Raw genomic sequence first — 72,089 nt, forward strand, 5'->3', positions numbered from 1 at the left:
AGAAGAGTTTGAAGTCAGAAGGCTATTTCAACAACTTCAAGTGCTTACTTTAAATGCATGTTTGTTTTATAATATCTGAAGATATTCGTGTATTACTTGTGCAATTAAAACATAAATATCATAATGTTAGTTCAAAAATAGAGTTATAGTGCAGTGAGATCTTACATTGCTGTAATGGTCTGATTAAGAATGGGAAACTGCATGAGGGTGGTGTCTGCAGAAATAGAAGGTGGAAGGTGTAAGAGACACAGTCTATAGTACATGGTACTTGGCAGGATGTACAGTGTGAGAAAGGAAGAAAGTTTTAATGTGTGACTGTAATGCTGATGGCTTTAACAGAATTAGAAAATAAGAGAACCTGCTGATTTATGAGAACACAATTTTTATTTTAGAGACACTGAATTTGACATACTGATATCCAAGTTGATATACTGCAAAACTTCTAGAAAGGCATAGTGTTTCAAGTACACATTAAAACCACCTCGTGGCTAAGTGACTAAATGCTTGAGATAACAGTTATGAAGCAATAGTTAGTGGATGCTGATTGTACTTCTTTGTTATGACCAGTGTCTAATATTCCCTTTGTAGTTATATATACATACTTAGTCCTGGGATAGCTACTTATATCTACTTAGGTATCAAAATTTGTCTTAAAAGGCCAATATTATACAATGTTATATTAAAGAAAACAATTCATTCACATTATTTTGAATGAATAAATTCTTACATAATGAGACCAGTTTTCCACTTGGTATATTTCCCACTTGAAACTCTACCTAACTCAGACTCCCTAAAATAAGTAAGATTTGCAAGTATAAAGAAGATATATGCACATATAATTATTGTAAATAAAATAATTTAAATGGTTTACATCCTGTTGAAGACCTTTTCTTTTCTACCAGTACCATTACCATATTATTGCCTGGGTTCTTATAGCATATTCAAGTCCATCAAAAGGGTTGCTTGTACGATTTTAAAAACTATTCAAATAGCTAAGTTTTCATAACTAGGAGGTGCTGAAGAACTACAGAGGGTTAGCTTACATCCCATTTTTTTAAAATTTAGTAATCAGTGAGAATCTTTTTATTATTTTGTAAAAAATATTTATTGAATTTACTGAGTTGACATTGGTTAATAAAATTGTTTGGGTATTTAGTTGTAAAATTCTATAAGACATCATCTGTGTATTGTATCGAGAGTTAACCCTCCCCCCCAAGTCAAGTCTCCTTCATCAAAAATTTTCACCCTTTATCCTCTTCTACCTTTCCACGACCCCTTTCCCCTCTGGTCATAGCCATACTTTTGTCTGGGCCTTAGAGTTATTTTCTTTGCTTAATCCTTTCTCCTTTTTCACCCAGCTCCCCAAACTTCCTCTCTCTGACGGCTGTAAATCTGTACTCTGTACCCGTGAGTCTGTTTCTATTCTGTTTATCAGATTTCACATGTAGGCGACTGGCTTATTTCATTTAGCAGAATACTTTCCAGGCCCATTCATGCTGTTAAAAAAGATAAGATTTTCTTCCTTTTTTAGGTCCAAGTGGTATTCCATCGTGTAAACGTACCACAGTTTTTTTATTCACTCATCTACTAATGGGCACTTGGGCTGCTTCCCAATCTTGGCTTTTGCAAGGCTAGCTTTTCAAACTGGAGGAGAAATAGAGTTTCCCAGACAAGAACAAGCTAGAGAAGTTTGTTACCACCAAACCAGTGTTATAAGAAATGTTAAAGGGTCTTCTTTAAGAAGAAGAAAAAATAGTAAAAGAACACAGTTAGAAGAACAATATGTCAATAATTACTTACTTGTCAATAATTACTCTAAATGTAAATGGCTTTCAGGGATGTCCAACCTTTTGGCATCTCTGGGCCACACTGGAAAAAAAGAGTTGCCTTGGCCACACATTAAATACATTGCTACATATAATCACAAACAATCTCAATGTTTTAAATAAATGTATAATCTCGCATTGGGCCGCATTCACAGCCATCCTGGGCCGCACATAACCATGGACTGCAGCTTGGACACACCTGGGCCAAATGCTCCAATCAAAGGACATAATGTAGTGAATACATAGGAAAATAAGACCCATATAAATGCTGTCTACAATTGTAGAGACCCACCTTAGACTGAAAGACACACACAGACCAAAAGTAAAGGGGTAGAAAAAGATATTTCATGAAAAAGGAAATAAAAAAGTGGGTTATCAATACGTAAATCTGACAAAATAGACTTTAAAACAAATGTTAAGAGACAAAGAAGGACACCACATAATGATAAAGGGAACAATCCAACAAGAGGATATAACTGTTTAGTAAACATTTATGTACTCAACAGAGGAACACCTAAATATGTAAAGCAAATCTTGAAGGACATAAAGAAAGATACTGAAAGAAATGCAGTCATAGTAGGGGATTTTAACACCCCATTGACTTCATTGGATAGGTGTTACAGGCAGAAAATCAACAAGGACACAGCAGCCTTAAATGACACACCAGATCAAATGAATTTAATTGATATATTCAGAGTGTTTCACCTCAAAGCAGCAGGATATACATTCTTTTCACATGCACATGAAAAGTTTTCTTGGACAGACCACATGTTAGGCCACAAAATGATTCAATAAATTTAAAAAGAGTAAATCATATCAAGCACTTTCTCTGATCACAATGCTATAAAACTAGAAATCAATCACAAGAATAAAAACTGAAAAACACACAAAGATATAGAGGCTAAATAACATGTTACTAAATAATGAGTGGACGAAAAATGAGATCAAGGAAGGAACCAAAAGATACTTAGAAGAAAATGAAAAGGAGACACAACAACCCAAAATAAAAAGGACAGGGTGAAAACCTACAGACCTACCTCAAGAAACAAGAAACTCGAATAAACAATCTAACTTTACACTCAAAGTGACAAGAAAAAGAACAAAAGACAAAAATCCAAAGGAGTAGAAGAAAGGAAGTAAGAAAGATCAGAGCAGAAGTAAACAAAATAGAGCCTAAAAAACAACACAAAATATCAGTGAAGCCAAGAGCTTGTTCTTTGAGAAGATAAACAATACTGACAAGTCTTTAACCAAACTCAAGAGGAAAAAAGGAACCAAATAAGTAAAATGAGAAATAAAAGAGAGCTAACAACTGACACCAAAAAAATGAAAAGAATTGTAAAAAAATATTAAGAACTATATACCATCCTTTAAAAAGTAATGTCTTCAATAGAATAGCATTAAATTACATGTCAAAATTTGCATAAACAATATTTAAATACATGTAAATACAATATTTAAATTATTGAACTGGTCATACAAATCTCAGCTGCAATAAAACTCTTCAAATAATGTAAATCTATTTGGTCTCATGTTTATGTCATGTGAATTACTGATAGCTCTAATTTCTGCTATGGAATAATAAAAAAAGTACATTGGCTGTGATATTACCAGGAAATGGAGGTCTTAGAGAACATAAAGTGCCTATTTTCAGGTTGGAACATGATAAAAGTAACTACATTTAAGTAGTCTAGACTTTTAGCAAGAAAGAAAATACAAATAGAACATAAACAAAGAGATTTACTTAATCTTCAAATATGTTGTGACAAATCAAAAAATATTTAAATGCAGAAATTTAAAAATATTTAATGCAGAATATTTAAAAAAGAAAACATTTTACTTTTGCCTAAAATATTTAAGCATTTTAATAAAATAAAGAAGTTAAAGTACTTAAATTATTATGGGCTTTAACCCCTCTCCTGCAATACAAGTTACTTCTAGTAATAGAGTATTTTCCTTCTGGTTTCTTAAAAATGATGTGAAATCACACATCCTTTACTATATTTCTATTTAAAATATTTACCACTCTTTGTAAGGCACAATGATTGGGTATACTCTGTATCAGCAAAGTAAAGTCCATGAAAATATATTTAGGTTTTATGTGGATTAAACATAATTTCTTTTATCAGAAATATTTAATCAATATATCTGCATTTTTAGTTTATCAGAAGCCAGAATTCAGTATGTCTTTATATTAATCCAGATTTCTTTTTGCTTCAAAATTGATTGCTGTGTTTTATCATCTGGCATTTTGACAACACAGGCACTCTTTAAAATGAGTTGATTTTAAAAATTAGTAAATTTTTTAACTTTATTTGTCCACAGAGCCCATGTAATTATAGCCGATATACTTCTACTTACAAAGTTTAAACGATATGTATTATAATTTTGCTTAATCTGTGATAATACCTACTAAAATTATACAAGAATAAGATGGCTTTCTCTGAAGGTTACAGGGAAGGGCATGTGAAACACTACATTAGAACGGCGATCGTAACAGGATTCGGCGTGCACGTGACTATCATCGGTATTATCTGAAATACTTGCAGTTTATGCTAACTGAAGGGAATTGTTTGAATTTTATTTTATGTAGTATGCTTATCCTTCATTTATTCCTAAAGCAATATGTTTGCTATACATATATACATCATTATTTAGCACATATGTAACAAGACCATGCTGCCATTCAAGATGAAGGTGCCACATGTTTAGTTTGTTGGTTGGTTTGTTTTTTACAATCAAATGGCATCCAAAATGCAATATATTGCTATGAAAATGCAAAAATTTTCACAGGTTGGCATTTATGAATGAGGTTGGTAACAATGAAATGGGATTTTATTTTATACCAATGGAAATGATTTATCATAAATATATAGACCAATATATAACATTGAAGAACAGGAAGCAGAATGGAAACAATGCTCTTGCATAAAGATCAATTCTCTTTGCTGCTGTAGGAATAACGGGTTTGGCGGGGGGCGGCTTCTTGTTGCTCTTTGCCTGAGATTTCCCAAGTCCATTGTTGACTTCAATAGGTTTTCCATAGCAGTCATAATTGGATAATTCAAAATCTCTGGGTAAGCTTCCAACAATGCTGAAGTCATTAGATCTCAGGTCAGACTTAGAAGTACAAACTTTTTTGCACCTTGTCTCACCAACCTGGAAGGAAAAATTAAACACAGAATGTATCTAGAATTTTCTATTTATACAAAAAAAAACCCCACATCTCTTCAAAAGGATATTTTAGAAATCAGATATAATAGTCATCTGACAAAACCATCAGACTGCCCGAACTTTAAACTCTAAAATGCAGCCTGTATAATAAGGCTTATGTCATGGAATGAATATTAAATAGGTTGTTTTATGTTAAGGTATCAAAATGCAAATAAACATTCATTTTAGCTGTTCCCAGGCTTGTGAGTCTTCAACTGAAAGACCAATAAGTACACATCCAGCATTTAACCACACCATAGATCATAGTCCTCCAATACATGGCTTACAGAAACCTCCGGGTGCTCCTAACCTTTGACTTCCCTGCGGACCCTGTTTCCAAATGGGGTGGTTTACAAATGACCAAGGTACTTACCAACCCAATGGGATAGATTGCTGTCTCTAAACCACACTCACAAAAACTAAAAGGTGGTCACAATTATCGTGAACCAAAGATTGGCTAGTGAAAGGTGTTCCTAACGTGGACTGAAGTTGAATAGCCAACCTCTTAGAAAATCAAAAGGAATTGTGTATATTTCAGCCAGATTGTATTCTATAGACATTAGTCTGTTAATAATGAGTTATTAAATTGAAATTCACTCCCAATATATACACGACTTTGAGATATCATTCACAGATAAATGGATAGATAGATGATGGATAGATAATTTCCAGGCCTTCCAATAAATTCCCCAATTTGAAATTTTAAATGGCCATTTTCAGCAAGCAGTGTGCCATCCAAGCTCCCTCACTATGCACACACACCCACACTCACACTCATAGCCTTTCCTATAAGTGTTCCAGACAGAAGACCACATGTAAAGCTCCAGCTTGTCAGGGCTGTGTGAGGAATGTGTAATTCTCAGCATGTGTCAGTGAATTTCTGTATAGAGTACATCATCGCCCTGATTGGAAGGGAAGTTGAGAACAGACTACATACCAAATCTTTGCATCATCCTCAAGCTATCAAAGAATCTTCAAAGTCTGGAACACTGTGGGTATCCCAGTCTTTTTCTATTTTTCTCCACTCTGAAAGCTTTCAGTGCACTAACTCTGCTTTAGAATCCACTCATGAAAATAAAGAACTCTAGTTTTAGACTTAAAAAGCATGACTTCTTATTATTTTGATTTTTGTTTTACACATAAAAGGTCAAATGCATTTATGACAGAAATGCATTTACAATAAATCATATTTTATATGTAGCTTTAGGCGTGGTTTTAGTTGTAAACAACCAAACAAGAAGTCAAATTTGTATGACATTATAACTCATCACACACAAATACTTGAAATTTTCTAATCTGTTTTATTTACTTAAACAGATTCTTAGATTCTGCTGGCAATTTTAATGATGTTAGAATTTTATCTACCATATAATCTACTCAAATGTTGGTATAGAATGTTTACTTAGAGAGATTATTTAAATATAGTAAACATGTCAGTAAGAGAAGAATAATTTCTTCAATGAAAAATAATGTAAATGTACTCCAAGAGCTTCAATTTGGTTATACTAAATTTATAACCATTTATTTTATTAAAACCTTTTCCTGGGAGGTAGTTGAAGATTTCTGTACTCCAGTAGGATTGCATGTGTGTGTGTATGTGTGTGTGTGTGTTGGTGGAGAGAATTTCTGCTACAGAAGTGATTTTTAATGCCCTGACTCAAGTAAGTAAAGTTTAAGATTAAGTTTCTACTGGGAAGTCCTCAGGTTCCTTAAATAGCTCATGATTCATTAACTAATTGGCTGGTCTCATCTTGCCCCATTCATCAGAGATTTGACAGAGACAACTTTCTCTTTTAGTTACTCTCTCCACATAAGTATTGTATCATCTATGTACAGGAAAGTACAAAAGAGTTTACAATATAAATACTATTTTAAAGAATTATAATACCACATGAAGAGGGATTAAATAAACTGCTTATACGTAAAACAGTAATTCTACTTAACACATTCTTAAAAGTGATCTTGGTTATATTAATCTCTAATTTATGATTTCTCATTTTTCTTCATATGAATATATGTCTCATTTTCATATAAACTTGTCACTTCTCAAAATTGCTAAATGAGGTAGTATAATAATGAAACTGTCAAAAATGTTGAAAAGTAATGCAGACAAAAAACCACCTAACACTTCAAATTTTAACCTCTGAGCTTTTCCTTCTAGTCCTTTTCAGTATGCATCCACACACATTCAAAAGCAAACCACCTTGTATGATATCTCTTCAACAGAAGGCTTAGGCATGATTTCAGTGTGATAGTGGTATTTCTACAGAAGGGAAAAATATGCTCAGAAATGAATAAATGCTATATATTATACAAAATTTAAATCAATCCTTAATTTTAAAAATGTACTATTCCCATAAAGAAAGAACTATCTCATTCATGTGTGACCAGTAGCTTTTATTATTTAACTTATTCAAATTCATAGGCATGGATTTTTGTCTTTTTTTTTATTTAGTTATTTTTCAAGTACAGTTTTCTGTCTATTTCTCCCATCCCAGCCCCCCCACCCCGTGCTCCCCACCTCCCTCCCATTTCCTCCCCCCCAGTCCTCATCCCTGTGTCTTTCATACTTGTTCCTCAAAATCCCTCCCCTTTTCCCCCCTTAAATTCCCTTCCCTCTCCCCTCTGGTCACTGCCCACTTGTTCTCTATCTCAGTGTCTTCAAAATAGCTTTGCCATAAATGGCACGTGCTGCAGACTAGGTGTTGAGATGATGATGATATGACAGCAGTAGGTCCTCAATGGTACTTATTCAATGAAAAAGGAATACGTGAATGAACAAATTAGTAACCAAAGTATTGGAATGGCTGAGGAAATACAAAAGTTAGGGAGGGAAAACCTAGGCAATTATAAATGTATAATAGTATATTTTTATATGTAGCTGAAATGATGAAAACTTCTTACTAAAAGCTAGGGTAAATTATCATTATCTTTCTTAAATTTTTTATCATTGCTTTACTTAGCAAAAATAATATTATTTTAAAATCAGCATTGTATTTTTCTACAACCCAAATTTTATTATGCTTACATTAATTAATACTGTATCTATTTAAAAATAAATGACATATGATCGGATTGAAATTACTCAGCAAAAGGTTATGTCCTAAAAGTAAAATATACTGGAACAAATATATTTTGAAACCAAAAATATAACTAATTTTTTCACAGGAAAACCACTAAATTAAAAGGCAACATTTTTATACTTCCTCTTTATACTTTCTTTCATTTGTCAGTGTGCAACCATCTTACAAATTTATTGTGCCTACATATTTACTGTAAGTTTGATGTGACATTAGAGCTATTTCTGGATATGTATTCTCATTTTGGAGTCTCAGGATACAAATATTACATAGTTATATAGTCTTCATTTTGGCTATTGCATTTTGGCCTGTAAGAAGTAAGAGTAATCTATATTTATTTCTGGATATTAAAATTTCTAGTCAATGTTTAAAATCCCTAAGCATCACTTAGGGATGGCATTGCAAAAATGGCATTGCAACTCCAGAATCCAGACAGGTGTATTTCTATTAGCAACTGAAAACACAGAGAATTAAAATATATAGAAGTTCCTAAAGATGTTGAATTTCTATTCATTGGGTAATTATTTCAATGCTGGAAAGGTGAATTTAGATAATTTAATCTAATATTCTGGATCCTATTTATTCTTCATATTTACGTTCACAAATAATCTCCATATGTTCTCCAGTACTCTGAAAATCTGGTTCTCTTATGTCTCCTTCCCTCCATACCCCACTTCACGGAATGTATTAAGCTCATCTGCACATTGGTGTTGTGTGTTGCTGGAGAATTTCTGCAGTTACTGAGGCCCCACCACACACCAGAGAGTGGAGCTGAGTGTGGCACTACTGGAAATCTACAGAACATCTTTGCTTTGGTCTCCTCATCTCTTCCCCAGGGTTCGAGTTAGAGGGATGGAGGATTAAATGGTGGGAAACATGAGGAAGTGGTAAAAGATTGTGAGATGTAAATGGAGAGGCTCGATATGGCATGTAGAAGACTTCTTTAAAGCACAAGAGTTCTGCATTAATGAAAATTTTATACTTATTCTTCATAAAGTGGGTCAGGGTATTAAAGAGTTATAAGGTCTAAAGAAAACTCCTGCAAGTTTACAACTAAGAATTTGCAGAAGTTTTGGCTACAGGCTTAGAATATGAGTTTAATGTCTTGACAACAAGAAAGAAGAAAATCTATAGGCAGCACCACATGGGAACTGTTTGTGCTCGTGTACCTGAAGATACGTATGCCATGAACTTGTCCAATTAAGTAAGAGGAGTAGTCAGCAGACTCATAGGGTAGTATGGGGCTGGGACATACTCAGAGGAAGCAAGATTTTTCCAGGTTATAGGATGCTATGGACCTCTTAGTCTCTTGGGGAATATACCATGGAAAGCTCAATAGAAATGATTACCTCATTTATTAGTCTTCATAACCAGAGTTCATCAACAGAGGCACTTGGGGGAGAGTGGACAGCTATCCCTAATCAGTGCAGCAGCCTGTTGCTCCAGTATGTATCAATACCTGAATTTATAAACATTGCCCACTATTCTTAGACCTATGACCAAGCACAAGACAATGTGAGGGGTTAAACCTGTCCAATTCTTCTCCAGGCAACTCAATGTTGGATAGGGCAGATCCAAAACTATAGGCATAGTTTCCCTATGGGCCAGGCATCCAAGGAGTAAGTAACCTGCCTGTCACATTCTGTGTAAAACTCTCTAACCCGACAGGGAATATGTAGGGCGTTTAATCAAGAGCATGCTCCTCTAAGCCTTCACTGTTGGTACAAGGTCAGTGCTTCCCCAAGAGTCCTCCGGCCTTTCCCTAAGGCTTATCCAATGAGGCACAGTAAGGAGGTCTGCAGTTCTGGCAAGACCTCCACATGGATGGTGTCCAACACAGCAGAAGGATATCATTAAACTCAGTGAAAAGTCCTGAAGAAACTTGGTGTTGATTTTTTCTTAATTAGTATGTGATCTAAGTGTTTTCTAAAAAGTATGCTGTGATTAGTTCCTTTCCATTTATGAGTGGAGAATGAGTGAATACCAATTCTATCAAACCTTTACACCCACAGAAGGTAGCTCTCCTGACACTACAGAGAACCATGCCGGGCGGGGGGGGGGGAGTAGAATAGTTTCATTGGAGAATTTCATTCTTACCTGCAAAGTGCTAATGTGAACCGGAGTCCCTGTACCATTCACGGTATTCTTTTTAGCCACATTTCCACCTTTTCCATCTGCTTGCTCAGCTTTAGCAATCCTGGCTTTTTCTGCCTCCACGCGTTTTGGGTTATTCAGCATCACCTGGACAACCGCGTACTCCACAAGGGAAGCAAACCCAAAGAGCAGACAAGCAATGAGCCAAACGTCTAGAGCCTTCACGTAGGACACCTTGGGCAGTTCAGCAGCAAGTGTGGTACACTCAGAGGCCAAGCTGAGTACTGAAAAGATACCTACAGAAACAGCAGTGGGAATTAAAGTCGCTAGTTAGCCCTATGAAAAAATACCCTGCAATCGTTACTCTTTGACTAAATCCCTCTCCAGTACCCTCCAAAAACCCATGAACCCATCTGATCCCTTTAAAGCACAAAGAGTAGAAGAGATAATATTTACATACTTTTAATGGAAGCATTATTAAAAGTTACTGGGGATGTTTGCAAGTTCTCAGCATTTTAAATAAAGAAGTATAAATTTAAACAGGTATAAAAACACATTTTGGAGCTGTTTTAAATATTAAAGCCATCTAAAATTATTCTATAGTATCTCTGAAGAAGCCACACAGGTTAGTTCATGTTTCAGCATTCTTTTCGGCAGCCATAGAGTTGAATTTTATCCCATGAACAACTAAATCAGAACAAGAACATATAAAGCAATTTTCTGATAAGGGTCACAATTTAAAAATATAATAGAAAAGACAAAGTAGAGAACATCCCTGGTTATTTCAAGGAAAACAAATGGTTCCGGTTTTCAAGGAAACGGTAAAATTCTGCTACATGTAATATTAACAGCACAAGGAAAGCTAGCTCCAAAGTACCTCTGGGAGCCTGTCATTTCAACTAACACAGGCGTGGACAAAAGTAGGCTTACAGTTGTTCACATGGAAAAAGACATGCAGGTTGTGATTATTACAATAGCTATACTAACTCAAAAGAATGTCACAGTAGCAAAAAAAAATCCTACTTTTCCCACCCTTTATTGCATAAGAGTAAGACATTCCTAAAAAAGCAAAAAAAATTTTTTTTACTATTTGGGGAAATGCATAATATTCTCAACAAATCTAAAAATTTAAGTCTAGTTTTGGGTATTTTATTCCCAGAACATTATACTACATAGTTAATTCTCATTCTCTAAGTCAGGGATGTCAAACTCATTTTCACCTGGGGCCAGACACATCAGCCTCGTGGTTGCCTTCAAAGGGCCGAATGTGATTTTAGGGCTGTATACATGTAACTACTCCTTAACTAGGGCCAAGGAGCTCTACATTCAGCCTTTTGAAGGCAACTGAGAGGCTGATGTGGCCCCTGGTGAAAATGAGTTTGACCCCCGCGCTCTAATTAATATATCAGTTGTCAGTGTCTTCAATACAGATCCATAACCCTTAGAATACAATTCCCCACCTTTTTTGGTTATTAAAATACAGACTTGGTCTTTGTCATTTTCATTAGATGTAAGCTACCAATTTTCTTATTCAGACAAAGTTGTCATTTTCATTGCTTCTTTCCCAGTTTCCTTGTTTCTAAACTCTGTATGTCATTTAATTCTTCCTATAAGTCAGGAGGGAGGTTGGCAGGAGGCCTTTCTGATGGACGAAAAAATGAAATGCTACGAGCAGTCAGTCACTGAGATGTCAGATAATTCCCATTTTCACCCACGTAAGTTCCAGGTGATGTTCAGATCACACACACACACACACACACACACACGGAGTAACGAAAAATGTTTAAAAACACTCCAGACAACCAAAACTTGTTACAGTGTCCTTATTTTGAAGTTCATTCATTTAACCTATAAGAAGGGTTTCTATAGCAACACAATTTTCAAGTCTGTCTAAGGTGTTTCTATGTCACAGAGCATGAAAAACAACAAATTGCCAAGTGTGGATAGCCAGCCCTCACCCTCTCCAGCCACTGTTGATGATGCAGCACATCATAACTGATGTGTAGGGAAATGATGCATAGTCATTTCTGAAGGAATTATAGTTTATATCCTCTGATTATAAGAGCATGAGAGTATGAAATATTACTTAGATGGTTTGCATTAAAATGATTGTTTCTAAGTCTGTCAGTATTGGCGACTTTCGAGTTTGATTATCTGTGAATATCACAGAAAATACACCAAAGACACAAAAAGAAAAAAAAACTTAGTTTAACTGCAGAGGGTGCAAATAATGAGAAAATCTAGTTTAATGCCAAGTTTTGAAGGAAGTAAAAAATAAAAGGAAAAAAAAGGTTGCCATCAATTCCCAAACTCATTATTTCAAAACACTTGGTCATACACTTAGTTACACAAAGAGAGAAGCACGGAGCACTTTACCCAGCGGCACTCGGGCAGCACTTGCGTCCGGGTTGATCCAGAAGGAAAGCCAGGACAGAACCACGATCAGCAGGGTCGGCGCGTAGACACCCATCATGTAGAACCCGACCTGTCTCCTGAGGGTGAAGATGACTTCCACACACGTGTAGTACCCTTTCCAAAACAAACATGGAAAGTGTGAGGTTCTCACCCACATACAACATCACAATCAATAAGGGACCTATAAGTCACTTTTATTTGCAATTTCACAAAGCAAACTCCACCAAAAGAAGTTTTTTTTCTATAAATATATGACATTGATGTGATGGAAGAGGATGACATTATGGATGTCAGGGTTCACCTGACCTCACACAACTTCATTATGACATTGAGAAATAGATACCACATGTGGCTGCACTAGTGCCCGTCTTGGCTTTTACGCTTTTGTTCAGAGAATCTGCAATGGACTTGGAATTGTCATTACCCACGGCTACTCTCCAAGTCAATGGTCCAAAAAGGAATTCTACAGGGGGCAGGGAATCAAAGCGGGGCATGTCCAAAAGGAACACTCCTGGGCTGTGCATGGTCATATTAATTTCTCAGCCACGTATACTACTCCTTACCTAGGAAGGATGGCCATCTCCAGTGACTTATGTGCATATTTAAGCCTTACAAAGTAAAGTATTGGAAGTAAACATTAGCAAGAATAAGAAGTGTGTTCTCATTTTATATAGATACAATATTACAAAGCACAGGCACCTGAGGTTCCTCTCAATTCTCCCTTCCTCTGCCCCAGGCCCTCAAATGTCAATTTCTCTAGCTGAGACAAATGCAGAAATTGCTTTACGACATAATTCTAGAGCTGCCCTGACATCAGCTAGTCCCCAGACTTAATCACAAATTATGAGCAGCCTCATAATAACCTTTGCTGACTTGAGACAGAAAATAAGTGACACAGATATTTGCCTAGCCCTGGAAAATATTCAGATATTTGAGTCTATTTTTTAAATGTTTTAAGCCTTTCAGTCAGCAACTTAAATACACTAGTTAATGCCTAAAGCACTTAAATAAAAATGTCTTTTACCATTCAACATAAGTAGGGTTATATAAAATACCAAGAAGTTAAATATCTTCCATTGTGTTCAGCTTAAACTGTACATTGTTACTTATACATGTTGATACAAACAATGAATAAAATAATTCTAAGGAAAGGACAATATTACATTTAACTAGTTTACATTTTAAAAGTAATATGTATCTGTTATTCTTGGTTGGGAAGGATGTATATACTTCTGACACTAGAATGATTTATACATTTATTCACTAATAGTAACTAAGCAGTACTCACATATGTTAAGGTTTTAATACATGTAAATAAAAATTGCTATTACATCTTCTTAACAAATAACTTAGATTAAGAATCTATTTTTCCAGTGTGAATTATATTATGGCTACTTCTGTGAAATTAGAAAAATATTAAAGCTAATATGTAAGAACACTAAATAGTTGATTTGACTGAAGCAAATTCTAATTATGTCAAATGTTTCCATATTATATCAAAAAACTATAAATGCATAGTGTTTTTTCTTTTTAAATTTTAATTTCTTTAAAAATAGACAATTCCATTAAAGTTTACACAGGTTTAAAAAAAGTCAATACAGTAAAAATTTTAATAAAAGTCAATACAGTAAAAAATTTCTCTCCCTTTTCTGTCCCCAGCCACTTATCCTAGCTTCCTGCCTGAACAAACAAGAGCATATGTTTCTAACTAACAATCGTATGCAAAATAGCCAAAATACAATCTTTCATAAATTCAATATGCTGTGGTTAAGAAGCTCACAGTATTTTCTCCATGTGGTTCTGAAGTACCTGGCTTTATAACAGCATCACTTGCTCAAGTTAAATTTATAGTTACCAGTCGTGCGGGAAATAGAGAATGACACAATGTGCTTATGTACTTTGGGGTAGCCTTAGTGGTCGCAAATATGGTAACAATTCACTGCAGAGTTGTTCACTTGAAGACGAATATTTGCATTTGATCTCCCCATGTTTAAATGACAGTCTAAATAACATGAGTCCTGGATTCTGAAGCAAGTTTCCACATGTCCCTTTATGAAGCCACCTCTGGGGGAGCTTCCCAAGATTTGGATGCATTTGGCGATAAATACATGCTTGGATATTATTGCAATTTGCTCCATAACTTTTATGAGAAACATTTCTTGATCTTTTTTTTAATCTTTTCCTGGTAGTCTTATTTTATGAGAGGCAGGTGGGGAGCTAATTGATAAAAATGTTCATTGGCAAATTTAATTTACTTTCTATTTCCTGTGGGGTTTCATTTCCTTATTATCTACTCAGGCTTCCAATTTAAGTATTTCTGTGTACTTGTTTTCCCATACATTTCTCTGCCTTTGAAATTTCTACAATTACAAAAAACCTAACTCTTAATGAAGTTAAGGCCAATTTATTATTAATGATATTTCTATACACGATAAAGAAAATGTTGGCCACTATTATATATGTGTTATTCCTTATATCTTTTTCAATGTTCTACTCAATTAAGCAGCCCATATATTTTGAATATTCTATTTTTCTAAATACATTTCAAAATACCATCCATGTATTAATTTATGTTTTACTTATATTCCTATGACTCAAGTAAATGTTCATAAAGCATGTTTATTGAAACACAGTGCCAATTACTGTTAAGTTAGCCATAAGGTTTTTTGTTGCTATTTTTCTGTAACTCAAACAATTCTACACAACCCTTTACTTAACATAAATCTTCATTAATCCCCCAAATACTCTCTGTCATAGCACACCTTCTCATTTCCTTATCAGAACTAAAATAAACTGTATGTGTTTACTTGTTTACCTCGTTAGAGCGTGAATTTAAAAAGGGCACAGACCTATTGTTCATTCACTCTTGAGTCCCTCAATGGAGAGTTTTAAATGAAGGGCTCCAACGTGAGAAAACTAACACCCCCATAATTTTCAATGCTGCTACATAATTTTATGCTTATTAGTTAAAATTAGGAATGAAAGTATTAGGTTAAGTTCACCTCTATACAATTTTAAAACTTCAATAGGACATACTATATTTTATTGAAAACAGGATAGGGACTGTTTATTTTGAAATGTTAAGCACATAGTCTGGATGTAGGTAACTATTTTCAAAGTACAGTAGGACTGACTCCACAGGTTGTACTGTCATTTAGTGACAGTAGACTGGGGAAGTATCTCTGCTTCATTGTCCGTATGGGTGAAGTAGAGATAATAAAAGTAGTGACCTCAGAGGGCTGCTGTGAGGATTAAGTTATAGAATTCTTGCCAAGCAGTTAAAACAATGCCTCACATAGAACAAGACCACAAAAAGCCATCTAATAAATACGTCTCTATACAACAATCTCAAATTACTTTTCTTATCTTTCAGTTTGTTTTATTATTATTACTACAAGGTGAGTCGTAAAAATTGTTAAAACAGTAGTCCTCACGCTTCGTTTGAGTGAGGACGTTAGAGAAGAGGGATGCTGTGCCTACTGCTGTGGCTGACCCTGATTTTCCTGGTAACTCACTCAGCCACCCTGCACCCCAGTTATTTTTTTGTCTGTATGAAGAAGGTTCTTTCCATATTTGAAAATCTGTGTATGTATGATTCCTTCATTGAGTACTTGCATGACCAATTTCTTAAGAGCTCAGCTTTTCCTTTCAAAATACCAAAATAAATCTTTGAAATAGGACTTAGTTTTGTTTCATTTAAAGACTATTACTTACCAGTGCCTTTATAGTATTTTGTACAGTTACCATATTCAATATCTTCCTTTTTAATATCAAATTGAGGCAAGGCAATTTTTTCTAACTGAACAGGATCCCCTGACTGCCAGATAAATCGTAAATCATCAGTTGTGTAACCAACTGTAAACAAAAACAAATAAAAATATTAGTTTGAAATATAATTATTATGCTTTCTTAATATTTTAATAAGTCAAATATTAAACAACAAAATGATATGAAAATGGAGACTTATATGAAATTGTTGTTAAACTGTAAAGAAGTGAAATCCATAGCCACTGATGAAAATATCAGCACAAAAATGAAAGATAGTTGGCTTAAGGAAAGAACAAGTTAAACCAATCAGCATATTGCAAACAGTTAAGATCCTAGTGTGTCATATACAGTAGTACGTTGTGTCAGAATTCCGAAATGTCATCAGTAAAAAAAGTCATAAATAAGTGATACTAGCTTTCTAAATGTCTACATTTACAATCATATAATATATATACAACCTGGAAATATGTAAAGAAATATAAGCACCAAAACATTTTTTAAAGAGGTCAGTACAAACTTCCCCAAAAGAGTTGCATTGCCACAGGAAAGCAATTAGCCCCTCCACTGGACGCCATCACAGCCCACGGGAGCACAGGTTTTGGGCGTAGGTAATGTGGCTACGGTTCAAGGATCAAAGGGGTTTTACAACATATAGTAACTTACTGTTCAACACTAAAGTGCATATATCTTTAAAGAGATACTTTAGTTCTTCTGGTGATAGAAATGAATATAAATATATAGCTGGACTTTTGATAAAAATGCACAGGCATACATAGGTACAACACATATACTAACATGGACATATACACACTGACATCTGCAAAATCTCGTTTTATAGCTAGAAAGCAGTAAATCCTGCTCAAATTTAAGACCCTGATTCTGTAATTAAAAAAAAAACAGCATATAATCACTAAGTAACTTTAAAATATATCATCCAGCAAGAATATGCAAGAGATTTTACAAGGTTACTATTGTTTACTCTTTACGGAAATGGGTTATGGTATATTCATGTTAAAGGTTCCTTACATTAGTGTTAATTTTTTGAATTTTATTTATTTTGAGTTTTATTTGCAAAAGATAATCATCATAGCAAATTAATGTTTTAGAGATAACAATTTCAATCAATATATTTAGTGCACATATAAAATAAAAATGATCATAGAAACAAAAATGTAATTTTACAAAAATAAATTTTATACATCCATAGAAAATGGATGCTTGGTAAGATTTAGAGAATATGCTTAAAATTATTTTCAAATTTTCTGATCTAAAAATATGGTTTTAATATCAGAAAATTATTAGAAGAGCATTTTCTCCTTTACCTTGCCTACATTACTAATTTGAATGAAGATGGCCATCGGGAGAAATTACAAGTGTACACCTGTATCAACTTAATTGAAATAAAAAACTTGTTCCGAAAGGATTTGTTTTAAACAAATTAATATAGTAAAAGATTAACTACTATTTCCCTACACAATTTTTTCTAATGATATTTTATAATAAAAATTTGTTATTTAAGATATTAGCATTGTAGAATGCATTGCCTAGACATTTGAAACATTTTATTCCTATAATCATTTAGGGTCTCATTTACATACAGCTCTCAAGTTGCATTTTGCAACGTTGTGTATCCATGGGAAACAAGGTCAAGTCCAATGGGCACGAAAGAGTAATAGATAACCTGAAAGTAGAAACAGATGTCGTAGAAGTCAGTTAATATATTTCTCTGTGATACACTGATTTTAAAAGGAAAATGAAAATGTACGTGCAAATACTAAAGATAAAAGAGTACCTCATGCTGACAAGGACATCTCCATCCCGAAAAATAAAAAGGAGGATATTTTCCTGGGTTACATCATGAAAATTGGCACTTTTTTCATTTGCAAAAAATAAATCAGGTTTCCACAGACATTTGTACATCGTGGGATCCACTGTCAGTGCATCCGAGCCCCGGAAGTCACTAGGGAGCTTTAGCCTGGGATCATTCCATTTTTGTCGCAAGAAGATGTTAACTCTATAGTCCTAGAAAAAAAATATGTGTGCAGGAATGTGTTTACTGCTAATTTTAAGAATGTATTTAGTGCCAGAATATAACGGGCTTCAGTGGTTAGCAGCAGAAATATGTTTTCTCTTCTAACATTAACCAGGATCAAAACAGCTTGGTCGTTAAGTATAAAGAGCTTTATCGGAAGTACAAAAAGACCCTTGTGTCTATTTAACTACTCTCTACAGACATTTCCATAGCACTTGCTAGCTCAAATGTCAGAATATAACTCTACCAGTAATTGCTTGACCTTTATATAAATGCCAATTATACCAGTTGGTTAAGTGGTGTTATCATAAAAGCATGAAAACTGCTAAACATTACCATTATTCTTCCCCAAAAAGCATAATAAAAATTTAGCTAAAAATAGATAAGAAGCCAAGGGAAAGTATTTCTATTTGTCTTTTACTAAGCAGCAAACTACAAGAATAACATACATGTACATTATATATCATAGAATATATTTCTGAGACGGAAAAATCTATCCTTGACTACTCGTACATGTGAATGATTACAGAGAGAATATGAGATAATTCAATGAGATTTGGATTATGCAAAGCAGATGAGAGCACATGCAACATTTGATGTTATATGCAACTATAGTAGAAAAATGTTTTGAAATCTACTGTCCTAGCTAATTCTATTTCAGTTTTTGTCTATCTCCAAGTGTTTTAATTTTAAAACATTGTAAAAATTAGATTATATAGATTTTAGAATATGCAAATATGTTTAATAGCTTAGTACATTTTATATTTGTCAGTGAAATGGGGTTTTGGCACAAATTGGGTTGTTAGTATATGAAGTCAAACTCAGACCTGAGGCATCAGGTTAGGTACTTTGATTTTAATTCTATATACTGAACTGAGAATGTGGACAAAAATGTTCTAGCTATAAATTGTATTGGGCTTCAGCTTCCTTATTTTTAATCACTCACAATGCATAAGCTACTATTCTAGCTATCTGTAAACCTTTGACATAATCAAAACAAATTATATTATAAATTTCAACCTAAAATCCGAATAATTAAATAGTAAGAGATGATAGTTCTTCTTTATTAAATAAGACCTAGTATATTTCTATGTATGAAAAGTGATATCACACATATACACATACATAATATATGTATAAAATAGAGAATGAAGCATTAGTAATACATAATGACTCTGGAAAAGACTGGGGAATTTGCTCTCCCTCTCATGTGATCTTCAGACAACGTGTAGTAATTAGAGAAGATAACTCACGATAACAATAAACATCTACTGAATTACAGACAGTGAAGTAAGATTTGATTTACCTATACTCTAAACTTGATGTTTGTAAAAACTTCAACATACAATATGAATTAATTCTTAAAAATCACATGCAGATAGTTTTAAAGTGCCAAAGTCAAAATAAATTAAATATTATATAAGCTGACACTGGACCTACCTGTATCACTGGGAAAAATAAAGTTAACATTTTCCAAACCAAATGAACATGGAATCGTGGAGTAAAAGAGGCCTAAAACTGTAGAAAATGAAAACCTACAATTTACCCTCCATAAACCTTTTTTTCAAAGTGTACACATATCTTAAAATTTCTAATAGGACTTCAGTGATTACTTCATATCTGACTTTGTGACAACTTCAAAAATGAAGTCAATCCAAGAGACAGGCCCATCTGCCTCCCAGGGGGAGCCTTTCCATAGACACAATGCCACTTCCTGGCAAAAGTCTGCATCCATTTCACCTAAATATGCACAGCCACCCACTTGTGAAGACTCATTAGGTTTCATCATTTTCTAATAAAGTACCAATTATGCTACCTTAGCTAAGGAACACATATGGTTGATACCCACTTGACATTACTTTGAGCACTCAACAGCAGTCAATTTCAAATTATTTGCTAAACAGCTTCTGGTAATGATCTGCCAAAATTATTGGTGTTCTCAAATTATGTGCAGTAAATATTATTTTGGTACCTCTAAATATTGTGCCTTATTAAAGAAAATCATCCAAATTATATCTTTAAACTCTGATATTTAAAATATGCATTTGAAATATTATGATTATATACTATGTCTTTAACTTACTGTCAAGGGTCAGTATAAAAAATAACTACATGTAGTTGCCCATGTGTTTTGCATAAGGTTGTTAATAAAGCCATGGCCTTTTATTTTGGTCACTGATGAATTCTTCATTATTAAACTTTCATTTGTTTGTATAAGTGTTACTAATATAATTATATTGGTATTTACCATTGTTAGACATTTTATTGGCCTAACTGCTTTACAAAAATACAACTATTTCTCAGTTTATACTATGGAAAGGCTATCCTGATCCTCCTATATGCTTCTTATTACTGGAAAGTAAGACTTAAGCATCTCATCTTGTTTTTCTCTGTGTCTGGCACCGAGGGAGCTGAAAGCTAATTCCTGTAGCCAAATGAATTCATTTATCTCTCAGATCCTAGTACGACTATCATTGTATAAATCTTGCACATTTAATACTATATATCGGGTTGGCCAAAATGTTTGTTTATTTTCCATACAATGGCTCTAGTGGCACTTAGTTGTCTTTAAGTTTATTCAAGACAATTTTGTTAGATTGTATTGAGACAGCTATCATATCAGTGTACACTTAAAAAACTTATCAAAGTTGGTGAATTTTTCTGTAGCCATTTTGATATTGAAGATGAAAAAAATAAGTGACATTTTGGCATATTATACTTTATTATTCCAAGGATGGTAAGATTGCAACTGAAATTTAAAAAAATAAGATTTGTGCCATGTATAGAGAAGGTGCTGTGACTAATCAAATGTCTCAAAAGTAGTTTGAAAAATTTTGTGCTGGAGATTTCTTGCTGGATGATGCTCTACCATTGAGTAAAGGAGTTGAAATTGATAATGATTAAATTGAGACATTAATTGAAAACAATCAATGTTCTACCATGTGGAAGATAGCTGGCATGCTCAAAATATCCAAATCAATACAGTTATTGGCAAAAATGAAAAATGTATGATTTATTTTAGGAAAAAACCTATATAGACTGTTGACCAACACAATATTTCATTGTGTTCTTTGTTATTATTTTTATACACCTCAAATCATTTCTAGAAATAGGGACAGATGAAAAACAAAATGACAGCTGAGAATTTGTCAGTTGTAACAAATGCACCACACTGGTGTGGGTTTTGATGGGGAGTACCGTGCATTTGTGGGAATGGGAGGTATATGAGAACTCTGTACTTTCTGCTCAAGTGTGTTAGAAACATAAAACTGCTTTAAAAATAAAATCTGCCATTAAATAGTGAAAGCAAAATATACTATAAACAAAACAAAGGGAAATAAATACAACATTAACAAAAAGTTATCAAAAAATTGGAGATAAGGCCAAAAGATTATTATTTGTGCTTCCAATGTCCTACATTGTTCAGCAAGCCTATGTAAGGGTTGAAAGTTCTTCAAGAAAATGTAACATTCTTTGACTTGCCATTTTCTTTGATTAAGGCCTAGACTCTGTAAAATTATATAATTTATAGAAGATTGATAAATTATACATGATGCAAATGATTTCTGTCAGGTGTAAAGATATCCCAAAGATTATGCCTTAATTGCCAGGTGGAATAATAATAAGTCAGTATCTAGTTTAGCAATCTAATTTCACCATTCTTTCTTTCACTGCAGCGAGACTCAGGATTCTGCTGAATTCTCCATTGAATCAACTTTAGCATTATTTTGGTTCCGTCATTAACATGTTGCATAAATCAATGAGATGTCCTACTATATGTTTTTTTTAATTTTTTAATGTAATTATTTTTCAAGTACAGTATTCTGTCTTTTACCCTCATCCCAGCCCACCCATGCTCCCCACCTCCCTCCCATTTCCTACTATATGTTTTTAACTTTAAAAAATATGCTTTATCCTAAAAAATTTACACATAAAATAACCACATGATCCAACAATTCCACCCCTAAGTATATACCCAAGAATGGAAAGCAGAGACTCCAACAAATTCTTGTATACTCATACTCATAGCAGCAATTCTCACAATCACCAAAAGGTCGAAACAACCCAAATACCGTTCAACAGATAAATGAGTACCCAAAGGTAGTATATACATATACATACAATAAAATATTATTAAGCCATAAAAATGAAATTCTGATACATGTTACAACATCAGTGAACCTTGAAACATTACCAAAAAAATCAAGACTGAGGAAGAGTTTGTCCAATATTCTTTTTAGAGTACCAAGACAGAATAATCCTCAGCAAGGCAAACATTTAAAGAGCAAGCTAGTAGACTGAAAAAAAAAAGAAGAAAAACCTGGAAATGTGATTTTGCCAAAGCAAAGGGGCAAAAGCTTTGAAATGGTCAACAGCAGCAAGAACTGCAGAAGGTCAAATACATTCAAACTGAACAGTCTGAAAACTCTCTCCGCAAATGGGGAAGCCATTTACAGTTTTAGCAACAACATTTTTGGTAGAATATCATATGAAAAGCAGTAGTACAGACGATTAAAAAGTGAGTAGAGGGCAACATTTCCAACTAAAAAGATGGAGATGATAATAATACAACATAGGGTTTTTATAAGGAGTAAGTGAAATAATACAGTATCTAAAGTCCATGAACTGCCATATTAAGTGCTAAACAAGTGTTTCTTTTCACTAGGATATATCCTTTATTTTGTTCTTTTTCTTTTATAGTGTTGATAATAGTGATGAACATGCTTTCGCTTCAAAGAAATCACATATAGTTTAATTCATTAGGTTTGCTCTCTCCTGTGTAGTACAACCTAAAATTGTGCCCAATGGTAATCTACTCCTAGGTCACAAATCTTGAAACAGTGCTAAAATATGTTTTTGGAGCACCTCCTGAATTCCTCTTGTTTTTAGCATACTAGTGTAAACTCAATATACTACATTAGCTTTGAGTCTCTATTATAATCCTTTAAAATTTTTTATCTTTTAGATAAAGATAAAATTTATATCTTATAAATCTCCAGAATTATATTTCAATGAGCATCACTGAAAAACTGGAAATTGCTTAGTTTGTTGTACCATTCTTGAACTTTTGTCTCATTATTTCGTTATGAAAATGTCTCAAAGATGCTTTTCTATTAGTTACATGGGTATATACCATTATGATTCAATACAAGTTATAGCAAGCCTACATATCTTTTAAGAATATATTGACATTTTACAACATAAATTAATAATGTGGGTGGAACACTCATCCAAAAATAAAAGCTCATTAGTTAGTATGATTTGATTAAAGTTTTATGAGAGTTTCTAAGTGATAGGTAGCTTATTGGTATTTCAAATGTTCTTTATTAGATTATCTTTGAAACCTATTTATTTTTATTTTCAAGTACTCAATCACAATAATTATAGCTCTATCATTTATTTTGCAATGAACAAATTCCAATTAGAAAGAGACTTATTTTATCAACGGGAAATTATTTCATTGTGTTTAGAGAATTGGTGACAAATACCACTCATTGCTTATTCCAAATAGCACAGTTAGTCATTATCTGAAAAGTGGATGGTCTCCAAAATGTTCAGTCCCAGTTAACTCTCAAATTAAAGTATTTCTTCAAGGCAATAAAACATTTCACAACAGGACATTAAAACTGATTACATTTCAGCAATGATACTTTTAATATTAAGAACACTTTATTTGTATTCTGTATTGTTTTTAGGATAGCTCTTCTGGCTACTTGTAATTTTGTTTTCTAACTCTCACATATGCAAACTTTAACTCATTTGTTTTCTTTACATTATGATAAAAAAACATTAGCATTCAGTGAACTAAAGGAGATCAGCTCTGATAGCATCTGGCAGCATTATAATTAAAGTTCTCTCAATGGAGTTGTTGTAAGCATGTTTTCAAAAGAATTTAAATGTAGTGGTTTTCGAGGTTAGAATTTTCATGGAAGAGCTGCAAGATAACAACATGTCAGTAAAAATTTCTGGATTATATTTCATAGTTTTTCTCAATATGTCATTTTAGGGCTTTTAGTTAAACATTATTGGATTATACCTTGTGGATATTTAAATTTTTCTAGACCTATGCCAATATTCCATTTTTAGGAGGAGTGCCTGCTTGGTGATGTGGTAGTGCTGCATTGAACTATCCCCTCCATACGAGCAGTGGTCTGCTGAGTTGTCTGTATAAAAATCACCCAACATACTTGTGGTAAATACAGAAATAAAGTAATGACATCTGTGATGTTTTGACAGGTTAGGATATTTGTCTAGTATTATTCATACCATTAATTTATTATTTTTCTATATCAGCTGATAACAATGACAAATTACTGGAAGGAGAAAATAAAACTTGGACATTTTTCATTCTTCCTTATTGCCTAATATGATACTTTACTTGTGATATTTAATCAAGAATGCTTTTGAAATAATAAAAGTAGGAAAAAAAGTAAAGAGGAAAGTATAAACAGCAAATAGTGTTATTCTTCATTTTAAAGCAGATACACTAAAAAAGTAACTTTTATAAGGAAAGGAGACAGACATACCAAAAACATAGATTCTCTTTCAAATTTTTGTTATTATGATTTTCTTTAATGAATGAGAAAATCACTGAATAAAAACTACTTGTTATTTTGGCATATCCATATATTGAAAAGGTATATATATATATATATACACACACACACATATATAGAGTTTGTATATATGTATATTCACATAAGTCTCCAGCAGCATTTGAGAGTTATTATATATAATCAGATAATCCTCCAACATAACTGGAGAGAAAATATTTAACAGGTATTCATCAGCATATGTATTAGTGTCCTATTGCTGCTATAACAAAATTACCAAACACAGAGTATCTTAAAACACCACAAATTATTATGTTATAGCTCTGAAGTTCAGATCATCAAAACCCATTTCACTGGGCTGAGGTCAAGGCAACCCCAGGACTGGTTCTTTCTGTAGGCTCTGAGAAGAGAGTCTATTTCCTTGCCTTTTCATCCTCCAAGGGCCACCTGTATTCCTAGTGGCCTCTAGCTCATCTCATCCAACTTCATCCTGTCTTCGTCACATCTACTAATACTGACTCTGACCCTCCTGACCCTTGTGATGATTCTAGACACACTTGGACAATGAAGATAATCTCTCCCCATCTAAGATCCTTAATTATATCACACGAAGCCTCTTTGTCATGTAAAATACTATCACAGGTTCCAATAATTGGGGCATGGACCATTACTTAGCCTACCACAGGGTACAAACCCTGAAGATAAATAATATGAAGAAACATAAATAAAAAACCATCTTAAGGCTGTGTATCTAAGATATAAAATAGAAAAAAATGGAAACAAACACAGAGTGGGGCAAAAGTAGGTTTACAGTTGCTCACTTGGAAAATAATACAGTAATTAATAAATAACACAGGAATAAACTCTGTATGTCATGTACTCATAACTGTAAGCCTACTGTTGCCCCACACTCTATGTTTAATATTACTCTATTATAAATGACATAATGCTGAAAAGTCAATAACAAAAATAATAAAGTACAAAAATACTAAAACTAGGACAAATTTTGAGGAAATAAATGTAAATTTCTATATAGAAGAAAATACAGAAAATAGAACTGTTTTTAAAACAACAGAGATGGGTAATTGCCAAGAACTAGAATTAAACTCTTTTAGTTGAGTTCAAATATGATTATTCTTTCTTAACAGACACAACTGTGTTACTCAAAAAGAGCTGAAGTCTGTTATTAAAACAAACAAAAAGTAATGCAGCAGAAAGGCACAGAGTCTGACAGGATCATGAGTTGCAGCGCAGTAATAATTTAATTTAATTACAAAGCATGCCTGAACCAAAGAGAGAGAATGGATTATAAAAATACGCTTTTATTTCCATGAAAGAGCTCTTATGATTTCTGGTGAGATAAAGTGCCTGCGTATAGATTGTTAGAAAGAGCCATAATACTCATTTCTCCCCATGAGTGCAATAGTTCACATTTTGTTTTTTATTAAATGTATTGGGCTGTCACTGGTTAACAAAGCTGTACAGGTTTCAGGTGCACAGTTCCACAACACATTTATACACTGCGTTGTGTGTTGGTCCCCAACTCAAGTCTCTGTCCATCACCACTGATCCCCTCTTTGCTCTCCTTCACCTCTCTCCACCCTCTCTCCCCAGCAATCACCATACTGTCATAGTTCACATTTTCAATCATGAAAAATCATACTGATTTAAGCCAAAGGTAATGATTGAATGAAAAAATTAACAAATATGGGGTCTGGCAGAAATAACCCATTTTTATTACAAAACCTCTTATTACGAAATCATAAGCATGTAATTTTGTAACATGATATCACAGTCATATGACATTTTAGGCAAAATGTTCAAATTAAAACTATAAATTATTGCACCCATATAATAATAATAACCCTACCAACCAGACTTCTGCCAAGCCCTGTGTAATAAACATAACTGGAGAGTCGATACCACCTAGCCTCTAACAAACCATTTTGCTTACTGCTTTTAATTGAATTTATTGGGGTGACATTGTCCAATAAAACCATACAGGTTTCAAATATACAACTCTATAACACATCATCTGAATACTGTCTCATATGTTCACCACCCAAAGTCAAGTCTCCTTCAGCCACCATTTATCCCCCACTATTCCCTCTGCCACCTTTCCCGACCACCCTTTCCGTCTGGCAATCACCATACCATTGGCAGTGTCTGTTTTGTTTTTTTTTAACTTAAGTGCTTCACCTTTCTCGTTTGTCTCCCAACACCCTTTCCTTTGACAGTTGTCAGGCTGTTCTATGTGTTTATGAGTCCGTTTCAATTTTGTTTCTTAGTAGTTTCTTTTTTCAGTAGATTCTGAAAAGAAGTGAAATCATGTGGTATTTGTCTTTCTTTGAGTGGCTTATTTCCCTTAGCATAAGATTCTCTAGATCCATCAATGCTATCCCAAAAGGTAAGGTTTATTTCTTTTTTACGGCTCTAGTTTTCCATTGTGTAAATGTATCGGCTTTTTCATCCACTCATCTCCTGACGGGCACTTGGGTTGCTTCCATATCTTGGTGATTGTAAATAATGCTGCAGTGGACATGGGGATGCATATATTCTTTTGAATTAGTGTTTTGGACTTCTTCAGATATATTTGCAGAACTGAAATCATTAGGTCATAATGATGCAGTTTCATTTTTAATATTTTTGAGGAAATTCTAAACTGTTTTCCACAATGGCTACACCAATCTGCATTCCTACCAACAAGATGGAAGTATTCTCTTTTCTTCACATCCTTGTATACATTTGTTGTTTGTTAACTTATTGATGATAGTCATTCTGACAGGTGTGAGATGATATCTCATTGTGGTTTTGATTTGCATCTCTCTGATGATTAGTGATGTTGAGCATCTTTTCATATGTCCATTGGCTGTCTGTATATCCTCTTTGGAGAAGAGTCTATTCAGGTCCTTTGCCCATTTTTTAATTGGATGGTTGAAGTTTTTCTTTTGCTTGGTGTGAGTTTTATAAGATCTTTATAAGTTTTGGAAATTAACACCTTATCAAATGTGTTATTGGCAAACATGTTCTCCCGATCAGTAGGTTACCTTTCATTTTGTTGGTGGTTTCCTTTGCTGTGCAAAAGCTTTTTAGTTTAGTATAGCTCTACTTCTTTGTTGTTTCTTTTGCTTCCCTTGCCCGAGGCAGATACATCAGGGAAAAAACTACTGCTAGGAGAAATGTCTGAGATTTCATTGCCTATGTATTCTTCTAGGATTTTTAAAAATATTTTATTTATTTATCTTTAGAGGGGAAGGGAAGGAGAGAGGGAGAGAAGCATCAATGTATGGTTGCCTCTCATGAGCCCCCTGCTGGGAACTGGCCTGCAACCCAGGCATGTGCCCTGACTGGGAATTGAACTGTGATCCTCTGGTTCGCAGGCCCGTGCTCAATCCACTGAGCTACACCAGTCAGGGCTCTTCTAGGATTTTTATGGCTTCACAACTTATGTTTAAGTCTTCAATCCATTTTTAATTTATTCTATTGTATGGTGTAAAGAGATGGTCTAGTTTCATTTAATGGCAGGTGTCTGTCCTATTTTCTTGACATGTTTATTTGAATATACTGTCTTTACTATATTGTGTGTTTTTGCCTTTTTGGTCAAATATTGACTGTAAAAATGTGGTTTTTTATTTCTGGGCTCTCTGTTCTGTTCCATTGATCTAGACACCTGCTTTTTGATGCCAATACCATGCTGTTTTGATTGCTCTGGACATGGACTACAGTTTGATATCAGGTAGTGTAGTAATGCCCATTTTGTTCTTCTTTCTGAAGAGTACTGAGGTGATCTGGAGTCTTTTGTGGTTCTACATAAATTTTTGGAATATTTCTCCTATTCTTACTGTATTGAATGCTGTTAATTCAGTTGTCACAACTAGTAACGTGTACACTGATAAAATTAGAAGTCACTGTTCTAGCAACTTCAAATTAAGATGACTACATTTATTTAACAATTTTGTTTATGTTGATCCTATTAATATCAGTAAATACCACTCACAGTATTAATAATGATACTTTATAAAAACATAAAGTTATGCAATGTAAATGAATAAATAGATATGAGAAAGAGAAACTATAAAGCTCTGAAAGGAATTGTTAAAACAGGCTGAAGGCACGTTGTACCACAGAGGTGTGAAAAACCTAAGGAATATAAACATGGCTGAGTTTTCCACCACTACACAATTACGATTTGTGAATAAATCTGAGGTTACTTTTAGTTTAGCCAGCAATAGTTAGCATTTGAATTTTAAAAAAGCAAATAAGCAGGGAGGAATATTTCAAGTAGAAATGGTTAAAATTTCCTGACAACCATGCCAATGCTTATAAACTTAATTGCTTCTTTGTTTGATAATCAACCTCATCCAATGGAGGAACAGGTTGTTCTCTCCCTCCAGAAGCTGCCCTGTGTCTGTCAGCTCCCTGACTTGGAGCTATTCATGTTACCTCCACCCCCAAGCCATGAGTTCTACATTTTCTTTCTGGAATAAACAACTGCCAGTTGAGCTAAGAAGGTCTGAATTGGAGAGAGAAATGCTGGGCAATATTAAAACTTTCTAAATTGTAAGACTTCCTTTATTTTAGCAGATCTTTGTAGGAGAAATTTCTAGGGGACTATTTATAAATGAAATCACCACTATATAATATAGCTACTAATAAATAGTTTATTTTCTTTAGGATGAGATTTTTTTATGAACTATTACATTAATTTGAAGGTGCATAAAAATCAATGTCACCCTTACTGAGAGTTAGTATGCCAGGCAAAATAATTTATTGTATTTTTTGCTTTATTTTTGTATTTTTCCACTCTTTTCTAGGGTATAACATAACATATCAAGTACATAATAGATTTTAGCACATGCCTGTCTGTTATCACAATTCACACACTGTCTACATGTTGTTTCCATGAACATATATCCAGTATTTAGACAAAACTATTGCTCTCTGTTTTCCCAAACTCTTGTTTGTGGGCTTTATTTTATTTTATTTTGTTTTTAAGAAAAAACCTCTCTGGCAAGAATGTGGAATAAAGGGAACCATTGTATACTGCTAGTGGGAACGTAAAGTGGTACGACCACCATGGAAAACAGTATAGAGGTTCCGCAAGGAATTATAAGTAGAAGTAACATGGTCCAGCAATCCCATCTGTGGTTATACAAAGGGAAAAATCATTATCTAGAATAGGTATCTGTATTCCCATGTTCACTGCTATATTATTTATAGTAGCCAAAGTATGGAATCAACCTAAGTGTCCATCAACAGATGAATGGGTCAAGAAAATGTGGAGGGGGTGTGTATACATTGTATACATACAGTTTTATGAAGATGTTTTATCTTAGAAGCATTTTTCCCTTCTTGGAAGACATCTTAGTGTTATCTATATATCTATAATAGCTTGTGCCTTTCCTAACCATCAAACAAGTGTCAGCCCATTTGCTTATTAAAAGATCGAGCAAATCTATAAAATACAACAGCCTCAAAAGAGCTGTCTATAACATACTGTTTTGTGGGGATGTAAGAAATAGACAGTACTAAAAGCAGAAAATCATGATTATGGTATATCTGTATGTAAGTGTATATGATGAAGGTGGCTTCTAATCTGAACCTTTAGATTATATTTGTACAACTCAAATTGGAAGGCAGCAAAAGAAACAGCAAATAGAAATAATTTTGTTCTCTGGATAGAGGTCTCGAAAATTAACACTCTACAATAATAACATTATCCAGTCTGTTATTTAACCAAACAAATGTTCAACATGCATTTATTATTTAAAAATTTTTTGCCAATTGTTTTATGGCTTCTTTGACTCACTTTGTGCTCAGCAAATAGCATAATTCATTTGTCCATTTATTCAATCAATATTAGCTAGGATAAGAAATTGCATATTTATGTGTTCACTATTTATCTGGTGTCTTTTGTCATCTGTATCTTATGGAAAATGAAGGAGTAAAATACATTATTCCTGACTTTAAGGATTTTATAGTCCATTAGAGAATAAAGAGAATACACACACAAAAGAAGCTCTCATATTTAATTAACAAATAAATAATAGAAATGGAAGCCTGGATTGAAAAGAGGGCACAAGAGATTCTGAGAAGCCAGTCATCTATAAAAATGTTGTTCCTTTTTTAACAGCAGGTGTTTTCAGCTTGATATAATCAAGTAACTATTGATGAGACCAAGAGAAGTTTAGATTTCTCATATTGGGAAGGCAATTCAATATTTATTAAATGACAGATACATTAATGATACATACTAGTCTATGATACAGGTAGCCTTTATGGAATTGGGAGAAATATCCTTGCATTAGTTGTCCTCAAGTGCAAAAGAGAGTTGAGGGTGTTTTCTGCAGGCTGTGACATCTTGCCCTGGTGTTTTAGGCTGAGTGCAGTGGGGGCGTGAGAGATAAAACAGTACAGAGGAGAGTGCAGAGACCAAATAGCTCGTCTGCAGTTCCACCTTGAGAAAATGACTTCTCTTACACTCTGCAAAGTGCAGTGCTTTGATAGACTAATCATATGTTCGATTAATGAGTGCTATACTTGTCTTCTGAGTGATATATGGTAATTTATATTATATTTCAGAGCTGACCTACTCATCTGTATTGTATGTCTATGCCATTTCGATGAACTAACTGAAAGTGAATTTTGGACTTGATTCCAAAACCTTTTAACTAATTCCCTAAAAATGTTTACTCATTGCTTAAGAAAATCAATTATTCAGGGGTTAAATACATGCTTCTATAAAAAATGACATTCTCATCACAGTCACGGATAAAAAATAGGCATTATAATTTAAATGCAGCGTGCAGTTCCTTTTGTAGCATAGTACGCTCCTACTAGGAATAAAGGAATAGTTTTACTTATTCCTTCTGCAGTCTGAGATATTCCCTGAATAACTGTACTGTGCTCTGACCATTATCACTAGGCTTTCAACTCACACCTTATATTATTACTTAAAGTATCTAAAAAAAAGAACCTGAGCCTTCTTTCTCTCACCTGAATGAAGTATCATTTCAGCATGTGGTTTTCAAAAATGGGCACACATCTATATTCTAAAACATCAAAAAACAAGTAGACTTTCCTGAATGTCTTCTGAGAAGCCAGGGGGAATTACATCATATACCGCTCAGAAAATCCACTCATGCCGCACGGCTGTCTGTGTCTCGAAGGTGCCATTCCTCACAAACAGCAGCTACTCCCGAAACCTGTCGTTTCTGTTCCCTCAACATAGCACCCTGACTACCCCTTCTCCCCATTCTCCCTTTGCCTTTCCCTGCTCGCTCCCCCATTGCATAATACTTTCAGGGAGCTCCCTTGCCATAGTTCATGAGCTTCGATTTTGCTTTTCACAGTCCTCTGCCCCACACATCACAAAATTAGTCCAACAGAGAAAACAAAGATCCTCCTCAGGAAACTGGAAGAAAAAAACTGTCAACACTCATGTTTTCAGTGCTTATGCATATGGGCATATTGGGGGAAATATGTTGCCCCAGAGTATTAATTGCATAAATCCCTTTTCCAGGTGGTATCCAATTAATTGTTCAGAGGGGGTATGGTAATTTTTCAAGGCTATAAGTTTTAATGCAGTATTAAGGCTAAATTTGAATTATAACATTACACAGCCCCTGGAATCACTAACTTAACCTTGAAGCTGGATTATTTTATACCGGGAAAAGGCGTGCATTTTTTTCCTTAGAGTTACTCAGTGTTTTTCAGCTCTAATATCATTCCTCTCACTATGCTCTAGGTTAAATTTTGATAATTAAAATATTAAATTAATTGTAATCTTACCATTGTGGTCTCTTGAATGGATCCAAAACTGTTGATAAAAATGTTGACTACTACATCGACAGGAATACCTGTGAATAAAAATTAAGGATCTATTTTGTGGCTGAAAATACTTGGTCAGAGTCTTCATATTTCATGGCTTATGCATTTGATTTTTATCTTGTTTTGCCCCAATCCTCATGGATATAAAATTATAATTCAAAGGTCTTAGTATATCATGTTCACAATTACTGATAACCTATTTTTTAAATAGGGATAATTACACAAATATAAAGTGAGTTAAGTTGTATTTTGTTATTCTTCCAGAGATATTTATCTTTAAATTGTAAAAACTCTGAGAAAATACATTTACTTTTCAACAGAAACTGACAACCAAAATAGAAACAGAGGCATGGATATGTGAAATCATCTGACAGCTCTCAGAGGGGAGCAGGAGGGGTGGAGCGGGCGAGGAAAGGCGAGGGACCAGTCAGAGAACAGACAGGCTTAACCCACAGCTGCAGGCAACAGTGTGGTGATGGCCAAAGGGAAGGAGGGACAAGGGTGGGGGGAGCTGCAGGTGAGCAAAGCGGGGCAGAATGGGGACACCTGTAATGGCGTACAAAATAAAAATAAAATAAAAAAGATAAATTTAGTTGGTGCACTGCCTTTAAGAAAATGTACATTATTCTTTACAAAACATCATTTAAAAATACGGTTTAAGTTTCTGAAATTTTATAATAATCTGAAATTCTTACTGGAATTAATAAAGCAATATTCAATAACTTGTACATACAAGTACTATATTTTTATTTCTGATTCATGCAAATTCAAAGTTAATCAGACGTATAACAGAGTCATTATACAGATTTTTGCCTGACCTCCTGGAAAATAATTGGAAAGTTCATGGAGTGAGAACTAAGGTATAATGTTGCAGATTTCTTTCTTGCCTTTTTTTTCTTTACTCATTGTGGGCTGCTGGTTGGGCTAACAAAGAGAATATGTGAGTTCAGCCACATAACCACCGACTGACGAGAAACAGGTGGCGAATCGATACATGGTAGACATGTGACAATGCAGACCACGGCTGTTGTTGAAAGTAACTGAGTAGGTTCTGGTAATGAACAAAAATCCCTGTTTTTACAACATGGTTGTATAACTTCAGTTGACTAGAAGCAGCTGCAGACTTTTTTTTTTCTGTGAAGGAAAAAAATTAAGCTTTATAATGTTAATCTGATCGACATTAATACCTGTCCCAGCTCTACGATCTTCTCGGGACTTTTATAGCAAGTATGAATTTTGTTCTTGAAAGCTGTGGTAAATGGTAATCTTTTGTTGGGGTAAAATCAATCTATGTTGTAGAAAACACAGTCACTTGTATTCACACAGGTTAACGTGTTTTTAAAAACCACGTGGCCATCTTTTTTTCCTCTAGCAAAGGAGTAGAGGGAATTTTTTCATCACTGTGAAAGACTAGAAAACAGTAAAAAAAGAATCTAAATACACAGCAGAACTGTTTTCTATCCCTGAATGAGGAGATGGTCACTTTCCCCCAACTGAAACTTTGGCGTCTGTGTATGAAAGCCAGTGCTGCAACCAGAGCCTAAATTTTAAATCACCAAAGTTAAGAATACTAAGTATTCAGAAAACCTACTACAGAGGTTAATCTATTAACTCATGATTTCCTTTTAAAAAAACTGGAAACCTTATAAAACTATTAGAAGTAATGTTTGGCTTATTTTTGGAACATGTTTAATGTCACATTGCTCTGAATCAAAGAACATTCTGGAAAAGTCAGATATTAATTTGAAATGTTATTGTATTAAATATCATAAATGAAGGCTTTCATGCAGATAGAATTCATTTTTTGAACTGCACAGAATAGAACGATTTGCAGGCATGGAGGGGAACAAACCTTTGAAATTTGGTCTTATCCGGGGATCGTAACTGACCAGCAGCCTATTCAAGATGTTGCTAGTGGAATTGGCAGGGACGCGGGCAAGGTCTTCTGCTGACTGCTGGCTATAATAGAAAAAAACAAAATGAAATCCTGGTAAGTATTTATTTTTGGACACAAATCTACAGTTATATCATGGTGTTTCCAAAGAGAAGTAAGTGAAAAGTTGGAGACATTGCCAGCAGCCCACACACACAAAAAAAAACATGTGTCATAAAACATGAAAATCAACAAATAATTACTTTAGCACTTAATTTTACCAGGTGAATGAAACACTCACTGTCCCAAATACTCCAAGTTACTTTCTCTTTAAAAAATTAAGCAGACATCTTACTTGTCCTGAAGCTACCTGCAATCAAAATCTAGACAAGCACAAAGGGAATGCAGACAATGAGAAGAGCAAAAAGAAAGTTTTTGAATAATGTATTATGTTTAACCTTCCGCCTAAATAAAAGAGTATGTGAATACCAAAAGATGGCCAGAGAGATAGTCCAAGAATTCAAAAACAATCCTGCTGACATTTGTAAAATAATATTTCCCAAGAAATGCAAAACAAATGTTCTCATTGAGTTAAATATGTTGGAAGGGGGTGTGAAAACAAATGTACTAATAAAAGAAACCTCATTTAAAACGGAGTCGAGAAGCCCTGTAGGGGGAGCTCTCGCACAAGTACCACTTCTTGCAGCCTCCCAAACCAGCGGGGAGAAGGAAGATAATCATTTCAGCAAGGGAGGACATTTTCCACGGAGGAAATTTGTCTCCTGCTTTTCTGAAAAGGAAGGAGGATCTGTCCTTGCCTCACTGCAACACTCTGACGCCCACTTGCAGCCTATGACAACCCACCACAGCCTCTCTTGTTCTCCAGCGAACAGTCTTCCCACTTCCGTCCTAAAGCTAGTAAGAGCTGGCCTTCCTTTTCTCTCTGGACTAGCCTATGGTTCACCATAGCTTGCTTGTCCCAAATTAAACTTCTCTGCTATTCCCGAATAAACTCAACTGCCAGTAAAACAGCTGGCTATTTCTACTTTTGAGGTTGACATGGGAAATTGGTCAAAAGGAGTGTCTCTGTTACCAGAAATTAAACAGGGAAAAATACAGAGCCATAAGCTACAACTACCTTTGTTACATATATATTTGCTGTCCACTAAGGGAAAAACTGCCACATTTTTCTATTTCAATTAACTTTGAACAATGAACCTTGACTAAAATGGTAGTTGCTTGAGAATACTTAAAAATGCACACACTTCATTGGAAGCCAGTGGAAAATGTTTGGTTGTTTATGGTTTGTTTGACCACTCACAGTCTTATCACATAATCATTTTCCCAATACAAAAAAAAATCCATGAGAATCACAAGGAACATTAAAACTATAGTTGGAGCATCTTTCACTATCCATTCTGTACTGATATAGTAAAAGTGTCCATTTCATAAAGTATTTTGATTTATATGAATCAAACTCAGATGTATTGGCTATAGCTTTGTTTTGAAATTCCAACTCCTATCAGGCAATTCTGTTTTGAGTTAATTATTATACAATTTGCTGATAAGATACAATCACTAAGGTGAGATATAGCCAATATTAAGAAATTTATGAAAAATCTAAAATGTTGCAGATTATATGCATTTTATTTTATTTTTTTAAAAAGGTCTTATAATGTTTTCTTTTTAAAGATTTATTTATTTATTTATTTATTTATTTATTTATTTATTTATTTATTTATTTCTGGAGAGAGAGGAAGGGAAGGAGAAAGAGAGGGAGAGAAGCGTCAATGTGTAATTGCTTCTCACGTGCCCCACTGAGGACCTGGCCCACAACCCATGCATGTGCCCTGACTGGGAATTGAACCAGGAACCCTCTGGATTACAGGTTGGTGCTCAACACACTGAACCACACCAGTCAGGGCTATATAGTACTTTAGAATTATTTCTTATCATCTTATCAGCTTCAGTAGCACAGTTGCAGGGAATTAGGGACTGACAATAAGATTTCGTTTCATTGTATGTGAAATTGTGACCTCTTTTTTAAAGCCAACCCTCATCCCTTATCAAAGATACAAAAACTCTAAAGGGAATGAGGGGGTGGGGAAACTGGATATCAGGATGCAAATTGGTGTTCAAACCCATTTACAAGGTTTCTCATTCATAGGATGAAAAGAGAATTAATTAGAAAATATACTTGTATTGGTCCAATTAAGAAATGTGATTATTGTGCCTCTTGATATAAAACCTTTCACAAGTATTTTTCTTCTAAGAAATGAAACGAGCAGACAATATAAAGACAATTAACACTAGTTTTTCTAATAGAGAAATTTCCAGCTGATTTTTTTCTTCCAGCTATGAAGCATGGCAGAATGTGCTACGCTATAATATATCTCTTTGGCATAAAGATTATTTTGAGCCAGAGGCACTTGAAAAACAGTAAACACTGGGAGAAGCTTTCTCAAAAACTCTTTTTATCTGCCTAAAAACAGGTCCTCCAAAATGAAGTCAGTTGTCACAGATCCTCTCTGGGGAGTTTCATCAACTAGGAAAGACTGACTTTTATCACCATAGAGGAAACTAGAAATGGACATTATACCAGACAAACTTTGTCATAAACTATCATACCTCTGGTCTATTTTTCTAATAGCTCATCCATCTATTCGATATATGTATATGCATGTATACACATGCACACAGGATACACACACATACATGTATATATGTGTGCACAGACATGAATTATGTGTATGCATATGTATATGCACATAATATATGCATGTGTATATATATCCTTCCTTAACTAGTCTATATTCCTCCTTTCCACCTATTAATATGATATATAAGCTCTAAATCTCACTACTTTTGGGTATTCACTTTTTGTGCTGTGATGCCCCTATATAAGATTAAAAATTGATGTTTTAATACTTTTACTCCTGTTCATCTGTCTGTTTCCAGTTATTTACTAGGCCTGGTTTTAAGCTGTAAGCTGTGTCAATCAAACCTATTTTAACTCATTACCAAATTCTGTCTTTCCTCTATTCATTGCCTCAGAATAAATCCCCTTCCTGGAATACTGTTACTTCCACTCTTTAGTGTACTCATCTAATCCCAGCCCGTCTTTCAATGCTGACTCTCTAAAATCCAGCCTCAATTATCCTGCCTTACTGTAATGAAGACAAACTGATAAAGATACATTGGCAATACTCTGAAGCTTCTTTTCTTATCCACGTGTATATAACCAGCAGGACTGGATCACAGACACTATGCTTCTTGAGGAAATTGTGGCTTCTGCATCTTTGTAATCCCCTGCACAGCTTACACAGTATCAAATACACATTGGTTCAAGCATTTCCATGTGCCAGGTCTTTAAGGAGACTTCATGCTCAAGATAGCTGTGTGCCTCACAGCAGTAGCAGTTACCCTCATCATTTCCAGATGAAAAAGAGATTTCTTCCTGTGGTGTCCTTTCAGGAGAAAGGACTTATTTTTTCCCCTCTCAGAAGCTTTCCAACATTGGACATTGCTGAACCAATCACTGGCCAGCAGGAAGAAATAATCATGGTTGGCTCAGGTGGTATGGTAGTCCGGTGTGCAATAGATACCAGAGAACCAACCATCTTGTCCATTACATTCTTTAATTTGATAATCACAAACACTTGCTGGGTTACATAAGAGAGACACTAGTCACACAGAGAGCCATTTTTTCAATGAAGTGAAAGAGAAAAGCCAGACTGGTAGAACGGTGAGCAGTAGGTGAGTAGATAGAGTGATAAAGTGCATGACTATGCAGAAATGAAGGCACAGTAAGGTTGACAGTTTTCTAAAGTGGTAAAGTCAAGAATGAAACCTGATCTAAGTTCCCAATTCTCATTTGACAACAACCCTGCTGTAATGGAAATGAAATGTCATCTATCTTCTTACTGCCATCTATCTATACATTGCTTTTTATTACTTTAGGACAATAATCTATATTACATTATAATTAAGTTCTATTAGTCTTAATAATTTTAGAAATAATTAGTCTTGGGAAACCTGAATTTGCCCTTTTTACAACTTACCAGTATCACTCTTCCCTCTAAACACCTCCAAATTCTGGTATTTCCAAAGCCCCCCAAACAGTTAACAAAAAGTCACTGTTGGTAGACAATCTCTTGAAATCAAAAAGAAAGTATATCGAATATGCTAGAGGCCCTTTTATTCTTATTCATGTCAATGGCTTTTCATGTCTCTGATGCAGGTAAACTGACACAAATACTTAACCAACAGTTCACCCTTCTTTTTATGAGCATTTTAGAGATATTTTAAAATTTAAGTGAAATTCATGTAGTTTATATTCATGAATTTAGGGATCTTCCCCTATCTTAAAAATCATGTTTTTGGCTTAGTTAATACTAAAATAACCTTAAAGTCATCTCTACACATTAAAAACATTTAAAGAGCCTAAATAAATATGCCACTTTCTTCCAAAGAGTTGAAACGATTTGCATGTAGCATATTTTCCTATATGTGCACTTTATATCATCTTATAATTTAGAAAGAGACCAGTATTATTTATAGAAACTAAACAGGAATAAGAGGAGTTAAATGATTTTAATGCCTCTCACTATTAAAGTTTTCATATTCTGAATCTCAGTCCAGTGTTTCCTCCATATGATTATGCCATTTTATTTTAAGAAATCTATCAACAATTATGATATTATTACAAAACAGGATTTATTTCATGGAAATGTGATATCAATTTAAGAAAATAACTTACTCTACTCAGGCAATGTGATCAAATGACTAGAGAAAATAATGTTTTATATCAAAAGCCTTTTTACAACCAGTCTTCTTTTGTTCACTTGCCTAAACTTGAACCAAAGTCATTACTAATATGCAAAGTTATGCAAGGAATGTATCAGGCTGTATAGCTGTATGATGTAATGTTTTCCAGCACTAAAGGAAAAATCCAGAAATTTCTTTCCAAAGGGGAAAGCTCAATTTTCCACGTAGGACGTTCATATTTTTACATGACCCTTTAGTAACCACACTGCACAGCTCCACTTCAGAACTGGTGTGTGAGAGCATAGTGTCCTAATCTCCTCCCTCACACCAGGAATCTGACCCGAAAGGGATTGTGGGATTATTTTTCCAAGAGTTATAAATGTTACAACAATGGTCAAAGGTCTTCTCAGGCCTGAAGGCAGTGTGGATATGTCCACAGGAGAGAACAGGGCGTGGGACCTGCAAAGCTTTCAGCTGGACATGAACTGAACAGAAGCAAGCCCAAAGCAGCGAGGCATGAGCAGGGTAAACATATGTAAAATATGTGGATTGTGTTATCTGTCCTCTGTACTCTGGGGCAGTGATTCTTTACCTCCTTTTTAGGTTATAGACACCACTGAGAATCTGATAAAAACTATGTTCTTCCCTGAAACAGTACAAGCAAAGTTGGCAGTGCTGAGGGTTCCAGAACCTGTGGACCACAAGCTAAGATAGCTTCTCCATGCAAACAAATGGGGCTATCCTTACCTAAGAGACAATTTTTTTAAAAAGTCAGGTATCTTGTAGTGACAAAAGTAAGCTCAGAGGGGCGGGTAAAAAAACAAGATGAAAATATGACAAAGGGACAAAGAAGCCAACTGAAAGAGTTCCCAGTGGCCAAATTTGAAATGATTTGAGCAATAAAATAAAGTAGTATTGGGTTATATTATCAACTATAAAATAAAATCCATAGATATATACTTTTCCAAAATGCATACCACCATTCTAAGAAAAACATCAAACAAATCCCAACTGAGCTGTCACGGTCATGAAAAACAAGGAAAGGCTGAGAAACTGTCACGGCCAAGCAGGGCCTAGGAAGCATAAAGACCAAAATAATGTAATAAATCCTGAACAGGGTTCTGGAACAGAAAAATAAAAGGACATTAGGTAAAAACTAAAGACATCTGAATAATGTATGGACTTCAGTTAGTGACAATGTGTCAACATTGGTTCTTGATTATGAAACATGTACCATGCAAATGTAAGATGTTAATAATAGGGGAAACTAAATGCAGTGTATTTGTGAATTGTGTAATCTTTGGGCAATTTTTCCATAAATCTAAAATTGTTCTAAAATAAAATAGTATATTTGAGAAAAAGAAAAGAGTAGACAGCTGAAGACTGTAAGAGACCCCCCCACCAAAGAAGATGTACAGATGGTAATAAACACAGGAAAAATGCTCCAAGTTGTAGGTCACCAAAGAAATGCAACTTAACAGTGATAAACTACTGGAGGCCTATTAAAATGACCACGATCCAGAACACTGACAACACACACAAATGAGAATCAATGGCAACAGGTGCTCTCATTCATTGCTGGTGGGAATGCAAAATGGTACAGCCACTTTGAAAGACCATTTGGTGGTTTCTTACAAAACTACGCATATTCTTACCATCCCATCCAGCAATCTTACCCCTTGGTATTTACCCAAAGGAGATGAGAACAATGTTCACATGCACACACACACAGAAATGCTTATAAGAGATTTATGTGTGCTTACCAAACCCTAGAAGTAAACAAGATGTGCCTCAGTAAATGAATGGAGAAGTAAACTGTGGTGCATCCAGACAATGGAATATTATTCAGCATGAAAAATGAATGTGCTAGTAAGCTGTGAAAAGACATGGTGAAATAGACATGCATTATTACCAAGTGAAAGAAACCAATCTGAAAAGACTACATACTATATGATTCCAAATACATGACATTCTGGAAAATTCAAAACTATAGAGACAGTAAAATGATCAGTGGTTATAAGGGGCTGGGGGGGGGAGGGGAGAGGACTAGGCAGAGCACAGAGATTTTTAAGGTAGCGAAAATACTCTTCCAGGTAATCAGATAAATAGTCATATAAAGACAAATATTTTATATATTCTGATAACAAACTAAGTAGTTATTTATGAATCCAGATAATTGAGGGGGTTATGTGTTTTATATTTTCCTAATTATAATTTATTATTGCCTCTCTTGATAGTCTCTCAATTTTTCCATTCTGTTTTTACACATTAAATTATGAACAGAAGGTTTATAAATACAGCGAGTGATACCTTTTACATGATTCGTTGAGTTTAATTTGTTTATATTTATTTGAAAAGAATGTGTTTATGGGAATATGTGTATGTGTGTGGCAAAGTCTGTTATGTTACTATAGGCCAAGAATCATAATTAAAAACAGTGTTCCACAACATTCACTTTATTTATCCCCCACCCCTGTTGGGCTTAAGGAACTCTTGGATCCCGTAAAAACATTTTCAAATCTTGTCTAACTTCAATTATGCAATTACATCATCCATGGCTCAAAGAAAAATGTTTTTCACAAAGTAGAAACATCTATTTGGAGAGATGCTGGAGTTTAGATAATAGCAATTTCCAAATCTCATTAAAGGCTATGATCTTTTTTTAACTTCACATCACATGTGAAATTACTTGTCCCATGAATACTATAAGTACCTTCTATTTATACGGTGTGTTTCTCAAACAGTGTAAAACACTATACATTCTCATTACTTTTCATCGGTTTGTTAATTTGATACAAATCTCATGACCTAAGGAATTAAACTTAAACCTCAGTCCAAACCAAATGTCTACTGTTCTATTACTTTCCATACTATGCAGAAATAGCATTACAACCTGGTGCAGCAAATAAAAATCCACAGCAATACCTCTACCTCTGCTCTAACTATAGCTGGAATGGTACTTACCATTTCTCAATTTTCCCTGCATAGTATAGATATAAAATGTTTCTCTTCTGGCCTAATAGGAATGGTAATAAGATAAACCAGCACTAACACAGATAATAAAGTTAAATGTGGGTATAATTGAAGAAACGCTTGTCAACAGACTGGCTGGTGTTCTATTCCCAGACAGTGAGATTCCCACATGACATTGGGCAAATCACTTCTCCTCTTCGAGCCTCCATGTCCTCACCTTTAAATCAAAGGTTTAAATGAGGGGATCCCTCAGATCCCAGTCAATCAGTAACCTGGCTCTACCTGTTGTGGATGCTGCGGTGCTGCCTGCCCCAGATGGTCCCTTCACAACTGAGGCTGTTGCCAGGAATGCTGGCTGCTTAGGGGTCTGAGTTGGGTCTCTTCTGGAGTGGCATTCGGCTGAAAGAAGGGGTCTTGCCTTGGAGGCAACCGATGTCCAAAAACTTTGTTATTGGGGATATGAGGGAACCCGAAGCCCTTTCTACTAACAGAGACAACTCTGAGAGGGTGCCCCAGCTTCAGGGCTCTCTCTCGGGCATCCACGGGTGGAGGCCTCAGGTGCAGCTGTATCCTTCCTGTGTTTCACCCGCTTTCCTTGCCCTCATAGATGTTCCAAAAGCAATCACTCTCTGCATGTAGATCTTCATGTCAGAGTCTGTCTTAGAGAGAACTCTATCTACAACATCAACTAAATAAGATTCTTTAAAGAACAAAACTTATACAATTATCAATATGCTACGTTTCTCTTTTACATTAATTATTCCTGAAGTCCTTTAAAAAAGTTCTTAAGCTTTAACACATGCCACGCTCCGTGCCATGTGCTGGTTATGCATTTAAAACTCCAACACAAATGTTGGTTATTCTGATATAAAAGTGGTATTTAAAACTGTGGGTCCAGATGAATTTGTCTAGGGATTCTCAGCTCTGGCTGTTCACTGAATTCACCTAAGAAGCTCTGAAAACTTCTGATGCCAAGCTCCACTCCTTGCCTCCCTCCAGGTTTAATTAGTTTGGAATGAGGCTCAGGCATCAGAATTTTAAAAGCTCCTCAGAAGATTCTAGTGGTTAGACAGTCACTTGCCAGCAAAGAGAATTTACAGTGAGGAAAGCACATGGAATTAAAACATGAGCAGATGGGAGGAAAAAATAAGCCAACAATTAAGACAAAGAATGAACTAGCCCAAGAAGAAGGAGGAAATCCAGAAGTGTGTGTCAACAGAACTCAAGAAAAAAGAATATGTTATGGAGAGGTTGGTTAACGACCAAATGTCACAGAGAGGTTGAGTTGAGGACTGAAAACTCCCTGTGGGATTTAGCATAAAGGAGAGCTGTTTTTCAGCTGATTGAAAGACAGAAGCCAGGTGGGAGCAGAAAGAATAGTGAGTAGTAGGAAAGGGAAATGGAATGAGAAAGTAAACCTATTGAAAAGTTTGACTAGCAGTGACTTCAACAACATGGAATAGGAAACTCTGGACCCTCCTTTCCTCCATGGACACACTAACTCAATAGCAATATCCAGGTCCATTCTCTTTGTCAGAAATGCAGAAACTAGGTGAGAGGCTTCTATACCCAACCAGGTGCAGTGAAACCTGTAGGGAAAGTGGAGACACACTCTCAGCATAATCCCCAACCCCGGAACAGCGCAACAGGACAGCATCCAGAGGACATCCTCGGCTCCCAGCTTCTGCCTGAGGAGAAGCTTCATTCACGTCTACTGTCCCAGCTTTTCCGGATGCTGCTCTAGAGACTGGGTTATGTCTCTCCTGTTTTGGAGCAATGATGGGGCCCAGTACATGCCAGTCCTCTGTGAACTACAGAGAACTAAGCATTGTTGGAACTAGCAGAGTTCACAATGGCTCCAAGCCTGCCCCCTCAATGCATAGCAGTTGTGCTGTAAACCCTAGTTCCTCCCTGTATCTGCACACCCAAGGTCACCGAATTCACAATAGCCACCTGTGTGTGAAAACAACCTAAATTCCCATTGACAGATGAATGGATTTTTTAAAAACATGGTATATGCATACATGGAATAGTATTTACCCTTGAAAAGGAAATCCTGCCACATGCAACAAAATAGATGCACTGTGAGAGCATTTTTATGCCAAGGGAAATAAATCAATTCTCAGAAGCACAAATATGGCATTATTCTACTTCTCTGAGGTATCTAAAATAGTTAAGCCCATAGAAGCAGAGAATACAATGGTGGTTGGCGGGAGTGAGGAAGATATGAGGAGTTGGTCATTAACAGATGCAAAGACAAATAAGTCCTAGAGGTCTGCCACACAGCATCGTGCTTACAGAAAACAACAGTGTGATGGACACTGAAAACTTGGTTACAAGGGCAGGTCTCATGTTAAGTATTCATACCACAAAATTATTTTTTAATTAAAAAATAATTAAATAAATTTGTTTGGGTTTTTTTGGCTGAACCAAATAGATGTTTACTTGAACTACTTGCATAGTTATTATTTGGAAGTAAAATGTAATTACTTGGCTTTGTTCTAAGGAGAATCTGGCACATGAAGAGATAAAAAGTGAATGCCATCAGGTTAAACTGTCATTGGACAGAGCTCCTAAAAACTTCAACTTTAACAATTAATGAAATGTATTTTTACCCCTCAGAACAAGTAAAATTTAATTATACACACTCTAGAAAAGGATTCAAGAGTGACCAGAGATGTAGTTTTCAGAGACATGTGGCATCTTTCTTCATAGGAGTTTATTGTGTACAATCTGAGTGCATTGCAAAGGATCCAGTGAGAAAAATTAATCCCAGTTTCAGATTCTCCCCTCCCCTAAAATAGTTGTCAATGAGATCCAAAGGAGGGGTGAAAATAACTAGCCTTGGATGGGTGAGAACTTCACTCTAAGGAGGAAAGGAACAGAGGGAGAAGGCAATGGACACAAGATCACGTGTCCTGGTGGAAAACTGAGTCAGACAGTCCAGTGTCCTCCTTAGAAGTTCCAAGCTACCAATCCAGAACATTGCTTTTTGTATGTCTGCCAAAATGTAAGAGTTCTCACATGAGCACCTAAAAGATAAAAAAGGAAATATACTGTGCCACATTTTAAAAATAATTCAGAACCTTAAAGGCAACCAAAAATAATAAACTGATTTTGAAATTTATTTTAAAGGTATTATGATATCATATCCAGTATTTACCAAATGATTAATGACATGATTAACATCATCTATCACCTGTATTTTGTTAGCATTATTTCTTAGGGGGGAAAATTGTCTTTTTGAATGTAAAAATTTCAAGATTTAAAATTATATTTCTTGCACAAAACTCATTCTTAGGTAGAACTACACATTCTGAATATACCACACCTATAATATTCAACAAATACTTAGCGAGTCATTCAACAAATATTTAACAAATGCCTAACAGAGCCAGACATTTTTTTAGGCCCTGGGAAAATACCAGCAAAAAAAGCACATACACACAGAAACAATCGCTGCTGATAGAGCTCAGCCGCTGGTCCATGGAGTGATTGGCCACAGGGTAGGAATGAAAAGGTCCCTATTTCCATTTCTTACAGAATACCACACAGTGCTGTGGTTTGTATTTGATATGGTTTTAAATGACCATTATCCAGGTCTAGCCATATTTATGAAAAGGTGGTTATTCCAATGTCATGGTAAATATTTTCGCTCTTGATTAGTTTGTTTGCTTTGCCTTTTTTTCCCCTGTATGATTTTTTGGTCTACTTTTTAATTTAATGTTTGAATACAAATTAGAAACACAATTGAGTCTATACTATTGACCTAATAGGATATTGACACGTAATATTGAAGAACTGACATAAGTGGAACCATTATAAACTAGAGCTAGGGCAGCCGTTCCAGAGAAAGTGCTTACAAGTCTTGCTCCTTGAAGATTTGGAATGTTTGAACCAGGCAAAATAACCTTTGCACTGGGCCAAGGCAACATGGTCTGATAAACAATCTGTGAAACAAACGGGAAAGCAGACATCCTGACCATAAAAACTGTCAATTATGGACATTCCCTCTGAAGCTAGAATCAGTAACCAGTCATGGATAGCTAAGGAGTAACTCACTTTGTTAACACCAATGCGAATTTCATTCCTCTATTCACACAATCAGTTTCTCACAATAGGTCATTTCCTCTGCCCTCAGGACACAACTTGGGGTTCTGCCTGAATCTGTGCCCCGGAATCACACATTTGTGACCTCAAATAAACAATGATGCCTCTCACTTTGGCTTCTTATTTTTAGGCGAACAAAACTGTGCCAATAAAAATCCCAGCCTTTTGTGTCTATATGTACGCAAATAGAACAGCTGATTCTAAAACTCCTATGGAAATGCAGAGGACTTAGAATGGCCAAAGTAATACTAAAGAACAAAGCTAGAGGATGTGCAGGCATTCTGCTATAGTAATAGGAAAGTGTGTTGCTGACACAAGATGAGGAATAACAGACCAGTGGGACAGAACGGAGAACCAAGCAAATGATGTACAATAAAGGCACAACTGCAATTTAGTCAAGTATGGTCTTCAAACAATGTGCTGCTTTTAAAAATGAGTATTGACCCTGTCCTACATTATAAACAAAGAATAAATATAAACAAACAAACATAAATAAATAAACTGACATGGATTACAGAATTAAATGTGAAACATAAGACAGTAAAGTATCTAGGGGGGAAAAGCAGATTATCTTCATGACCTTGGAGTAGAGAAATATTTCTTAAATAAAACACAAAAGCATTAAAAAAGATTAACAAGTAATTCACACTCGGGCTTCATTAAAAATAAGTACTTTAGTTCATCAAAAGACACTGTTAAGAAAGTAAAAATATATAACAAAAATTGGAGAGAGATTTTTAGTATATGAGGAGCACTCTTCAGGAGAGTTATAACTAAAAGTCCAATATACATTTGAAAAGGTGTTCAGCAACATTAATCATCAGGGAAATGCAAATTAAAATCACAATGGGTATAAAATCTTATACCCATATCTAATGACTAAAATTAAACCGACTGCTGATGACCCCAAGTTTTGACAAGGATGTGAAGCAATGGGATGCTCACACATGAAAGATGACAGTAGAGTTGGAAAACAGCCCTTTACCTTCTACAGTTTAATATGCTTACACCCTATGAGTCAGAAAATCCATTTCTTAATATGTGGGTATATATGCTATCCTCAGTTTTGATGATTGCTTCCTATGCATGCTCTTATTTTAGTCATCAATAAAATGTTGAACACACATAAGGCCAAAATTTCACCAGGAAACATCACCCAGGTTGAAGGTATCCTACTAATTACCCAGTTGTTAACTCATCTAATTTTAGTATTAAGACCATATTTCTAAATATCATCCAAAGGGATTATATAAGTTACTCTCAGGTACCTTAACCAATCCAGATATAATGACTTATAAAAACCAAATCCCTTTTTATTCACATTTAGACAAATTTTTATATTGTGTGTGTGTTATGTTGATCTTTAATGCTTGAGTCAATAAAGACACTGCTCCCAAGAAGCTTTCAGTCTAGAGGGGAAAGCGAGCAATTACAACTAATGATTACCATAGACTATTATAAACATGATAGGCAATCAAGGTACTATGGAGGCCGAGAGTGTGTTTAGCTAAATAAGATGATCAGAATTAGGAAGTTTCCCAAAGGAAATAACAGGGTTTGAGTTGAGTTTGAGGTCATTAAAAAGTAGATGAAAATGTTAAATGTATGAGTGTGATGCTCTTAAGAAAGTTCTGGGCCATAGATGAAGGGATCAACAATAAATACTGGTATTTTTAGCCAAAGACTTGGACGAGACCATGAAGGTGGGAGTTAACTAAAAACAGAAGGAGAACATCGGCATTTTCAGTTAGGGAGAAAATACTTCTGGAGGTATGAAAGAGCAAGTGTGTATGAGACTTGACTTGCGTGTGGGTTGGGTTGAGGTGGGGGCTGGGATGGGAAGGTAGTACTGGAGGTGTCAGAGGACAGTTACCAAGAACTGTGGGTGCAGCCGAGAAATCAAGACCTTATTTAGAGTAATACAGAGTCCCTTCAATGACTCGAAGCATTAGAATGATTTGACTATATTGAAAATTCAGAAAACACATTCTAGGGTCAGTGTGAAATATGAATTGATGGAGGACGATAAGAAGCAGGGAGCCAAAGAGTTCAGCAAAAAGGATGAGGAGGAGTAAATAAAGCAGTGTCCACATGGATGTGAAAATAAGGAACTAATTCCAATGACAGGAAAGACTCTGTATTGAGAAGTCTTGGGAACTACTGAATTTGAGAAGGTAAGATAGAAAGAGAAAGTTTAAGGTGATCCCAAGGATTTTGTTTCAATAGCAAAAAAGGTGATGCTATGATTTGCTGAAAAACAAAACACTGTATTGGGAGGGCTGAGAGGATTTATGAACTCAGGTTTCACCATTTTAAGTTGAGTCTGAGGTCAAGACCGGTAGCCAGGTAGAACTGTTGGGTCTAAGCTGTGGTATTCTTCAGAGATGCCCGTGCTGGGCATAGAAATGTAGTAGTTAACAGTGACTAAATGGTAGTTATAGTCACAGATTTGGACAAAACCACTCTGGCAGAATGTATAAAAAATCAAAGGGAAGATCAATAGATTAAGGTGAATGTCAGGTTAATGTGTAAAATAGAAAGCTGGGTCCAAAGACTCAATCTGAAATATGTTTTCTAATTTAAAGTTTATTTATTATTTATTAACATATATCAAATTTCTCAAAATTTCTGGAAGCAAATTGATCAGGTAGTTTGTTAATGTGCTACTGTTGTATCATTTAAATACCAAAAATAATGAATAATGGCATATATTTATGATTTTATAACATCTCAAAACTATTTAAAAAATAGTAAAGACTGAGGAAAAGTTTATGATATGATTCAAGCTCAACATCAAAATTAAACCCTAAAATATTAAGGGCTCCAAGTCCTTTATTCCTTCTATATTTTAAAACATTTTTCCTTTATGTCCACTTTTTGAAGGAAATATTGTTAGAACAGTAAAGTGAAACATTTTTCTCAAGTTTGTCACACTCAAAAAACATAAAACATATGTTTACACAATGCCATTGCTTCATAAACTACTTCAAAAATTAAGTTCAAATAAATCAAAATGTCACTGGGTAAGAATTTCACCACACTGAGAAGTTTTATGATAGTTGGTACCGAATTTCTGAGTTTCGTAGTATTAAATATTCTTCCTAGTCAAGATATTTGTGGCTTAATCAACTTAACACCAGCTGGGCAAGCTGTATCATCCTTTAAGATACAAATACTTTGCAGACCCTTTCCCAGCACAGTATCAGAGCTGACTGTCAATCTGGATGTTCAAAGAAACTTAATGGAATAGATCCAAACGTAGCCAGAGAAAACTCTAGCCTTCACAATTCAGTGCTAATAAAATCAAAATTCTTAATGAAATACTCAAATCAAAAAATGGGTATCTAATTCTCTAAGGTACATCTACTTTTTGTAAGTCAGAGGTTTGGCAGTATCACCATGGTAATTAAGATTTATCTAGTCTCATAATTATAAAAAATTAAGATTTATCTAGTCTCATAATTATAAAAAATTAAGATTTATCTAGTCTCATAATTATAAAAAATTAAGATTTATCTAGTCTCATAATTATAAAAAATAGACAAAAATTTAAAATATAGTAGACAATTTCAAAGAAAAAATTGCAATTAATTACATATTTAAAACACTGTCATAGGGCTTATCAGGTATATGTAGGGGCTTCCATGTAAAGATTTCCATGTTTACCAAAAGAAGACCTTCATTGTTTCATTCTTTATCAACTAGATTTAGCTCTAAAAATCTGTCTTAACTATAGGCAAGATACATATATACAGGCTGTTTATATATAAGGCAATTTTAATAATGTAGTTCCATAAAGGGACATTTCCATAAAGGGAAATGTAGAATGTCCTCAAAGACTCTTGTGAGATATATGATAGTTATGAGGCTTGCTGATACCATGTTCAGAACTCTGATTTATGATGTTTAATGGGGCATGAGGAAGAAGACAAGAGCCCTATAAGCTTCCTCCTATAAAGAAATGATCAAAGATGGTTTGACTGCACACACAGATTCACTATAAGTCATATGCACCAGTTCGTCAATATGTTAACACTCATTAAATAAAAGGTTAACCTAGAGACTATCTAAAACATGAGAATGTGTCCTTTCACTTGGGAAGAGTATGGCCTGAAAATTTCCAGTCCCCTAAAATGTTAATATCCTGGTTATACCACAGAAACTAACACTGAAGAATAGTAATCATTTCAAATGATGGTTATTACTGAGCCTGACCCTATCAGACACTTCCTACCCAGTTGGCCAGATGGCCAAGGAGCGGCACTTGAATATAACTCACGGCCATTTCATCACACATCCAACCGATTAAAGCTGAAAATCAGGAGGTGTTTCCTAGTAGAGAGCTTAGTCTAATGCGGGACTTGATGTGGATCATGATGCTGTCTCCAGGCTGTTAGTCTCACGTACTCACATACTCCAAAATACCAATTCTAATAATCCTTTACAAAATATGCTTCCCCAATGTACCTTAGTATCTGTTATAGAACACTTTAAAGACTATAATAATGTACATTTAAATAATGATGCTGCTGAAATAATATTACTTGGGATCAACATGGAATTTAAGATATCTTAATTTTAAAATGACCTGCAACAGCAAAATAATTTTTATCACACATCACTGGATATGTTGCATGATCACCTAAAAGCACATTGTATTTTGTGGAAGTTATTTATGGCTATGCTGTTCAACTGCTCTAACTACTGGACATTATTTGCTGTTACTCAGAAGTTACATTAACTTTTCCTATTTAAAAAAAAAAAGAGTACAAACTTCAAAACTTGTCATTTTTTAAATTTTTTTTGCCACCCCACCTTGAGTTGTTGATTTGGATTTAGATTTTGTTTTTAAATGTAACTTCAAATTTAATGGCATATTTTTTTAGAAATACTCTAATTTCCTAATATAAATCTTTTACCAATAAAACTAATCCACCATGTGAATTTTCTTGTGCCATCCATCAGTGTAAACTAAATAGACTTTAAAATCATAGTTTAGCTATCTGAATTTTTAAATATTTTTAGGAATGTTTTTTAAACATGGGCTTCTGAAATGGTACTTGTTCAGAATATGCAATCTCAATATCCAATTAAAGTTGCACATTTAGGGTAAGAAGAAGATAGTAGCTTTTTTCTCCTGTTATAAAAGATGTATGAAAACATATAAGCTTGGGGCATAGACAAAACTTTATAAAACTTTACCTTTAATCCTGGGAGTTAGCTTTCCCGTTCTAAACCTCCCTTCAGCCTATCGCTTTCTACCTATGAAACAAATGAGTGCATATTCTGATATGAAAGTTTCTGCTGATATATGTTTCAATAAACCACCTTACTTGAATAAAAAAATGCAATTTCTCCATAGAGAATATAAGACATGAAGAACGTACGATGGGCATAGGTACTGCTTCTTTTTCCCCTTCCCCTTCTTTGAAGACTTCTCTTTAGAATAGGCTTCTTCAACCCACAAGGAAATTAAAATAAAAAAGGCAATTGCCAATAAAAACTTCATCTTGAAACGTTAAATTTCAGGAGATGGATCTACAAGAAAAAACAAGAAAATGTTTACATTTATGAAGCAAATCTTTACCTATAAGACTCTTTAAGGAATGTGATTGTTACTACCCAATGGACATCTGTACATCAAATCCTTATTGCTCATTCCTAAGTGGCTGTACTTCACTATATATTTTGTGATGATTTAGCAGTAAAAGTTAGTTTAAATAATGGTAAGAAATAAAAACCTAATGAAGTATAAAAGATAACCATGTGATTTTGGACTCTAGAATTACATAAAATTGTAAATTGATATTGATTTGCATAGTATATTGATCTATGTTTTGAAAAATATCTGGAAGGATGTTTAACACAGTGATAAAATGGTTATCTCATGCTGTTACATTTGGACTAATTTTTTTAAAGACTTTTTATTTATTTATCTTTAGAGGGGAAGGGAAGGAGAGAGGGAGAGAAACATCAATGTAGGGTTGCCTCTCGTGGGTCCCCTGCTGGGAACTGGCCTGCAGGGAACTGGCCTGCAACCCAGGCATGTGCCCTGACTGGGAATTGAACCGAGACTGCCTGGTTTTCAGGCCGGCGCTCAATCTACTGAGCTACATCAGCCAGGGATGTTTTGTTTTTTAAAAATTTATATTGTTTCAATTTTGCATGTGTATGTATTTTCCATAAATAACAAAACTAAATAAATTTTAATAATTTAAATTATTAAAATTGACAGGTAAAAGAAAAATTAGCATGAGTTTCACACTCTAAAATCATTGTTTTTATTTATACACACTAAATCTGTGAGTTACCTTTTACCTCCCCAAAAGAGGCACACACATTTAAATTAGCTTTTTGCCTTTCCCATTTGCTTGATACTAATGTTTATTACCATAAGATGATTTCTGACTCCAGAAATTCTAGTAACAATATATATAATAAAACAGTAAGTATGGTCAGACTCTTCCAAATAATCTTCTTAGCCATAATTTTAATAACATTTTCCATGCTGAAATGAGAATTATATTCTTCCCAGAATCTGATGCATTAAAAACAGAAAGAAAAAAAACAACAACTTTAAACCTCTGCTAATCCTGGGATATTTAAACCCCTTCTGCGTCCTTCATTTTCAACCCATTAATTGTTACTCATTCATTGTTTTCTGCAGAGAGAGGGACCTATCATATCTCTCAACATAATTCCCATCTGACCCTATAAATTTGCTTCCCCTATGTCATGTTTTTCATCTCCTTTTCTCCAGGAATTATTTTCTCAAACTTATCCTTTACACCCTAAAGCAAGCCAGGTCCTTTATAATGAAGAAAACAGAAGCTGCTTATCAGGCCAACAGCAATAGCAGGCTCTCTTCTGTCAACTTACAGCATTGGGCTCTCCCTTCCCCCATCTTACGGTGGCATCTGCCTCCAGATACCTTTGCCCACAGCAGCAGGTATTTCTCCCACCTTCACATCCCCCCGCCCAAAATACAAGGGCGGTCCTAACAGTTTGAAGGGGCAGAAATTCAACACCATGCTGTGTCTTCACCGCCGACCTTTCAAAGGGGACAGCTGCAGTGACCGAAGGATCTTCACAAACAAAAACGTCAAAAGCCCTCCCCGCCAAATTTGCGTTTTTTAATTATCTCCAGCCCTCTGCATCCCTCCATCCGAGAGTGTCTGCGGATGCCACCGCATCGGTGACCCGGCTGCAGCTCCCCCGGGCCCGCGCAGGGGAGCGCTCGTCCCCTTGCCCTGCACGCCGCAGTGCCCCTCGTGCCCCCAGCACCCCAGCCCTGACCCTGTCATTCCGCAGAGGCATTTATTCCTGTCCGCAGACAACCGCCCACCTCCGTCCTCCCCAGCCCTTCCCTCCTTGTCGAGCCCCGGACACGTACCCCAGGCGCCCCCGCCTGCAGCCGCCAGGCCAGGACGAGGCGGCACAGGCCCCAGACGGCGGTGGCTGCTGGGGGTGAGGCGGGCGCAGAGCAGGGGCAGCTGCGTCCCCCCGGCCGCGCCACCGCCGAGCTCCGCTGACGCGCCTGCTCCGGTCGCGGAGCCTGCGCCGTGGCGCCGCTGCCGGGTGTCCGAACCCGGGGCCAGCACGGCGGCGGGGACGGCGGGCCGGGTCCGGAGGAGCGAGGGATAGCGGGACGGAGAGAAGCGGGAGGGGAGGGGACGGGAAGAGGTATCCCGACGGGGCTAGAGGGACGTCACACCTTTCCCTGCAGGCACTGGGAGGGCTTTTGAGCAGAAGAAATGTAGTCTCCCCTTTTAGGGGACTACAGACGAGAGGGCAGGGGGTTGGGTAAGGACAGTGTTGGTAGAGGAGAAAAAAGCCCTTTCCATGACCTCGAATTCTTTAGGGTCACCTTGTAAACACTATTAACAACAACAAAAATAAACAACAACTAATAGAGCAAATGACCTTCTTGGACCAAAGGGGGAAACTTACAATTTCTGTAAACTCATCATTTGCCCAGACTACTGGCATCTAACCTAATCTCTGAGTTTCATTTCTAATCTCTAAAAGTCTGACGTTTCTAAGCAATCTTAAATTAGGTAAATGACTAAGGCCACATAATCCTACAGGTAGATTGTTTGAACCTTTGTTAACTAATTAACCTATGTGCAGAACTTGATAGTTTCAGAACCCTTTCGCCGCATTATCTCATTTGTCCCTCACAACATCCATTCCTGGGCAAGATTTAAGTCTTCCTTCCCATTTTGCAGATGAAGAAAATGAAGCTCAAATGTGTTTGTTAGGGGATATATTCTTGGTGTTACACATGTTGAATGTAATTTACCAGAAACTCACAGTCTGATTTTACATGTCTTAGCCACATATGACTTCCGTTTTCTCTAGCAAAGCGTTCATTGTCCTTGTTGTCAACAAAGTGGCCCTTCGCTTGGCTATGTAGCTCTTGGATAACAGACAGCTTTGCTGTTATCTCTTGACTGTGTACCTAATTGATTTTTTTTCCTGAATCGAAAAGGCATTGGTTTGGGTGAGCATCACTTAGCACTGTGCTTTGAATCTACATTTTTCAATCCATATCATGTGGGGAGGAGGAGCATTCGCTGTATAGGGTAATTGCCTGCCTCTTCTCACCAGAAGCAGGAGACACAGATGCATGTTTTGTAGACATGATGAAGTGTGTAAACACAAAACACAAGATAGCAACACAGTACACAGCTGAGTGTTGGTTGTTTACTCTCGTGGCCTTAACTGGGAGCAGCTGCTCATTGCCACTGCCCAGCATCACATGTGGGTATCGCATGGCACTGCCACCCTGGAAAAGATCAAAATTTCTAAGTATACTTGCTACTGAATGCATATTGCTTTTGCATCATTTAAGACAAAAAGTCAGAAGTCAAACCATCATAAATGGGGGACTGTCTGTATAATCATGTTCTATAAACTTTACAAGATATGCTTCTCTCTAAGATTAGTATTGGACCATTACTTTATTTAAAGAGCTATCCCTTTTCTTTGAGATTCCAAACTGGATCATGACTTTGGACGCTAAGAACATAAAAAGGAGTACTGTGTTGATCATGTAAGTTTTATAAGATGTAAGTTTTAGAGAATAGGTTATATAAAGAAGATTAAAATAAGTTTTATGGAAACACAGGAGTTTAGATGAAGAAAACCTTAAACTTCATTTGCATATAATCAAGGAATTATTAAGAGTTTGGAATTTTCTCAGAAAAATAAAAATTGACCTGCCTTTTGACCCAGCAATTCCACTGCTAGGATTATACCCCAAGAATCCTAAAACATCAATTTCAAAGAACCTATGCACCACAATGTTCATAGCAGCACAATTTACAATAGCCAAGAGTTGGAAGCAACCTAGGTGCCCATCAGTAAATGAATGGATCCAAAAATTGTGGTACATATACACCATGGAATTTTATGCAGCAGAGAGAAAGAAGGAGCTACTACCTTTTGCAACAACATGGATGGAACTGGAAAGCATTATGCTGAGTGAAATAGGCCAGGCATTGAAGGACAAATACCATATGATCTCACCTTTGACAGGAAGCTAAAGAATAAAACAAACAAGCAAACAGAATAAAAACAAAGACGCTGAAATAGAGAACAAGTGGGCAGCGACCAGAGGGGAGAGGGAAGGGAACTTAAGGGGAAAAAGGGGGAGGGATTTTGAGGAACAAGTATGAAAGACACAGAGATGAGGACTGGGGGGGGAATGGGAGGGAGGGGGGAGATGGGGGGGGGAGAGAAAAAAAATGTACTTGAAAAGTAACTAAATAAACTAAACAAAAAAAAAAAGAGTTTGGAACAATTGGGTGTTCACATTTATATGATGAAATAGACTTATGTTTTACTTCCAAAATCTTCAGGACACATTTAAAAGAACTTCTATGCTAAAAATATCTAAAAATTGACTTGTTCACTTTTCCTGCTATTATCTCTAATGATGTCACATGTAGATACTTCATTGGATAATTAGGTGAATCATAAGACAATCATGTCCACTTGTCTGGATAGGTTTGAGTTTGGTTTGGTTTTGGGTTTTTGCCCAAAGATTAAGAAATGCAGTTAATGAACTATTCTAGGCCTGTGGAACTGTGAAGTTCAGAATTTTGAATATTTGCTATGAAGATAATCTACTCACTTGTATTTATATAGCTGTTTTATACTATATCATCAATGGGGAAGCTTCCAAATAGTCTTGAAATAGTGTATTTTCCCCATTCCTGTCAAATGGTGATCTACTTTCTCTAGTTCTTCTTTATCTTACATCATGCCCTTAGTAATTTCATTCAGTCATATGGCTTTAAATACCATGTTAATGACTTCCAAATTTATTTCTCCAGACTAGACCTCTGTTCAGAACTCTAGACTCACATTACTAAGTGCCTTCTCAACATCTCTCCATGCACATTTTATAGATATTTCAAACTCAGCATTTCCAAAATGGAACTAATGTTCTTCCCAAAATCTGCTCCTTGCTCAGCACTCTTAGTTGATGGCAATCCCTTTCCTCTTGTTGCTCAGGCCAAAACTCTGGAAGTTGTTCTTGATTTCCCTTTTTCTCGCTCCCACATTCAATCTGTAAGGAAACCCTGTATATTCTCAAATTATATTCAGAACCCCACTACTTCTCACTATTTCTGCTGCGAACAACCTGGACTGCACCATTACCATTTCTAAGTTAGATGATTGTGATGGTTTCCAGGTGGCTCTCCCTGCCTCCTCCATTGCTCTCCCCATCCTCTAGCATTCTCAACACAGCAGCCACCTACCTTGAAAACATGTCACATAGCAGATTATGTCACTCTGCCCTAAACCCAGCAACCTTGTTTCACTCAGATTCTACTCTGAGCTCAAGTGCTCACAATGGTTTACATGGTCCCAATTCTTATGCCCCCCGCCCAACAACTCTGCCTTCTACCCCGCTTCTTCCTGCCCCTTGCTCTCTCTCTTCCAGCTGCACTGATCTTACTGCTTCTCCGACATCCCCACGCCAGGCAGGAACCCAACTTAGGTCATTCATTCCAGCTCTTCCCTCTGCTTAACATGCTCTCGCCCAAAGTGGCACATGCCTAACTCCCTGATGTCCCTAAGTTTTCTCTCAGATGTCACCCTCTGAAGGAGATATAATAAGTATTGTTTAAAAGAGCAAACTACCCCCCCTGCAGAAATTTCTGATCCCCTTACCTGCTTTTTCCTTTTTTCGTAGTACTTATTACCTTCTAAAATATTATACAACTTGTTCATGTACCTGTTGCCTCATTTTCCTTGCTAAAACATTTAGAAGAACAAGTATAAAGTACACAGGGACAATAACTAAGAGGGGTAGAAATGGGAGGGAGGTGGGGTGCAAGGGGGAGGGTGGGCTGGAATGGGAGAAATAAACAGAAAACTGTACTTGAAAAATAACTAAGTAAAAATTATTTAAAAAATAAATAAAGAAGAGATTTTTTTCTGTTTTTATCCATTGATGTTGTTCAAGCACTTGAAATAGTTGTTCAAGCACTTGAAGACTTGAGTAAAGCTTGGCCAAGTTACTTTATTTCTTTAATTTCATGATTTTGTATTAGTAAAATGAAAATGACAGTACATAATTTGCAGGATTGTTCTAAGAACTGAGCAGGTTGATTTATGTTAAATGTCTGGTATTAATACACAGAGGAGGGGCCATAAATAATTACCTTCCCTCTTTTAATTTTTTTCTATTTGCTAATGGAATGATAGATTTTAAATTAATAGAACCCTGATGTACATTTTTTTCTACTTTTTTCTTCCTTCATATTTATGTGGAAATATTTTGTAGGCCTGTCTCGGGGTACTCAATAGAAATCCTATTTCCCATGCACACCGACATCGCATGGTCTATAATATATTAATTTTATTTTACTTCTTCAGAAACTTAAACACCATTCTAAAATACCCTGTATTACATTAAGAAATCAATGACTTTATGAAGATAAGTGAGTCTCACCAGGTCATTTGTTCATATGATACAAGCACTTACCACCATTGCTACTCACTGCTTATATAGCTATGAAACATGTCTTAAATATATACACTTACTTCCTTTCTATGTCCTTTATTTATGCATCATGTTTATTCTTTAATGAAAGCTTGAACTGTGGTAGTCATCATGAGAGTTTTTACTAAAACTCCAGTCTATGCACTATTATAACCATCAAATATTTTTTTAAAGCTTGTCACCTCTTTTAGATGTGTTTTTTTGCAAATCATTCTATTTAAAAATATCTCAAAAATAAGTAATTGGAATATAAATAAAGAGAAAATTACAGCTGAGGATGATTAGAATAATGGGCGAGTTATTTGGCATCTGTTAAGTACTATTCATAAATTTTGAAAGACAGCAAAACTTGTATTGGGAAATGTTAATGAGTAGCCAGTCTTAATGTTCTAGAATAATGAAAATAATATTTTATACCTCAAAATCAGTTCCATATGCTTTTTAGACACAGCATATTATCCTTAATATATTCTCCAATACCCTAATTATCTTCAAACTAGCTTTTAAACAATAATGTCCACTTTTTATTGATTACTTGTTCATTAAAAATGGCATTTATATTATACTTCAAAAACTTCAAGATATTTTTGTGAGGTTTTTCATACTCACATTTTTTCATTAGAAATCAGAGGTTAAGAAAGGGAAATTAACTCATCCAGGATAATATCGTTGGAAAGGGAAGAGATTGTTAATGTCCTATCACAACATTAAGACTCTGGTTTTGGTTACACAGGGGTGAGTGAAAGCAGATTAAGTTTTAGACATAGACATGGCTTGTACAGAATTCTGGCTGCAGATTGGGATCTTGAAATCAAAGAGACTGTTCTAGTACTAGATCCAGGTCCTTACTTCCAATTCTAAGTTGTTCCAAAAGATTAACTAATATGTGAATTATTTTTCACTTAATTTTTTTCTGTTAAGCATATGAATAATGGCACTAATAATTATTATCATTATTGATTGAGTATGTACTGTTTTCCATATGCTACACAAACCACATTAAATTTATTATCTTCTCGACAACTTTATGGGGTTAATCCTATTCTTATTGCAACAGCGACCCAGAGGCGTCATGTAAGTTCTCCAAAGTCACTTTGGTAATAAACAATTAAGAGAGCTACACACCTAATTGTTTCTGATTTGGGAAACTGGACTCTTAAAATAGTTTTTGTGTGACTGCAAATTGTTTATTCAATAATATCTCATGATACCCATAAATACATCAATACCACATTAATTGTGTGGTATTGTGGGAATATATAAGCAGAAATATAAATAAAATCTTCTTATTTACAAATATAAGCATTACAGGAAACAGTTCAGAGCAATCGAAGGGCCACTGGGACATCTGCCAACCCACCATCAGCCCTTACTCTCATGGGGAGGAATGCTCTGTGAGTGGAGGTGTATGGACTCCAAACAGGTATCAAGATTTTAATATTTTACTCTGAGTATTCACTGCAAAACACCTACAGGATATAACAGAGCTTTTGGATCAATTAGACATATGTCCTAAGCCTTTCATGAAAAAAGTGACTCACCTTTATGTTCATGACACTAGGCCTCATGAACAATTGATGTTGTGTTCAACATCAATTATATCAAAATCACTGATTTTAGCCAAAACTCTTCATGTCCAAATAGATATGGCAAAGCCACTGTCATCCACAGATCTGCTTGTGTGAGTTATTTATTCCTTTGTTTTATAGGTAGCATGTGATTGTCAGCTCATTGTTCAAGGCTGCTTGAAGCCAAACATTTCCTCAGAAGCAGTAACAACAGTTATCGGGGCAGAAGCAGATGACTAGTAACTCGGGAGCACAAATCTTCCAGTCAAACAGAATCTCTTCCAAAAGGATTTGCAGTTTATACCAAGTCTGAGCAAAGTTATAGTGACCTCTTTGGACAAACTTTGAATCTGTCCATCAACTTTGTTGCAGGTCTGGGGAGAGGTCAAATGCTCCAGCAGCCAAGATTAGAAGGTTTCCAGGTTCAAGACAACATGTTCCCTTCCTTTGCTGTTCAAGGTGGATATGTAACATCAGCTTAAAAAGCAAAATCCTAAAAAAAGATCCTAAAATTTTAAACCATGTGAACACTGCCAATTAATTCAACTGAATTCGCCATAGTTTTTTTTTGTAAATTAATAAAAGCCAGGATCTGGTCATTGAAAGTGTATGAAGGTGAAAATAATAGAGTGCTAACAACAATATTAGACTATTTTTAAAGAAAATCGCTCATGAAGACTGAAGAAATATAACATAGTTTATTATTATTTGGAGGAAATAATGAATTTTTCTTCGAATAGAAACATGTTTTGGATATCTGCGGGCCAAACATGGTGTAGGCAACTAAAATATAACCAGAAGTAAGAAATGGTACCTACACTAAATGATCCAAAGTAGGGAAAACAGGTGGATGTCTAAAATAGTGTGGTTAAGAGTTATCCAATAGGAAAGTGCAGAACATTCTGAAAGCTCATCATAGCACTCTGGGGCAACAACCATGGATTTTTCCCAAAGGAGATGGCTGAGATCCATCTTGCAGAATAACTAGGGGTTAACTGGATGAAAATCCTTCTGGTGCAGAGATTTTTTTCTAAACAGAAAGAACAGACTGGGATGTATCTGGGCATTAGAAATGAGTGTGAACTAAATGGGTATTCAAAACTTCAGTGTGTCTGGACCACTGCAGGAGCATGGAAGAAGATAAAACCAAAGATGTAAATAAGGTCAGATAATAAAGAAAACTGAATGCCATGCAAAGAGTTTATTATGACTTTATTCTGAAGACTATGAGAGCCACTGAAGAATTTTAAGTAGCAGATAGAACAAGACCAGATTTACATGTTAAAAGTGTGATTAGCAAAAGAACGTGTTGATTTTGAATTGTTTCCACACACTAAAGAATTTCATTAAACTAGATTAAGCAAACAATGCAGTGAATTTGCTCTGAGAGTAAATCTCTTTCAAAGTAACTTACTGTGATTCTGAAATAACACACCATTGTTATTTCAATTTTGTGCTATAGTAATTTCTTTTTGGTGTTTTTGTTAAATAGCTCTGAAACTGATTTAAATGGTTATTTATGAATTTTTTTAGAAACTGAAATCGCTCCATTAATGAATCATACAGTTTACTTTCATAAGGATAAATTTAAAAATTAGTTCTTTTTTTTCTAATATAGAATATGATGACAAATTTAGGAAAGCAAACATATAAAAAGAGGTAAATGTGACACTTGAGCATCTTAGGAAATTATGTTTTTTTGTTTGTTTTCTAGTGTCTTATCAAAAAAACCATAGGATTTTCCAGGAAAAATCCTTTATCACCATCCCATTTTGGTTAGTATAATTCCTAGGGAAACTGTGTACAATTGATTGAGTTAATTGTTTACATTTGAAAACCAGGACAGAAGATGTCTCAACCAGATGCCAAATAGGGTACAACATTGTTGATGGGCTCGCTATAAGCCATAGTGATTTTATTAGGCTGATGAAAGAATATGTTTTAAGATTTACAATCGATGGCACTTAGTTCAGTTTCACTGATTTCATTATGAACACTTAATTGCTGCTTTTAACAAATTTGCAGAGCCAAGTGGGAATTGATCTGGAAGAAGATGAAAAAGCCGAGAAGGAGGAATTATGCTTAATTTAAAAAGGTCAAAAGAACCTGGAATGTTAACATGTGAATACAGCTCAGTAGATTTAATATTATTTCCATTTTTTGGAAGCAATGCATTTTATTATCTCCACATTGACAAGCAGACAAAGATACATTTCAAGAATTAGACCACATCATTTTCACGATTTATCAGGATAACATTATTTTGTGGAAAAAAATAGGACACTATTGATTTGAGAGCTTTAGCTTGGCTAGATACAAAATAGTAATTGCAGAATTTTTCTACTACAACAGATATAAGTATATATATATTTTTTACTTTAGCTAATTCAAATGTTAGGATCTAATCTTTTACTTATAAAGAACCAAATATAAAAATTCTTCAATCTTCTTCAAGCAAACATATCTGTAGTTAAACAAACATTAGTATACTAGAGTTACTTTGTCTAATTTTTGTTACTTGAGAAGATGGAAAACGTTCATAACTAATAGGAGATTCTACAAACTTGGTGTCCTAGGTTACTAATTGTAAATCCTCTTTCTAAAAAATCACCTCTTTGGTACTGTCCCTGTGTGTGTGTGTGTGTGTGTGTGTGTGCATGAACTCATTATGTTTTGAGAACTTAGGCTGAGAAGTTGGGGCTAAGGGGTACAATTTAAGGAGAAGCAGGAAACTGAATAATCTAGTAAAAGGGTTGCTTTTACAAGAGGGCTCTGTAGGGAGCAGCTTTTATCATGCAAGACGATGCATCCTGAACAAAGAACCTGCATGAGGAAATTGGAGTGATGGCACCCCAGGCCATGGCGTGTATGGTGGAACTGTTCTTTTGGGGTTTGTGATCATAATATGGGAAAAAGCATAGTGCACTTATCTCCTGTGTCCCCTTAAGGAAAAGACTGTGCCAGAGGAACGGGAAGTCAGGAGAAGGATGCATCTTATGCTCACCCCATAAGAGCTTACCAACCTGGACCCTTCCCAACAGAGCCACTCACTCTGTGGATCTTTTCCCACAGCTTTCCAGTCCATTGGTACCTGGCCAGCAGGTGACAGAATTCAATTTTAACCTCTCATTACCTGAGTAAGGCATTCCCAGATATGAATAAGGAAATAAAGGTGAATTCTTAAGATGACACAAGAAGACATTTCAATGAAATTATCAAAAAACAAAAGAGGTGTAAAAAATTTTTAAACATCAAAACAATATTTTTTGTATATGAAAAATTAATAGAGGAAAATTTTAAATATATCGCTGAAAAACAAATCATCAGTTAGGAAAATCAGAGGTCAGACTTCTTACTTTGATGCCTCACATGCTAGAGCTAAGGCACCCAGAGCAAAATTTCTACTAATGAAAACAGAAGTAGTACACAGCTCTGTAATTGTGGGAGAGTTTTAACACACCTCATTCAAAACTTGTCAGATCAAGTGAGAACAAAAAGTGAAAGATCAAGAATTCGTTGCCTTGTTTTCTTCCCCTTTCTTTTATTTTATTAACAAGATACATGGTTCTCTTGTACCTGAGCAGGTTTATGATGACCGAAATATAAAAGAACTGAGACCACCTCAAGTTCATATCCCTGCTGTCTCCCCTCCCTTCCCCTTCCCCCTCTCTGTCTGGTTTGGGATCACGTGATGCTGAGAACAGGAGCTGAGTGACAGAAACAACACGACGGATCTACTATAAAGAGAATGTTATAATTAATAAAAAAATGTAGCATCCACATAGGATCTTTCCCAAACACAAATTCTTTGTTTCTGTGGTAGCAGATAATACATAGTTGTAAGGCCGTGATGAATGATTTAACTAATTCCAGGAAAATGAATCTACAGAAGCTCCATTTTCAAGCTACTATTCAATAAACTAAAATTTAGTTATAAATGACTGGAAACGTTCACACATGTAAAATGTTCCACTTTCAAGATTGAAAACACATTTCTAAATAAAACTTGGTTTCAAAGGAAATCAAAACTAAATATATGAGCTTTAGAAATTAATTATGCATCTCTATATTTCAAAAGTAATGGATTTAGACCAAAGCAATATTGAGAAGTAAATTTATAACTATAAGTGCATTTAAAGAAAACAAAAATATTTTAAATAAATGGATTAAACATTCAACATAAGAAGTTACCTAAAAATAAGAACATTATTTAAGTATAAAATGAAACAATGAAATCAACAGCAAAATTAAATAACAAATAAATTATACCAGTTAAGTAAAATAACCTGGCAAAGTCTGAATTTGTATCAAAAAAAGATATTAGAAACATATTACATATTATTAGTAAAAACACAAGAAACATAAAAAATGTAAGGAATAAATTTACATGCAATAGATGACACTCAAGGGGATATATCAGTGACCGCAGTTAAGTTTAGAAGATAGAATACACAAGCCAATACCCACAAACTATATTGGAAAACATACTAGATTTTCTATGGCAGTAATTAACAAACCATTTTCTATAAGGAGCCAGATAATGAATATTGGAGGTGTTATCAGCAGGACTGTCTCTGTTGCAGATACAGCCATTCCCATGCCATTGCAGCATGAATGCAGTCATAAAATTCCTGAGCAGGCTATATTTAAAAAAAAGGTGAGACTATAGAATTGGCCCTACAGCTACTATCCAATGTCACTCAGATCATGATCACTGTTTTCTAAAGTCTCCTCTGTAATGCAGAGAAACCTGGGATTACTTTCCCAGAAGCCCCTACCAGTATGATTGGGTTAGAGCCCACCAACCAGAGACACCCACATGGGATAGAAACAGTGGACGCATAGCAGGAGGCCATCACTGTTCAGAGTGAATTGCACACAGTCTGTCAGTTCTTGGGGCTGGGTGGGTCATTTGCCAAATTCTGGGATTTGGGTAGTAAATCTGTTTGGTTCTCTTAAATTACATCCTCAAGCTTAGACATTTTCATTTTGAACTGTGGTTTTTATTCCTTTGTTTTATTTCTTTATTTGTTTAAAACTCGGGCATATAAGAGTGGTGACATTTCAACGGGAGAACCTAAAGATATCAACAAGTGGCTTATTGAAAGGCAGCTGGCTCTTAACGCGACTGGGTACGCAGTCACGGCAGTATTCCCCGAGTGCTGCCTGGTTCCCCTGTGACACAAATGGACCTAACATTCTTCTTCCTTCGTAGTGGGACAAATGTAATGATCCGTCTTTCAATTTAAAGAATAAAGGGCCACTGGACTCCTAAAAATGTTACTTATGTGATGGATCCCTACACTTTTGTGAGTTTTATTTCCCACCATTTAGAACATATGGGTTTTATTGAGGCCTCTAAACTAGTACCTACTTCTGGCTCACCTGGTTCAATGAGCATAATGACGTTAAGCTAGGGGACCTATGTGATGTTCTGTGAGATATCCGGAGGATACAGATCTTTTAGGTCTATATCATGGTGTGGTTCAAGAAGGTTAACCTAGTCCTAAGACAAAACTCTAAAGGTCTGTGAATATCTATTCCAAGTGAATTTGAACTCCTCATGATCCTTATTTCAGATAAAAATGACCCCACATTTTTAAAAATCAATGGCAACACCACACACCTGTTATTCTATTCTAGCAAAGATGATCACATCTGGCCCAGAGGCTGGAACTTGGACTACTGCTCGGTTGACTTTGCAGTCACCCTGTTGTACTCCAGTCAGGCAGATGACCCTGAAATTGCACGTTCGCATCTGCTTTTTTGAACATTCCTGGCACAAACTTCTGCAGTTTGGCTTCCCTCTAAGTTCAAGATTAGCTTGCCAGACATTTGCGAAGGAGTGCTCTTGGGAGCCCATGGCTGCGGCAGAGAGAGAAAGGAAATAGGATTAGACAGAGAGAGAAGCTGAGCTGTAACATTGTCCCAACAAACGCCCCTGCAGGCTCCCCGGAGACGTCTGGAGCTGGGGTGGCCTCTCAGAGCTGTCCTGAGTTAGAGCGGGGTAGGGTGTGGGGACCTTACTGCCCCCTGTGCTCATCAATTGCTGGGTGCAGCTTGACCCCAGAGATAGGTGACCTGGAATGAGCCAGTTTTCTTCAGACAGGGCCAATTTCCATAAAAGACTGAGAGTTGGGAACCAACCATTCTCAGCAGCCGAAAGAATGTCTTTTATTTATTAAGGTTAATATGAGCTGCACATCAGCGTATCCCTAAGAATCAGATGAAAGTATATGGGGACATTATCTGGGCTTTCCAGGCTGCCCTGTCATTCAACTTCTCTGTCCTTGCACAAATATCACACTGTTTTAATTACTGTAGCTTTGTAATAGTTCTTGATATTTAGTAGTCCCTAGTAGTTTTTATCTTCAATACTGGTATTGTTGGTCTTTTCCTTATACATTTTAGAGTAAGCCTATCATTTTTGATTTAAAAAATTCCTGCTGGGATTTTGGTTGTGATTGCATTGAATCTATACATACTTTGGGGGAAATTAATCTCTTCACAATACTGTACTTTCCAATGAACACAAATTATCTTTTAATTTGTTTAGTCTTCTTTACTCTTAATAAGAATTTTAGTTTCTAGTATAAGGACTTAGAGTATCTTTTGTTAAGTTCATTCCTAGATATTTGACGTTAGTTGAAGTCATTGTAATGATGTTATTATTTCTGTTTCATTTTTTTGTTGTTGTTTTGCTACTGGAATGCAGACAAATTTTCTAAATACGACACATATCCAATAATCTGACTAAATTCACTTATTAATCCTAGTTGTTTGTAAGCTTTTTATAATTTTAGGCACATAATTATCATATGTCTATGAATAATGATTGTTTTTCTTCTTTTATAATTAGTATATCTTTTGGGGTTTTTTTTCTTGCTCTATTTACTGGCTAAATATCCAGCACAATATTGAATGAAATGTTGATAGGGAAATGCCTGCTTCATTTCTAATTTCAAGAAAAATCTTTTTTAATCTTTTTGATGTTTCACCATTGTGTAAGATGCTTGTGTGAGGCTTTTAAAATATTCTTATAGATTACGGTATTTCTCTTCTATTATTAGTATTAGTATTCTCAGTTTTAATGAGTATATGTTGAATTTTGTCAAATCATTTTTCTAAATCTATAAAAATAATTGTGTTTTCTTGTCTTCCTCACCTTATTTTGTTTAGTGTGGTAAATTACACTGATTGATTTTTTTTATGTTAAATTAACTTTACATATAGAAAAAACCCACTTGTTATTGCTGTATCTACATCTCTATGAAAATATATATCCATATACTGAATTCTAGTTGCTGATATTTTATTAAGGATTTTTCCCATCAATGTTCATGATTAGTCTATAACATTTCTTCCTTGTAATTTCTTAGCAATTTTCCTAGCAATTTCCTTGCTAGTGTTTTGAATCAAGGGTTGGATTTCATTCTTATAAAAAAACATAGGGGTGATTCTCTTGTTTCTATTTCCTGGAAGAATTTATAGCTGACTCCTGTTATTTCTTATTTACATTTTTTCTTTAAATGTTTAGAAAGGTACACCCATGAGACACCTTTACTTGGGCCTGGGATTTTTACTGTGAGAAAGGTTTTAACTTTTACACTATTCAAGGATGATATTCCACCCTTATTTATGGAGTATACTAATATGTTATCTACCAAGTTATGTACTGAATGTGTCCTGGGTACCAGTGATAGAGGTTGATGATACAGTGGTGATTTTGTGAGCCTAGGGGGACATGCATGGGCCTACTCTTGTGGCAGGTATGTTCTAGAAGAGGAGACAAACTGTTGTCAATATTGTAGCAATAAATAAAAAGTTTCCATTTTGATTATTTCTAAGTAGAGAGCTAGTTATGGGAAGATTTGATATCTAAGCATATTAGGAACAACTTTCACGAAGAAATAATATTTGTAAATAATTAAATGTTTTAACTTATCTTCATAGTTTTAATGACATATTCTTTAATACTTATTCTGTTTATATTTAATATTATATCCAATGTTTATTCTTTAATATTGGCATAATTAATTTAATATATTCTCTAAAGATGTTCGGTTAACATAGCTGCTCCAGCAAGGTGGGCTTGGAAACGCAGTAACCTCTAGTACCACATGAAATACCCACATTAGAAGGAAAGCTTCTCGCCCCCCCAAAAAAAGAAGGCAAGCCCAGTTCTCCTTACTGGGGTTCCCACCTCTGCTGACTGAAGTGGAAAAGTTGGGTTTCACCTCATTATCTTATTGCCATTGCTTCTCCCTGCCACATGGTGTCTCTGTTGATAACTGGTGGAGTCCATGAATTCCCAAAAAGATTCTACCCTCTGAGGACTGTACGGAACAAGGATTGCCATACTCCAGCCACTGTGCTCCTCTTTCTCAACCATATTCAGCCATTACCTTGACTCTGGAGTACTGTTTCAAAATTTTTTCAGTAATTTTCTTTGCAGTTCTGAACATGCCCAGAGCTTTCCCTTTATAACTTTCAAAACTCAAAGGGCCCCTCCCTTCCTTTCCGGTTCGTCCACTCAACCTTCATAAGCGTTGTCAGAGTAAGTGTCCTGGGCCAACAGCATCCAAAACACAAAAGATGCCTGTAGAGCCCTTTTCCTAGATCAACAAAGTTACTCTGCTTTCCCAGAAGGAAATAGGGATCTATTTTCAGATCTCAAAGGGAATTTACCTTGCTAAGGATTACTGAGGTAGCTTTCCAGCACTTCTCTCACTAGATCAAAGAAATGGAAAAATAAGCACAAGTTTAATTAGGAGGATTATATATACAATAAAATGCTCTTTAATTACACACCTTTCTTTTGTTCTAGCCAACATTCAGGTGGAGAAAAAAAATAATAATCTGTTAAAATCTTGTGGAAATGCCCCAGGTATCTAATTACAACAATCAGACAGCCCTGTGGGCTTTTCTTCTCTGTTATGAGCAACACACTCCTTCACACCTTCTCTCCGGTTACTATTTTCTATCCCTTTAGTCATTCTCATTCTTTCCTGATCTTTTCCAGTCTGTCCACATCTTTTAAAAAGTGTAGTGACCAAAAGTAGCCGCAAAATCCTAATAAGGAGCTCATGAATGCATAATATAGCAGAAAGATTACTACCAAATGTCCCATAAATTATTCTTGTTAATAAATTCCAGAGTCATACAGGCTTGGGTTCAGCATTGAGACTCCAGATTTTTAAAAATAATTTTGTCTAGTTGGTTCATATATACTACTGAATTTTATCCTGCTTTAGAAAGCAATGTTTGTGTTAATGTCACTTTCTTTTTTAAAATATTTTATTTATTTATTTTTAGAGAGAGAAGGGAGGGAGAAAAAGAAGGAAACAGCAATGTGTTGTTGCCTCTTGTGCACCCCCTACTGGGGACCTGGTCCACAACCTAGGCATTTGCCCTAGACTGGGAATCGAACCGGTGACCATTTGGTTTTCAGGCCAGCACTCAATCCACTGAGACATGTCAGCCAGGGCTGGTTCTATTCTTAACATTTCAGAAAATGGCAAGATTTCCAAATGCCGTTATTCCACATCTCAATCCCTTTATATACACTAGATTGATTATTCAGTAGTTTCTGTTCACTGACTTTTTAAATAACTAATTGGTATTCCTCCCAACATCATAACCTTTATAAAGAAAAACACAATTTAGATAATAATTGACAATAACCTTCTGATTCTGGACAAATTTGATTACATTTTCTCCAGCTTCAGCAATGATGCAACAGTTACCCTTATCTATAACACTTCTGTCAACAAAGTGGTATTTCTAAGGAGAATCTTTGTCTCTAGTTTTGTATACCAAGGCAGTTAATGTATTGGAAGCAAATAAGTAGGCCAAACAATTTCTTCATAATCTTTATATACTATCAGTTTATGTGAGGTCATGTGTATAAATTCTAAAGCACATCATTATTCTGTGCAGAATTCAACAACATTTATTGTATTGTTATTCTATGATTTATTGAATCCACAAATCTTAAAATGACATTAGAAATCATCAAATAATGTCCTACAATGAGAATATGAGGTTTAAACAACTTAAGCCAAAATCAATTAATGATTGAAACTGGATTAAGAAACAGGGTTTTTTTTTTTTTGATGCAAAATCCAAGGTGTTTTCTTATACATGAAACCATTTTCTGAATGTGCTATTTCAGTAACTTTTAATGAAATATAGAGTTGTATATAAATAATATATACAAATTTTTAGTCTACGAATTTGAGTCTAAAGTAACCAAAGAGTTGTAGCTTTAAAGCGGGGGGAAAAAAAGAACACTTTATTAGTATTGGTTAGTTTGTTGTAAATATTATTTGTAATTAGAGATAGATGAACTTTGATAGATATACTCAAAGAATGCAATAATAAACATTGTCAATTATGAATTGGTAGTTGGGCTAGTTTTCGATCTCAGTCCCAAATCGATCCTTCTGCAATGAACACTGTGAAGCTGTGGCTGGAACTCGGAAGATTATACTTCACAGACTTTTTTTTTTTTCACAGCAACTGCCCATTAGTTCTTGTGAAAAGAAGGGACTAGAAGGAGATTAGGAGGTGGGTGGTGACTTAGAGGGACTTCTTTATTGCTATTTGCTTGCTGTACTGTCACAATCACCATAGCAGTGCCAGCTGACTTCAGCACTCAGCGTTTGCAGCTTCTCTGCTCCTGCGGAGAGGTATCGGCCACCGCCAGGCAGCACCCTGTCCGCAGAGGTCTGCCTCTGGTTCTTTTCACCACACTCCCTTTCCTTTGCTCCTCTGCTCTGGGGTGGTAACTGTCCTGCTCTCATGCAGTTTGCGTTCCCTCTTCTTGTAAACCCTCCAACACCGGGGTAGCAAATTCCTATATTAAATCCCCCCTATTTAAAAGCTTCTGACCCCTGACAGGTAATGTTACCTACATCAAAAAGAAGACTTGACATTAGTTTATCTTAACTATTCCAAATTTGTATTGTCAAATTCATAATTCTCTTCCATTAGAGAGAATGAGAAAGAAAGAGAGAAAGAGATGATTGGAAGACTTAATGTCTAAATTTCTACCTTCCTTGGAATTAACTTGGCTGCAAATAACTAATCATAAGAAATAACATATCTTATGCCAGAATTAGATTCTAAAGTAGGGTACAAAACAGAAATAAGGTCCAATCAAATTATCCTCAAGAATGTCTTAATGGTGCATCAGTATATCACATGTAGCTTTGTGTAAAGTACTATACTTAAAATATATATGCAAAACATGTATAAAATGCACAGTATATTTCAATAGTACCCATGCAAAATATAATTTAAGTAAACTTTTGTTTTTTTTAACATTAAAGTATTTATATAATTGTGAGAGGATGTAAAAATTAAAATGTCATTATGTTCCCTAGGATATAGTTTTAGAATCCAAGAAGAATGTTAATGAGCCAAGTTTTAGTTGTCTTTAAATGTGATACTTTAAGAATGCTTATATAAACATGTAAGTTCTTGTGCTAATTGGAAATGACTAATGTAGTTCCTATGGCATATGCATTTTGTAAGAATTCCCAGGAGAATTTAATAACTGGAGTAAATATAATAAATGCTTATAACTTTATATTAATTCATAAAAAGTATACAGTATTACTCTGAAAATATTTATTAAAACACTTCTATTTTCGCCCTGGTTGGTGTAGTAGCTCAGTGGATTGAGCGGGGGGCCTGTGAAGCAAAGGGTGGCTAGTTCAATTCCTAGTCAGGGCACATGCCTGGGTTGTGGGCCAGGTCCCCAGTAGGGGACACATGAGAGGCAACCACACATTGATGTTTCTCTCCCACTCTTTCTCCTTCCCTTCCCCTCTCTCTTGAAAAATAAATAAATAAAATATTTTTAAAAACCACTTCTATTTTCAAAGCTGTCGGTATTACAAGCCCGCAACCCAGGCACATGTCCTGACCAGGAATCAAACTGGAAACCTTTAGTTTTGTGGG

General features: G+C 35.4%; 1 protein-coding gene across 1 annotated transcript; it reads right to left on the bottom strand.

Annotated features, from left to right (window-relative positions):
• Positions 1 to 3,216: 3,216 nt before the first annotated feature.
• GLRB (glycine receptor beta) lies at positions 3,217 to 54,010 on the bottom strand. The gene is made up of 10 exons (XM_037125728.2): positions 53,929 to 54,010; positions 51,923 to 52,073; positions 34,665 to 34,771; positions 32,774 to 32,841; positions 18,189 to 18,418; positions 17,995 to 18,077; positions 16,343 to 16,483; positions 12,590 to 12,742; positions 10,217 to 10,509; positions 3,217 to 4,985 (listed from the first exon to the last, which is right to left on the bottom strand). The coding sequence occupies exons 2-10, from the start codon at positions 52,042 to 52,044 to the stop codon at positions 4,689 to 4,691; spliced, it is 1,494 nt and encodes a 497-aa protein (XP_036981623.1). The 5' UTR covers positions 52,045 to 52,073; positions 53,929 to 54,010; the 3' UTR covers positions 3,217 to 4,688.
• Positions 54,011 to 72,089: the final 18,079 nt, after the last annotated feature.

The sequence above is a fragment of the Artibeus jamaicensis genome, unplaced genomic scaffold (assembly GCF_021234435.1).
Source record: "Artibeus jamaicensis isolate MK-2021 breed Jamaican fruit bat unplaced genomic scaffold, CSHL_Jam_final scaffold_537, whole genome shotgun sequence".
NCBI lineage: Eukaryota > Metazoa > Chordata > Mammalia > Chiroptera > Phyllostomidae > Artibeus > Artibeus jamaicensis.

Bases quoted from the DNA above. Each gene is read 5' to 3' on its own strand.
- GLRB (XM_037125728.2), bottom strand. From the start codon at position 52,044: ATGAAGTTTTTATTGGCAATTGCCTTTTTTATTTTAATTTCCTTGTGG. The intron at 34,772-51,922 runs GTACGTTCTTCA...TTTCTATTATAG, and splicing joins AAGCAGTACCTATGCCCATC to CCAGCAGTCAGCAGAAGACC. The intron at 18,419-32,773 runs GTAAGATTACAA...TTTTTTTTCTAG, and splicing joins CCATTCAAGAGACCACAATG to GACTATAGAGTTAACATCTT.